General features: G+C 39.8%; 5 protein-coding genes across 11 annotated transcripts; 1 reads left to right on the top strand and 4 right to left on the bottom strand.

Annotated features, from left to right (window-relative positions):
* Window positions 1–7568: 7568 nt before the first annotated feature.
* Window positions 7569–9016, bottom strand: LOC109419949 (mannose-P-dolichol utilization defect 1 protein homolog). Its single transcript, XM_019694235.3, has 3 exons — window positions 8857–9016; window positions 8681–8792; window positions 7569–8594 (listed from the first exon to the last, which is right to left on the bottom strand). Exons 2-3 carry the CDS (start codon window positions 8766–8768, stop codon window positions 7909–7911), a joined length of 774 nt encoding a protein of 257 aa, XP_019549780.3. The 5' UTR covers window positions 8769–8792; window positions 8857–9016; the 3' UTR covers window positions 7569–7908.
* A 4219-nt stretch (window positions 9017–13235) lies between these two features.
* Window positions 13236–14015, bottom strand: LOC109417504 (inosine triphosphate pyrophosphatase). The gene is made up of 2 exons (XM_029853069.2): window positions 13682–14015; window positions 13236–13623 (listed from the first exon to the last, which is right to left on the bottom strand). The coding sequence occupies exons 1-2, from the start codon at window positions 13917–13919 to the stop codon at window positions 13295–13297; spliced, it is 567 nt and encodes a 188-aa protein (XP_029708929.2). The 5' UTR covers window positions 13920–14015; the 3' UTR covers window positions 13236–13294.
* A 101-nt stretch (window positions 14016–14116) lies between these two features.
* On the top strand, window positions 14117–15454 carry LOC109419950 (large ribosomal subunit protein bL28m). The gene is made up of 3 exons (XM_029853070.2): window positions 14117–14276; window positions 14432–14573; window positions 14637–15454. Exons 1-3 carry the CDS (start codon window positions 14256–14258, stop codon window positions 15323–15325), a joined length of 852 nt encoding a protein of 283 aa, XP_029708930.1. The 5' UTR covers window positions 14117–14255; the 3' UTR covers window positions 15326–15454.
* A 3952-nt stretch (window positions 15455–19406) lies between these two features.
* On the bottom strand, window positions 19407–25139 carry LOC115255169 (TBC1 domain family member 19). 6 transcript variants are annotated; one of them, XM_062850294.1, is made up of 8 exons: window positions 24914–25121; window positions 24660–24829; window positions 24343–24597; window positions 22536–22957; window positions 22208–22463; window positions 21972–22109; window positions 21556–21890; window positions 19408–21376 (listed from the first exon to the last, which is right to left on the bottom strand). In XM_062850294.1, exons 2-8 carry the CDS (start codon window positions 24693–24695, stop codon window positions 21121–21123), a joined length of 1698 nt encoding a protein of 565 aa, XP_062706278.1. In that variant the 5' UTR covers window positions 24696–24829; window positions 24914–25121; the 3' UTR covers window positions 19408–21120. The 6 variants fall into 6 exon arrangements, with proteins under 6 accessions (XP_062706274.1, XP_062706277.1, XP_062706273.1 ...); XM_062850290.1 differs by having other exon boundaries at window positions 19407–21376; window positions 22208–22957; window positions 25011–25139; XM_062850293.1 differs by having other exon boundaries at window positions 19407–21376; window positions 22208–22957; window positions 24660–24783; window positions 25011–25137.
* A 12405-nt stretch (window positions 25140–37544) lies between these two features.
* On the bottom strand, window positions 37545–55943 carry LOC115255463 (bridge-like lipid transfer protein family member 3B). 2 transcript variants are annotated; one of them, XM_029853587.2, is made up of 15 exons: window positions 55524–55943; window positions 48572–49443; window positions 48389–48508; window positions 48044–48318; window positions 47882–47902; window positions 47188–47280; window positions 45945–47128; window positions 45723–45882; window positions 45484–45613; window positions 44794–45330; window positions 44443–44557; window positions 43069–43089; window positions 41178–41320; window positions 40680–41123; window positions 37545–40082 (listed from the first exon to the last, which is right to left on the bottom strand). In XM_029853587.2, exons 1-15 carry the CDS (start codon window positions 55926–55928, stop codon window positions 39908–39910), a joined length of 4695 nt encoding a protein of 1564 aa, XP_029709447.2. In that variant the 5' UTR covers window positions 55929–55943; the 3' UTR covers window positions 37545–39907. The 2 variants fall into 2 exon arrangements, with proteins under 2 accessions (XP_029709447.2, XP_062706272.1); XM_062850288.1 differs by having other exon boundaries at window positions 45744–45882.
* Window positions 55944–67285: the final 11342 nt, after the last annotated feature.

Raw genomic sequence — 67285 nt, 5'->3', positions numbered from 1 at the left:
GGCCAGGGGGGCCTGGCCCCCTCCAGAATAATCCATTTCGGAAAAAAAATCACGCAATTCAGGCGAAAAGTATCTTTTCAGTATAAAAAATCTATATCGACATGGCCTTGGCCCCCCCTAGAGCTATGACGTAGTTACGCCAATGGCAGCCGATCAACGCAAGGATGTGCATGTTGAGAGTTAAGGGCCGCTTCTTAAACTACAGCATCATCAACGCCCACTGCCCACACGAAGGAAGACCTGATGACGAGAAAGAAGCGTTCTCGCGCAGTTAGAGCAAACATACGATGGTTGCTCGCCGCGTGACGTGAAAATCGAAGTCGGCGACATGAACGCGTAGGTAGGAAGGGAGGAAATGTACAGGTAATCGGGCGAAACAGCCTGCACGCCGTATCGAATGATAACGGCCAGCAATGCGTGAACTTTGCAGCCTCCCGTGGTATGGTAGTCCGAAGCACCTTCTTCCCCCGCAAAGATATCCACAAAGCCACCTGGAGATCACCAGACCATCAAACAAAAAACCAAATCGACCACGTTCTAATCGACGGTAAATTCTTCTCGGATAAAACCAACGTCCGCACATACCGCAGTGCGAATATAGATTCGGATCACTACTTAGTCGCTGTATGCATGCGCTCAAAACTTTCGACAGTTATCACCATGCGTCGAAGTCGAACACCGCGGCTCAACATCAAGTAACTTCGTAATGTAGAAGTGGCTCAAGACTACGCGCAGCAGTTAGCTGTGGCCCTACCAACGGAAGAGCAGCTTGGCGCAGCAACACTTGAAGATGACTGGAGGGACATCCGATCCGCCATAGGTAGTACCTCGGTACAGCACTTGGCTTCGCGACTCCGAATCACAGAAACGACTGGTACGACGGCGAATGTGAACAGTTGAAAAACGAGAAGAATGCAGCATGGGCGAGAATGCTCCAACACCGTACGAGACCGAATGAGGCACGTTACAAACAGGCGCGGAACAGGCAGAACTCAGTCTTCCGGATGAAGAAGCGCCAGCAGGAAGAACGAGATCGCGAAGCGATGGAAGAGCTGTACCGCGCTAAGGACACACGAAAGCTCTACGAGAAGCTGAACCGCTCGCGCAGAGGCTTCGTGCCACAAGCCGACATGTGCCGAGATAATCACGGGAATATTCTCACGAGCGAGCGTGAGGTGGTCGAGAGGTGGCGGCAGCATTACGATGAGCACCTCAATGGCGACGTTGCAAGTACCGAAGGTGGCGTGGTAACAGATCTAGGAGTATGTGCACAGGACGAAAGACTTCCGGCCCCTGACCTCCAAGAGATTGAGGAGGAGGTTGGCCGGTTGAAAAACAACAAAGCCGCTGGGGCAGATCAACTACCAAGCGAGCTTCTAAAATACGGTGGAGAAGCACTGGTGAGAGCACTACACTGGGTCATACCAAGATTTGGGGGGAGGAAGTGTGTCCCATCTACAAAAAGGGCGACAAGTTGGATTGCGGGAACTATCGCGCGATCACACTACTGAGCGCTGCCTACAAGGTACTCTCCCAAATTTTATGCCGCCGTCTATCACCGATTGCAAGAGAGTTCGTGGGGCAATACAACGGATCAGATGTTCGCCATCCGCCAGGTGTTGCAGAAATGCCGCGAATACAACGTGCCCACACATCACTTGTTCATCGATTTCAAATCGACGTATGATACAATCGATCGAGAACAGCTATGGCAGATTATGCACGAATACGGATTCCCGGATAAACTGATACGATTGATCAAGGCGACGATGGATCGAGTGATGTGCGTAGTTCGAGTATCAGGGACACTCTCGAGTCCCTTCGAATCTCGCAGAGGGTTACGGCAAGGTGATGGTCTTTCGTGCTTGCTGTTCATCATTGCGTTAGAGGGTGTAATAAGGAGAGCGGGGATTAACACGAGTGGTACGATTTTTACGAAGTCCGTTCAGCTGCTTGGTTTCGCTGATGATATTGATATTATAGCTCGTGAATTTGAGACGATGGCGGAAACGTACATCCGACTAAAAAGTGAAGCCAGGCGAATCGGATTAGTCATTAATGTGTCGAAGACAAAATACATTATGCCAAAGGGCTCCAGGGAGGAATCACCGCGCCCGCCACCCCGAATTTATATCGACGGTGATGAAATCGAGGAGGTTGAAGAATTCGTGTACTTGGGCTCACTGGTGACCGCCGACAACGACACCAGCAGAGAAATTCAGAGGCGCATTGTGGCAGGAAATCGTGCTTACTTTGGACTCCGCAGAACTCTACGATCGGATAAAGTTCGCCGTAACACGAAGTTAATAATCTACAAAACGTTGATTAGACCGGTCGTCCTCTATGGGCATGAAACATGGACCCTACGTGCAGAGGACCAACGCGCCCTTGGAGTTTTCGAACGGAAGGTGTACCATCTACGGCGGAGTGCAGATGGAAGACGGAACTTGGAGAAGGCGAATGAACCACGAGCTGCATCAGCTGCTGAGAGAACCAACCATCGTCCATACCGCGAAAATCTGGAGGCTATGGTGGGCGGGTCACGTCATCAGGATGTCGGATAGTAACCCGACTAAAATGGTTCTCGAGAGTCATCCAACCGGTACAAGAAGACGTGGAGCGCAGCGAGCTAGGTGGGTCGACCAAGTGGAGGACGATCTGCGGAGTGCGGACCCTACGCAGAGTGCGGAACTAGAGACCATGGACCGAGTAGAGTGGAGACGGCTACTATGTACAGCAGAGGCCACCCCGGCCTTAACCTGATTGGCAATTTTTGCGTGACGTAATTTATGGACGCTCCCATACTTTACAGGAAAAATATAGAAACGGAGCCAAAGCTACTTTTAGTATTGAATACAGCGTGTGCCAATGATAGGAACCCTGTACCAGTTATGGTTATATTTTTAAACTTCGGTTCCTTTTCGAACTATTTGCATGCATTCCTTATGGGGTTAGCCATAACTGGTACACTATAGCGATAAAGGGGGCAAGGAAGCCGTAATTTTAAGGAAAATTATTTATTTCTACCATGATTTGAGAAAAATGTGGAGTTTAAATGAGTGCGACTTTCTTTTGTGAACGTGATCTGTTGTTCACAAAATTTTTCTTGTTGATTTACATCGTTAAAGGGTGAAAATTAACTATGGCGAATAATTGGTACTATAGCCATAATTGGTACATTTACCCTACAGTGGTTTTTCGGTTTTATCACGGTCAAAAAAAATTTTACCGTGATATAAACGAAACCGTGAATTTAGCGAAACGAGAAATAAACGTAAATTTTTTATCCAAAATCGTTCAGCTGCAAAATATATAAGTCGTAGCTTATATATTTAAACTGTTTTGGTGGACTGGACAATGCTGTATTGATTTTATATTGATTTCGGAATGTTTTAAAACAAGTGTGATAAAAACGAAATGAAAATGGTGATATAATCGAACAGAAAACCGTGAATTTGGGCGAGTAGTGATTAAAACGACTAGTGATAAAACCGAAACGCCACTGTACTACGATTAATACTACAACATAAGCTAAGTAAAGTTCTGGTCATGTTACGGTCGCCATGTGGTGTTTTCACCAATGATAACCACTTTCTATCGAAGTAGATACCATAGAATGATTATTATCATTTCGTTGAAAACTTGACCTGAGGGTCATTCATTAAGTACGTCACGGTCCTAGGGACAGGGAGGGTTTGTGGAAGTGTGACAATCAATGTATTAGGTATGGGAAAAACCCGTACGAAGGGGGGAGGGGGGTCGAAATTTCCCAATTTTAGTGTGACGTATTTAATAGATGTTCCCCTCCCCAATGCTCTCAAAGTATTTGCCTACGACGCGCATACAGGAAAAAAGTCAGCCATAAAGATGCACCCATTCATCAGTTAATACATAAACTTGATCATCCTAAACAACTGTGCAGAATTTGGAGTCGAATGACTGCGTCTTCGCATTCCGCATTGCGATTAAAGCCTGGAACACATAGCGTCCGTTCCGTCGAGGTTTGCGTTTTTTTGACAGTTTTCTCATGGGAAATGTGTCAAACTACTGTCACGCACACGCAAACGTATGCATTGTGTGGGGCACTTAAGGCTTTTCACGGCATCATCAGCATCGGCAGCCATTTTGGATATGTGGCTCGAAATTGCAAAGTGATAATTCTCTGCCACCAAAGCAAATATTCGTATGAAAAAGTATTAACCTATTTGCTCACTCGCAGTGATTACGATGATACTTTTTCTGCTGGATTGCTGCAGAATTGACAGTTTTTTATCACTTCAAAAACGCGAGGCAAAAAATCAAAAGCAAAAAGTCAATGATTCGTTTGAAAGCTTAGTGATGCATCATGACAATGTGTATGTTAGTATGGAAAAACTTACTGAGTTCCCTCGCAAGCGGCATTCAGGATGGTGATGCTACAAAGAAGTAGCCACCAGCGAAAACTGATAGCTCGAGCTCGTCCGTCGCACGAATTTCGCGTGCCGTCGTATGTGTGGTCTTTTATACTGCCCATGATCGCATATCAGTCCCATCTTTGCTGGGTTTCCTATTCATATGGGACGATTATGCGATCATAGGCAGTATAGTTCGCGCGTAAATGGTATTCTGGAAGATGGTGCTAGACGAAGAAGCCACTAGTGAAAAACGGATATTTGGATATCGCTGAGAGAATGCAAAGTCAAAGCGTCGCACTGGCAAAAGCTGTGGGGAACCACCACTGGAAAGATAGATGCAAGTAAATTGGTGAGCTCGTTTTATGCTATTGATCTATTTTGAAAATGTATGAAGTGTTATTTAAGTTAATACAATGAAGTACTTTAATATTCTTATTATATCAAATGATAGAATCATCTTATACTGCGAAAAGTGTTTGGTTTTTTTTTTTCTAAACAAATTTTCAATCCGTTACTTCAAGTAACAGCATTAACTTATGATGTCGAGTTCCTATGTAAAGTTGGTTTCATTTTTCATTGGTTCACAAAGGCGTTATTTTCGTAATTATTAGAATGATTCGCCATCTTCTGCGTCGGCATTTGTTATATATTACACGCAAAAACGGCAACGCTCAAAAATGTGTTCGGCCTGCACATTTTTAGTAAACATCCATGCCGCACATGACTGTGTTGGAAACACACATTTTTTTAACATTGCTCGTACGCTCACATGAGCATGTATTTTGCAATAATTTCGACATGGCAACCTCACTGAGTTTATAAACCACCTTCAAATACCGAAAAATATTGATATTTTGCAAAAATGTGAGCGTACGAGCAATTTAAAAAAAATGTGTGTTTCCAACACAGTCCCTGTGCGGCATGGGCGCTACTCAAAAATGAGAGCTTTTATTTTAGAGAGTAGTCGAAATTAAGATTAGTGTTCTTCGAATAGAGGTTGCATGCATCGCATCACAAGTCATTTCCCCCTCCCCACTAATAAAAACTCCTTCCCGTGACAGTCGTGGAGAATATGAGGTGATCTCGACCTTAGTAGCAACGAACATCATGCTAATATCACAAACGAATTCGTCTGTGCTAATATTCCTTCCCTTTCTAGATGACCGTAAGGACTTGGCCTACGCCGTTATTGGCTCAATAAAGTTTGGAATTCTCGAAGGTGCACATTGCGTACGGTAAGCCCCTCCCACGCTCCGTTTGTTGGTTCCCTGTGCAGTTTCGGTTGTTCTGATCAAACAGGGAGTAGCAACTACGAATTGTACGGTCGGTCATCTATGCTCATGCTCAATTAAGTATGAAAAAACTTACTTTTTCGTAATTTTCTCATAAAGGTCTTAATTTTTTCTTAATGTCGGCTAAACAGCTTTTAGTTTTTACCCAGCACTGGGTTGTTTTCTCTCTGCTTTTAATAGCAGAAAGATAAGCACCGCCACATCAGATGCGGCTCCATGGAAGAAGCCAAGTTTGAGTTAACTGGACTTGTCGCGATCAACATCAACAAGAGAGGGATTGCGACGAAAGAACTTAAGCTTCGGTTGATTTGTAGTTCCGTGTGGAAGTCAGATCCTTAATCACGGAGAACAGAAATTCATGTTTAGTTTCAAAACTGTGTTGTGTAAGACATTAAACGGCGTAAGCAACATAAGAGTACCTAATTCTCGCTGAGACCGGTCCACTATTTACACCTTGTCTTCAAAAATATTTTGGTTGGTGATTTACAGAAAGTCCTCGCCAAAAAAGGCTCATAAAAAAAATTAAGGATTTTTTATACAAAATAGCGTTACGGATAATAAATGGACGCTGCCTTAAATGAAAATCCAAATTACCAGTGGTGACGATTGGATGACGTACAACAGGGGATAGACAAAATGATCGGAACAGGCAAAATTTTCACCTCTCCAAAATTTTCAAAGAAGCTGTAACTTTTCGAAAAATGCATCAAATACATATTCTCAAATTTTTACTGTAAGTTGATCATTTAGTTGTGTATTGGTGGTCCAATTTTGGAAAAGATCGGGCTATTCTGCACGAAGTTATAAAGATTCTAAGAAAAAGGTATATTTATCCGATAGCGGACTTTGAGCTGTTATATCTCCGGATTCAATGAACCGAATGAAATGAAATTTTGACCAATTAGGACTTACATAATGAGCTATGAAAAACTTTTGACCTAACTTAAAATTTTTAACACGAAAGAAAATTATAACGTTAGATTATTTTTCTAATAAAACACCAAATTATCCAAAACTTCAACATCGTTTCAAAATTCAAGATGCAAATTATAGTTCATTTAAATTCCCTCTTAATGAGTTATATATTAATGTGTTTTGAAGGAAAGTAACAACATAGCCGACAATAAATGGAGAAAGTAATGGAATGCATATTAAAAATAGATCAATTTACTTAGCCAGATCTTTTCCAAATTTGGACCACTGATACACAACTAGTTGATGAACTTACAGTAAAAATTTGAGAATATTCGATGCACTTTTCGAAAAGTTACAGCTAGTTGAACATTTTTTGAAAAGAGAAAATGTTGCCTGTCCCGATCATTTTGTCTATCCCCTGTATGTTCGCTGTGCTCAAAATATACGTTTTGGTAAAATCTCCGTGATCTCGAGTTGTTGTTGTTTGTTTATTAACCTTCCAGGACGCGCGCCATCAAGCAACCGAAACTGCACCGCGCTCGCGCTGTATATGAAAAGCGAGGTTTTTTGGTAGTGTTGTACTTTTTACAACAGCGCGCGCGCTGAAGGGTTAACAGAGATTTTAACCTTTTATGGGTCATTCATCCCGTGTGATCTCGAGTGTTTGTATGTATTTCCAGACGCATATTCCAAGGTGGTGTCTTAATTCGATATTTTTCTGTTGGGAAGATTTGCGAATAGCGATTTGCTAGGGGATCTTATAAGACATCGCAATAGCCCTAGGATTACCGTCAAAATATCAGAATGACTGAAGAAGCTTTTGATTTTTTAACAAGGAAAAAACTAAACCTAGGCTTTATAGAGAAACATTTCTTTCAAGAGACGAACCAGCCAAGGGCTGAAAGTCTCTCTAATAAAGACAAATCAATCAATCAACATTTCTTTCTAGATATCAAACTTTCAAAACTCACTGTTTTCATTTAATGAACTACGATTTAATTAACTAAGCATAAAACATACGCTCTAGTCTTAGTTTAGTCACGCTTACTGCCTAAATCCTACAACATCACTTATGAAGTAGTAAAATTCACTGTGGCCTGACTAAAAGCAAATGCAGTTACCAACACCTAAATGTGGAACCAAAAAGAAGAAACAATCGAGTCATCTCACAACAGTTAATTGAACTCCCAGGACCCTCAAATACCTACATAGTTGGAGCATTTACGATTTTGTACTTCTACTAAAACGGAATTTTTGCTGTCTTTTGAGTGTGATGTCTGCGCGTTGTCCGCATCTGAGAATGTTATTTAGTCGCTTTTCTTCGCCTTGGCCTTGGCCTTGGAGGCCTTCTTCGGCGACGACTTTCCGGATGACGATTTCTTGCCTGCGTTCCAGTAGTACAGCAGCTGCAACACAATAACGGCATTGGCAAACGACGAACAACCATAGGTGATGATCATCATCTGGTCGCCGGTTTCCTGAATCGACGTGAAGATTCGTGCCAATGATCCAGCCAGCAGCATAAAGCACGTCACAGCGGACAACTGACCGGTGCTTCCGTTCTTGTAATTGGTGTATGCCTGCGACAGTTTTCCCAGCAGTAGAATTGGCACGTTAAATCCTTGGGCAATCAACAGATAGTTCAGCGGCGTGAGGCCTCCCATCAGCACATATGTAACCGCGGAATAGACAGCGCCGAATGCAACTGCCTTGACAGGTGCTCCTCCAAAGTGTAGAACCAAATAAGCAATCATCGCCGTTTGCAGGGCCAGGAACGACGTATCTCCCCAGGCACTGAACGGGAATCCACTGACGAAGCTGTACGCCATGTGGATCGTGATCGCAAACAGATCCAGACAGACGCTGAACAGGTTGATGCCCTTAGCCGACTTGTTTCTTAGGATTTTGGCGATCTGAGGGACTTTCACCAACACCGATCCGGCAATGATGCCCATTCCCAGGCCTTTGCTGAGGAGCGCTTTGAAGCAATCCACTGATAACGAACGGAGAAACCTGATTAGATATTTATCGAAATCGCCTACGCTTCTTCAATCATTCTAAAAATAGGATGCCACTTACCATCGAGGAAATCCAAATCTACGAAGTAATTGTCGTAACATTTTTCGCTCATCAGCAGCAGCATAAATTGCTTGGCGTAATCGTTCATGGCTGTATGTTTCTTGTTGACGGACTGAAACGTAAGTTTATTAAATTAGTTTATTGAGAGCGAATTATTTGGAACTTCATTAGCTTACCACTGAAGGATAACACAAATCCGGGGAGGTCAATAAGAAGTTATTTTTCCGTAATTATCCTGCTGCCCTGCTGCTGTCGACGGAACCGGCAAGAGCAGAAAAGATGTTGATGAGCTGAGCGACGGACGACAGAAGACGTGTCAGGCAGACCAGACGTGTCAGAGAAGCGTTGACAGCTTGAACGGGTTTAGAGTATAGATAGTAGAGTAAACATAGATCCGCGGACACCGCTGACTAAAATGTTTCAAGCGTGTAAGTAGTAGAGACTGTATATATAGAGACATGCAAAGACGGCTTCTTTTGATTGTTGTTCTTCTTTTTCGCCAGACTTTGTTTTCATAATTTTGCTGGCGTGCTCGATAGGTAGCCGATTTGACAGTTCGATAGGTAGATTTGGTTTCACTCTTTGCGGGACTGTGTTATAAACAGACTGTAGTAAGTAGTAATTTTCAAAAGTGCGACGATTGAATATGACGTCATGCGTTCCATTGATGTTGTCCAAATCGTGACGTCATGCTCGTTTGGATACAGATTTTGACAGTTCGTTTGGATACAATGGATTCATCTTAGCGGATCTATGTTTACTATACTATCTATAGTTTAGAGATGCCATAAAAAATCGTTAATTGTGCAGTCGATTAGAAAGCAATGAGCCTCTGCACGAATTTGCCCTGTCCTGCTCACTCCTACAGAAAATTTGAAAACAGCGCGCACAGTAAAAGTCATATTTGACTTTTACTGTGCGAACTGTTTTCAAGTTTTCTGTGAGAGTGAGCAGTACGCCAGATTCGTGCAGAGGCTCATAAAAGAACCAAGTAAAACATAACTAGATTGAGTTTAAATAAGGGCGAAAGTAACATGAGCGAGTTCTCTTCATCGATTCTCTCTTCTTCAAATTAAAGTGACAAGATGCAAGTATGGTTGCACTTGTTGGTCATAAATCGCTAGGTTGCGATGCAATCTAGCGTCTAAGTGTAAAAAAGTTTGATTGAATTTGCATCTTGTCACTTTAATTTGCAGAAGAGAGAATCGATGAAGAGAACTCTCTCATGTTACTTTCGCCCTTATTTAAACTCAATCTAGATAAGATTCTTTACATGCGTCAACATTTTGAATATGAACCAAGGATATGAACATTACTGAATTTCACGTGAAATTGAAAATTCTAATTAAATCGCGACTTGCACGGTGTGTGGTAAAACTTAAATGTCGACTATAATAGTAATTAATAAAATATAAAATAAATAATAAATTTATTATTATTATTATTATTTTTCTTTATTATCGAGATTTTCAGCCCTCGGCTGGTTCATCTCGTAAATAATAAATTCTAGATTGAGTTTAAATAAGGGCGAAAGTAACATGAGAGAGTTCTCTTCATCGACTCTCTCTTCTTCAAATTAAAGTGACAAGATGCAAGTATGGTTGAACTTTTTGTTCATAAATCGCTAGGTTGCGATGCAATCTAGCGACTAAGTGTAAAAAAGTTCGATTTAATTTGCATCTTGTCACTTTAATTTGCAGAAGAGAGAGTCGACGAAGAGAACTCTCTCATGTTACTTTCGCCCTTATTTAAACTCAATCTAGAATTAATAAAATAATTCTAGATTGAGTTTAAATAAGGGCGAAAGTAACATGAGAGAGTTCTCTTCATCGACTCTCTCTTCTTCAAATTAAAGTGACAAGATGCAAGTATGGTTGAACTTTTTGTTCATAAATCGCTAGGTTGCGATGCAATCTAGCGACTAAGTGTAAAAAAGTTCGATTTAATTTGCATCTTGTCACTTTAATTTGCAGAAGAGAGAGTCGACGAAGAGAACTCTCTCATGTTACTTTCGCCCTTATTTAAACTCAATCTAGAATTAATAAAATTTTTTTTAGAATCATAGAATTGATATCATAATCGAGAGTCATGAAAATTGCGACACCCCTATGAGAAGGTGGTAAACAAACCGAGAGCCGCTTGCGTCACTGTTACTCTCAGCGGGACACGTTCAGATGTGTGAGATACATAAAGATGATGTTGCGTACCGCTAGGGTGTCTCTATTCGCCTGAAAAACAATACGGTCATGCGAAGCATACGAATGGCTGTCCAGTTCCAGTGCCAATAACTAACTCCAACTCCGCAACTGAAATGAGTTGCATAATGAAAAATAGTTGTATAATGTCAAATGAGTTGCATTATGAAAAAATCATTGCATAAAATTTGGTACAGAACTCGTTGCAAAAATCGATTTTTTCAGCACTCTTCGTATTTAACCACGCTCGTGCTGAAAAAATCAAATTTTTCCAACTCGTTACATAAATAACTATTATGCAATTCAGTATCATAATTTCATTTTTTACAACTCATTTCGGTATCATGGCCAACTTTTCCACACTGGTTTATTATGCAACCCAAATGGGTTGTACAGTAATTAATTCGGCACACTTTCTCGAATATACTACAAAATCACGGACGCTAGTTCAATATTAGCTCCAAATATATTTTTTGAATATTGTTTCAATAGTAATGAAAAAGTTTGTGAAGAAAAATTTCTCAAATCAACGACCATGATTTTGTAAAAAAATAAAATGATGTTGCAAGTACTGAAAATTGCCTGAAATCTGTGTCCGTTAGCTGCTGAAAAGTTGCCTCATGAGCTGAAGCATTTTGCGACATAAATAATAAAGAGAATGTCTGCTTCTCCATGCGCATCCTGCACTGCTGTCTTCGAGGAATCAGAATCGGCAAAAAACAATTGAGTTTTCTTCTTCTTTTCTTAATCTTCTTGTTCTTCTTAGGTGCGCAGAATTAGGAACCGGTATTAAATAGTGGTCCTAATTCTGCGTTTCAACACTAAAGTTTGAATATATAATTTATAAACAAACATCATATAAATGCCACCATAGTTATAACTAGGATATTCTATGTTTCTAGCAATTCGGTGAATGTAATTACGTCTCAACAAGTTAGTTTATAAACTTCGAAGGCTAATTTACGATTCCTACATTTTTGATCTGATAGTTCGACCGGACTAATCACTTGTTTTAAACATTTGCTATCAACCTCGGGGGAAATTTTATGTATTCATGCAAGCATTCGTCAAATGCAATATATGATGTGAGTTTACATGATTTTTTTTAAACAGTGGAAACCCTGGAGTTAGACAAGAAAAAAGTCTCAGTTTGCAAACAAAGATTGTGCCACCTTGTAATGGCGAAAAAGTTTATATTGCCTTTAGAAATGAAAGTAGAATTTACTAATATGTGCATATGCGGATAACTAAAAAGCTTTACGTAGTAGTATTCGATAATGCTAATGTTACAAAACCCTTTTGTGTATTATGATTGAAATTCTCTTTGCTTAGTAATCAAAGTAGGTAGTATCAATGTTGGGGACATGCAAAGTTCCAATATGGTCGTAATGTACGAATTGATTCGTTTATTTTGCGCTTTAAGTGCAGGTTTATCTTTTCAGCATGATGATAAAAAATACGATATAAATTACCATACTCAAACTCTGAACCTTTGGTTTGCCAGTCCATAGCCTTACCACAGATAACAGACGTTTATGCTTATATTGGCAATGTGTGTAAAAATGCTCAACTGCCATTTTGTATGTAACGAGCAGCTGAGACTCATGTGGCAATCATTTAGAGATGGCGCAGTGATCGATAGTCAGTGATCGCTTTCAAGATTGCATGCACTACGCAATTTTACACTCAAGATTGTATTCGATCTTGAATGCAACTGGAACTTTGAACTATTCTTGCATTCAAGTTCGATGTAATGTATTTAACCACGCTCGTGCTGAAAAAATCAACTTTTTCCAACTCGTTACATAAATAACTATTATGCAATTCAGTATCATAATTTCATTTTTTACAACTCATTTCGGTATCATGGCCAACTTTTCCACACTGGTTTATTATGCAACCCAAATGGGTTGTACAGTGACGATTCGTTCATAATGCAACTCAAATGAGTTGCATTGCATTATGAACATTATACAACTATTTTTCATTATGCAACTCATTTCAATTGCATAATGAGCCAGTTCGGAAAAAATGGCCATTATGATAGCAAAATTAGCTATATAAAATGTAAATTATGATACTGAATTGCATAAAAACTATCACATGACTTTTGAATGGAAACACACATTTTTAGGGGTTTCATAGCAGAACAGCATTTTTATGGGTTTCATAGCAGACAGGAATGTTCACTCGCCATTTACATAGAAGTTGAACAATTCCGTAATAATTCCTCTTTCTGGCAGCAAAATGGCAAGACAGTTCTGTCTAGAACCGAGGGGTTTGGGGGCGCGTGGTAACCCGATCTGCCGATTGTCTATCGAAAACAATCATTAAAGAAATTATATCAAAAATAACACGGCTTTTTTTTGTAAATTCTAACAAATTGTTTATTGTTCCAACTGTGAAACTTTCAATTTCGTTACTGGTTGCCTGCCACGAAGTAATCCCTCAGCTTATCCAATGCGCGAAACCTGTGTGAGATTTCATTTTTCTTCTCCTTGGGCAGTTCGGCGTATGTCTTATCGTACCCCTTGGGCTGGAAGATGGGATCCCATCCGAAATCTCGGCAGCCTCGCGGATAAACTATATCACCTAGAGTGCGTCCTTGAAACAAAATCACTTCCGCGTTTTCATCCGGCGCGTAAGCAAAAGTACACACAGCCTCTGCCGATTTATCTTCCCAACCGTCCAGCAGTTTGTGCAATCCTTCCGGTTCCAGCTTCTCAAGAAACCATTTGATGTAGGGCCCTGCCGAAAAAAAAAACAAGCCTAATTAGGGCACTAGACGGTTAATTCTAAACGTTACCTGGTAATCCTTTCAACGAGTTGAAACACAAGCACGTGTCTTCTACCAGTACCGGTCCCTTTACACGTCGAGCCGCTTCCAAACACTTCTTCCTGCAGATGTCATCCATCTCTCCTTGCAGTTCTGGCAAGTCAAGTTTCACGGGAAGCAACTCACGTGGAAACTTCGGTCCCAGAATGGCTCGGACCTCTTCCAGTTTTTTCGCGTTTCCGGTAACGAACGATATCGGGCGAGCCATTCTGCCACAAAAAGGTGAATTTGAAACCACGGTCTGGCTGGAACTCCTTTGATGGAAAAGCCGAAGCGCGGATAAAAGCTGTGTTATGAAACACAAAATGTATCATTGGCATTGTCACGTCGCTTACCAGCAAACGTGCGTGAACGTGGTCCACGTTCGCTTGCTTTCTGGCAGGCCATCTCCTCATATCATGCACAAACGTCAAAGCCGTCAAAGTTCAGCAGCAACATTTTCAGCATTTTTAACACGAGTGATTGTTTTTCTTCAATTTTTCGAGAAAAACCTGCTAAATATATTGAACTTACAGAAACTGACGAACTTTAAAAACTACTATCAATGGCATCCGCCACTCCACAGGTGAGTTAAGCGAAAATTTCGCTCCTAATTCATGCATTTCAATCATTGAATCTATGTCCTAAAAGTCAAGGTTGTTCGGTAATCACTTGCTTTATGTTTCGTCATCCTTTTTTTTTTTGCAAATTTAACTACGCATCAACAAAACGATATTTAAGGGGGCAAATCTGCTCTACGGACTCCGCAAGTCGAAAAAGTTCGCTAAAGGCTGGGGAGCTCAACTGCCAGCAGCCTACAAGAAGTTCTGGGACGAATGGAAGCACCAGCAACCAGCAGCTGTTCACTACGTCCCGAAAGATGGTATGCTAACCTTTGTTTACCTGTTTTGTTGTATTGTGTAATCGTTCTGGTGTTCTCCCACAGGAATGTTCCAACGGGAAGATGTGACTGGCTTGATAACGCCAATCCAAAATGTACCACTGCCACTGATCGACCCTCCAGAGGCACACCAAGGCATCTGGGGAGGAGAAGCCATTATAAAAGGTTTCCAGAAGCGAAACCCCAACAAACGTCGAGTTCCTCACTTCTGGGTTCCCGTGCTGAGACGTTCTGTTGTACATAGTCAAGTTTTGAATGAGTACATGGCGGTAACGGTTACCGATCGTACGTTGGACCAGATCCACGACAATCATGGGTTCGATCATTACCTACTGAAAACGCCAGCTTGCGATCTGCGCTCGATGCTAGCCATCAAATTGAAGAAGAAGGTTCTTGTGGATTTGCTGGCAGGATGCCCTAAGTTAGCTTCCGAACCGGAAAAACAACAAGCCGTCCTAAAGGAATATGCTTGCTATCTGTCGCAGTACACCCCAGAGGAAATCGATTGGTACGGACTGACCTACGTGGAAGCCGTCCTGAAGATCAAGAACGAAGTTGAATCCAAGGAGGACAAACGACCCCATAAGTTGATTTTTCGTCAAAAGCTAATTGAGCAGCTCAGGGAGGCCGGCATCAGCGAAGCACAGGGTACACCCGAAGACTTGAAAGCGATGGAAGACTCCAGCTCGTCTTCCTGGCTATCGAAGCTAAGCTTCAAACCTAAGAACTGGTAGGAAGTCAGTAAGTAGCCGAAACAAATTCTGTTCTAAATTCTATTGTTTGATAGTCAAAAACTACTCTCCGAATCATGGAGAGAAGGCATATAGAGACTTGCTCGTTGAAACCTAAAATGAGAGTACAAACCCCGTTTGGCGAAAAGCGATTATTTCGGTAGAAGTGAAAGAAAGCGGACGATATTATTGGAAGTTCAATATATTTATAGCGTAGGATTATTTATTTGATATTTTCTACAAGCATTATAAATTTAAACCCTGTTGCGTCCGTTGAGCTGGTGATAGACATTTAAATTTATCCTCATGTTTTTCGCCATGTATGTACTACACTGTACATTGTACAGCCAGGGCAGTGCAGTTTCTTAACGAGTAGCTAATGTGCCTTCGGAAAATATTCATACACTTTATTTCAATTTGACGAACATGTACCAAGACTCAATTATGTTTTGCGTATGCGGCTTTTACTCTATTCGGTAAAGTTTCAGGCATGAACAAAAAGGTAAAAGTCCTCTAACCACTTTTTTTTATTTGATAGCATGTTTCTGAACTGAGATAGTACCACATGAATGTAGGTACATAACTTTTTGCAGGTGAGTGTTTCCTTACTTACCTTACCGGTCAGACTAAGGCCTGAGTGTCCTCTGCTGTACGTAGGAGTCGCCTCCAGTTCCGCACTCTGCGTAGGGTCCGCAGATCGTCCTCCACTTGGTCGACCCACATAGCTCGCTGCGCACCACGTCTTCTTGTACCGGTCGGATGACTCTCGAGAACCATTTTAGTCGGATTGCTATCCGACATCCTGATGACGTGACCTGTCCACCGTAGCCTCCCGATTTTCGCGGTGTGGACGATGGTTGGTTCTCTCAGCAGCTGATACAGCTCGTGGTTCCTTCGCTTCCTCCAAGTCCCGTCTTCCATCTGCACTCCGCCGTAGATGGTACGCAACACCTTCTGTTCGAAAACTCCAAGGGCGCCGTTGGTCCTCTTCACGTAGGGTCCATGCTTCGTGCCTATAGAGGACTACCGGTCTAATCAGCGTTTTGTAGATAGTTAACTTCGTGTGACGGCGAACTTTGTTCGATCGTAGAGTTCTGCGTAGTCCAAAGTAAGCTCGATTTCCTGCCACAATGCGTCTCTGAATTACTCTGCTGGTGTCGTTGTCAGGGGTCACTAGTAAGCCCAAGTAGACGTATTCTTAAATCACTTCGTTATCATCAAATTAACGGGGCGGGCGCGGTGATTCCTCCCTGGAGCCTTTTGCCATCATGTAATTTGTCTTCGACACATTAATGACTAATCCGATTCGCCTGGCTTCACTCTTTAGTCGGATTTACGTTTCCGCCATCGTCTCAAATTTACGAGCTATAATATCAATATCATCAGCAAAACCAAGTAGCTGAACGAACTTCGTGAACATCATTGCACTCGTGTTGATCCCCGCTCTCGTGGCGATTGAAAGTAGAGGTTATGTCGTGAAAATTAAGAAGTTTGAAAGGGAAATACCAGTTCCCCATCAGTTTAATCATCATTTTTTTGGTAAATTTATCGATAAAATTAATTTTTCTACCCCGACCCCACATTAAATTTTATCTGGAGCGACTCAATCACTAAAATACGAAATGGGATTTCACAAAACTTAACCTCACTTTAGAAGGCCAATTATACCTTCTAAGGCGATGTTAAACAGCAAGCCTGGGCTTTGCGGACTATATTGAACTCATCGTAAGTGGAGTGCTCCTCTGAAGAAAAAGGTAGTGATGGTTGACGTGACGATTAACTCAACCAAGACAAAGTACATGATTGCAAGCAGAAACAGAGGCAAGCCTAGTGATGTTATAGTGCTAAAGAAGTGAATGTAGGAGATGCGATGGAAGTTCAGAAGATTTCGTTTATCTTGGAAGACATGTGACAATGACGTTTCCCGTGAAGTGAAAAGGTGTATTGCAGTAGCGAATATGGCTTTTTTACGGATTGCGTAACCAGCTTAGGTCCTGGTACTTACAAAGGCAAACAGAATTCGCTCTGTATAAGACGCAGATTTTTTCGGCAGCCCTCTACGGTCACGAGCCATAGCCGTTAAAGGAAATAGACCCAAAAGCTTCCGGAGTTTCTGAGCGCAAAGTGCTGCGGCAATTGTCGGTGGGAAGCAAGAAAATGCAGTGTGGCGCCAAAACTATGAATCACGAGTTGTATCAAGTGCGTAAAAGGAAACGAATAAAATACGACAGACTTCAGTGGGCTGAACACGTAGTGCGAATATTGGAAGAAATAATAGCGAAACAATATTCAGCAGGAAACGAGGTAGAGCACGGCGACTCTGTTTCTGCGCGCTGGCTCCGCGCGATTGGAGAAAACCTGGAACCTTACACGTTCTGCGAAACTGGAGGAATTTTGCCCAAGACTGACGTTGATGATGTATAAGCTCGGCGCTGAAGCAAAGTTACTTTGTAGCCAACAAGATGAGAAGGTAGGTACTTTCAAAAACTCCTACTGATGAATAGTACCGTGACCAGCCCTAATTCTGCGCAGTCCCTAATTCGGCACACTTTCTCGAATATACTACAAAATCACGGACGCTAGTTCAATATTAGCTCCAAATATATTTTTTGAATATTGTTTCAATAGTAATGAAAAAGTTTGTGAAGAAAAATTTCTCAAATCAACGACCATGATTTTGTAAAAAAATAAAATGATGTTGCAAGTACTGAAAATTGCCTGAAATCTGTGTCCGTTAGCTGCTGAAAAGTTGCCTCATGAGCTGAAGCATTTTGCGACATAAATAATAAAGAGAATGTCTGCTTCTCCATGCGCATCCTGCACTGCTGTCTTCGAGGAATCAGAATCGGCAAAAAACAATTGAGTTTTCTTCTTCTTTTCTTAATCTTCTTGTTCTTCTTAGGTGCGCAGAATTAGGAACCGGTATTAAATAGTGGTCCTAATTCTGCGTTTCAACACTAAAGTTTGAATATATAATTTATAAACAAACATCATATAAATGCCACCATAGTTATAACTAGGATATTCTATGTTTCTAGCAATTCGGTGAATGTAATTACGTCTCAACAAGTTAGTTTATAAACTTCGAAGGCTAATTTACGATTCCTACATTTTTGATCTGATAGTTCGACCGGACTAATCACTTGTTTTAAACATTTGCTATCAACCTCGGGGGAAATTTTATGTATTCATGCAAGCATTCGTCAAATGCAATATATGATGTGAGTTTACATGATTTTTTTTAAACAGTGGAAACCCTGGAGTTAGACAAGAAAAAAGTCTCAGTTTGCAAACAAAGATTGTGCCACCTTGTAATGGCGAAAAAGTTTATATTGCCTTTAGAAATGAAAGTAGAATTTACTAATATGTGCATATGCGGATAACTAAAAAGCTTTACGTAGTAGTATTCGATAATGCTAATGTTACAAAACCCTTTTGTGTATTATGATTGAAATTCTCTTTGCTTAGTAATCAAAGTAGGTAGTATCAATGTTGGGGACATGCAAAGTTCCAATATGGTCGTAATGTACGAATTGATTCGTTTATTTTGCGCTTTAAGTGCAGGTTTATCTTTTCAGCATGATGATAAAAAATACGATATAAATTACCATACTCAAACTCTGAACCTTTGGTTTGCCAGTCCATAGCCTTACCACAGATAACAGACGTTTATGCTTATATTGGCAATGTGTGTAAAAATGCTCAACTGCCATTTTGTATGTAACGAGCAGCTGAGACTCATGTGGCAATCATTTAGAGATGGCGCAGTGATCGATAGTCAGTGATCGCTTTCAAGATTGCATGCACTACGCAATTTTACACTCAAGATTGTATTCGATCTTGAATGCAACTGGAACTTTGAACTATTCTTGCATTCAAGTTCGATGTAATGTCGCAATAAGTTGAGTAGATGGCGGTAGTGAGCCAACGTATATCGTTTTGAACATTTACACAAGACTCTGCGAAAAATTTGTACTAGCATAAACATCTGTTATCTGTGGCCTTACCATCTGAGCCAACCCTCACATTCTACTGTGACACGTTATACGTCACTTTTGTTAAAGCAATATTTGCTTGTGCCACTTGAATCAATGATCAATCATCGCAATCATCAAGAAAAAGCAAAGCTACTATGTTTGATTATTCTGTCTGCCAACAGTTGCGTCAACCCCAAATATCAAAAAACTCAGGAAAGCTTCTACTTTTCGATTTTTGTGATTTTTTTCGTAGATCGGATAAGAAAATGATGTATGGCAATATTGTTCAGAAAAATGTGGGTAATTATTTAATGATTTGGTACTTTTAATAAAAATTGTGCGTTTGAATTTCGTAGAACAAAAACTGTTGAAAAATGTTACTTTTTAGGGTACTTGCATGACTATAAATCGAATAAATATGATCAAAACATTCTCCGATCAGCACATAATGTTCACAAAAGTTGTAAGGAATAGAAAAATCTTTCATTTACTGGCAGCCGCGATAATTTATATGGCTTCTAGCCTTCATGGGAATTTTTTAAAGGTTAAAGGTTTTAGACTTGAGGCACCTCGAAAACTTCACCAATTTAGCTGAAAATTTGACCAGAAGTTTGTTTTAGCATTAGAATTCAGATGTGGGGGTTTTTATATCCTTCAAAAGAAGAATAGGTATTAAAGATATTGACAGTCCAAGGCTTGTGCAGTCTCTGCTATGTGGTCCAATGACCACCCGTATTTATACTACCTTAGGTAGACATAATGAATCATACCTAGACATTTAGGTACTGTAATGAATAGTATTTCATGTAGGTAGACATCCTATGCACACAACCATTAGGTAGACACTACAGGGGTGACTGGTTGAATTCCAGGAATTTTGTTTTTTATGAAGAGGTCTATTGTGTATAGATACATATCGTCTCATTCATGGTTTTTCTATGACCATTCTATAAAATTTTCATGATTCTCTTTCTAAATGCCTAAAAATATAAAAGATTCCTGTGCATAGGAAGGTGCAAAAGAGGTTCTGGCATAACTCCTTTCATTTTTTTTGTTTCAATTGTTATGTAAATTACTGATGATTTGCTGGAAAAATATCGTTTTTCCTGAAGAAATTCTACCAAAAATTTTACTTTATTGTATTATTTAAAGTTTCTAAAACAAAAGCAAAACTATTTCTAGGAATTCCGATACAAACATTTTACAGGCATATTTTTTGGTAATCCATCAGAAGCAAAATGAGTTTCGGTAAAAATCTTTTCCAATTTCCGGTGGAATTGTTAAAGTAGTGCTCCCCTATTAATTTCTGGAGACATTCCTCTAGAAATCCCTGGACTATTTCCGAATTGCTCGCTAGGTCTTCCAGGCATAACTCGAAAACTTATCGAAATAAAATTCTTCTACAGTTCTTCATTTCTATAACGCTTAGTCGAAAAGCTTATTATTTAAATAGGGATTACATAATTGTTTTGAAATCTACTTAACCCTTTGGAGACATTAGCCCAACCGAGAAAACTGACCTTTATAAACGTGTTCGAGACCAACGAGGTTGCATAAATCGCGAGTTAAATCAAAAGGCGAAAACTCCGTCTCCAAAAGGTTATTGAGATATTCAATCAGTCGAAGAGAAAGTATATTATAAATATAAATAGTTCGCTTTTGCTAGTATACTACGTTGCTAACAGCAAAATTTAGAAAAGTAGTCAATTCTAAAAAAGTTATTAAACTAATCTATTACGCAATCGATTTTCCTACTTTCCGTCAAGAAGGTGCCACTTTCGACCGTTAATCATTTTCCAACATAAAAAAGTTCCGTAGCACTCAGTCTCGCGACAACGTGAGTTGTATCAGCGGCAGCACCTTGACCGAGGACAAATCCGACAAAATGGCCTCAATGTTCTCCAGAGTTACCACCTGCATCAGGCTTTCTCGACGGAAGCTCAATATAATCAGCGCCAGCAGAGATAGAATTTCCAGACTATCGTAGCCCAGAATCAGATCCCACAGAATCAGCAGTTGCTCCGGGGGTAGGTGACCGCTAAAAGCACGCATCAACCACTTGAACACTACACGGATGCTGCAATGAAATCAATCATATTTCAGACAATTGGATAACTACTTTGAGAGGAAAATTAATTGTATGTCATTTCCTGTTTTCAAATTGATCGCAGACTTTTCTACTTCTGTGATTTTAACAATATCTTTGCGAGTTATGCAAAAGCAGGAAATGATGTACCATTTGTTTCGAAAACGTACGGTTGTATCTGTAATTCACGAAAGTGCGACCAAAGTTGGGGTTCGTGTGTTTGCAAAAGCTTCTCGAACAGCAAACACAAACTGACGATTCCCTGCGGATGGGTGTTGATCGTTGTCAGGCGATGGCAATAACGAACGTAAAACGCGCGGAACGTAAAGTACAGCGCAACGGGATTATCGTACAGATAGCAGAACGGAGCCGCCAACATGCAAATGCCATGGAACGGTACAAAGCCGCAAGCCGGACCCTCGTATTGTTTCACTTTGGCCGAATTGGTGAACTCCGTTTGAATCATCTGGCTGATTTCGGAATCACGACTGAAGCATAACATAATCTGATAAAAAAATATCTGAGCGTTTAGTGATTGACCAATAGATATGATTTCATGATGATTAAAATTAGAATGATTCATTACCTGGTACAAGACATCTTCGAATACAAAATACCGGTCATCGTTGGTCGCAGTCAATTGGACATCCTTGAAAACGAGCTTATCTACAATGGACTCTGTCGTCAGTACCGATTGCTTCAAATTGTCCCAATGCTCGGTGTGCTACAATGAAACATCACCCATGTTAGTAGCAATGAAAACCCCACCAACCTACCTCAACGACGATCCTAAGGATCAATCAACCGTATAATGACGCTTACATGCGCTTCCACCTGACTGCCTAGCACGTAGGCCCACAGATGTCCCCGTAGCGGAGGTGGCGTGATGCCCTTCTTCAGTGCCTGCTGACATAAAGGGGCGTGGCGCGTCTTCAAGATCTTCTGACACGTGACAGCCCAATCAGTCGCACCTCCTCCGTTATTATCGTTGCGCAGCAGTTCGGAAAAATGCACTCGCAACTCGAAGAGATTCTTCACCGGTAGCGAAATGTGTGAAAATTCCCATTTCGGGAGAAAACTGAAAAACGATTTGATAAGTTTAAGTTTGCTGGCAATCTGTTGTTGCGAGAAGCGGAAATATTTTCTGTACTCTGTTTCGTCCTGTTTGACGGGGCCTTTCAGGGAAAGAAGCACATCAAGCAAATCTTTCGGAGCGTACACCGGTCGATAGTTGGTCAGATCAATCTGGTAGTTGCTTAGTTCGTCCCACTTGGTGAGTATTTCTTCTCGATCCGTTGCGGAACGCATCTGTCCTTGCAGTTGTGCTTTCGATTCCGAGCACATGGAGTTGAGTGATTTCCGTACCCGTCGTTCCCATTGAATGCCCGCCCGGCGTAGGTAGTACAACGGGTCACTGGACGGAACCGTGGGTTTGGGTTCTACTTTGAGCGAATTTCTGATCAAATGATAGATAACATTGCGAATTTCGGTTTCCAGACCGTTCGCTTTGATGGCCGCCTCGAGGGTGTGCTTCATATCGTCCTTGTCTACTTCAGGTGAGCACGCGAGCTTCTGAAAGGTCATATTGAATGGGTTTGGCTCACTTCAAATGGTCGTGTTTTTTTTGGGCGGTGCAAACAAGAGGAAAAGCTACATACTACCTACTTTAGTCGATTACCTACGCTGGTTCCTACTGCAAATAACTTCAATGGATTATTTGGAGGTTATAGAATATGGAAATTAACAAAACTTTGAAAGAATCGATCTAAGTACGATATGTGCAGTAAATTTTCCATTCCAGACTATTTAAATCTCTGCTTCATTAGGTTATTAGGTTTTAAAATGCCTAATAATAATTGATGTCGTATAAACCTTCTTCTACTCTGTTAAATTCTTGTCAATTTGCCTTGGCCTACGAAGCTTATCATACTACATATCATAAGCAAACAAGCGCAATCATATTTTTTTTCATAAATTAACAATATGTTCATTTTTTCTTTACTGGCACATACCAGATTTGCTTACGTAAACGTACTTGGAAAATTGGCAAATTTGGAAAATAATTTGTGAAAAAACGCGTTATGGTGGGATTTGGACCCATAACTCAGTACTTGAAATTTACATTCTAGCGTACTTGTGCTAGGAAGGAGCTACAATTTTTCTTCACCCACTACTATTAGTAGTAGCTACAACCACAAAGGTTAATATGAAAATCACAAATCCTGACTACAGTAGTGAGGAGAATTGAGAGAGCTGACTGAAAATTGTATCAACTACATTAACCTTTCCCTACACTGCTGATTTAGTTATAAAGCTAGATGCCTCGGTATATTGTAACTACCAATGAATACAAGAAGAACTTTGCAAAAACAGAATGCATTTAATGCTTTTCTACTCAACAATAAATCGTCATCATGAAATATATTATCGACGATGCGATTGTTATTGCTGCCAATGGCTTAAATAACTGTTGTTTCTAAATTCCCTGGTAACACCGAACCGCTTCAACAAGTTAATATCGATTTACTTATTACAGGTAGATATTGCCGTCTCGGGTATTGCCTATGCACATCTGTATGACAAAAGCAACAGTGCAATGGGGTGACCTGCAAAATCATCGTTCGTATCTAACTCTAATAGTAATAACATAACGAAAAGGTTGTTTTATCATTAGAAGGTGTGTTCCAATATGCGGAATCATTCTACAAACTACTTAGGTACCTAGTAAGAATTAGTCATCGTGCACAAATGAAATGTTTTACAAAGTCAATTCTAACTTATTTTCGGTTAAACTTTCTTATAAGGATGGCCACGTTCTCTCTCCCTTCCCACCTAAAAGCGTGAAATGGATATTCCCTAAGGATAACTAAAACTACTGCTAACCTATTCTACCGGTGTTGGAAACAATAAGTTCAACAACGCAAAATTATTACACAATCTGCAAATTTGAGCCTCACCTGCACCATCTTATATAAACTGCCATAGATTTTCATAGCTTTGATGTCCTCAGACAGCTTCAAGGCCGTGTGATGAATGCTGGCATCCTTTAGTTCCTCCATATGCAGCTGCAGGTTTCCGTTGGTCTGACCACCGGGTTGGTTCTTGGATGGTGACGAAGATTCGCTGGTTGATGCTGAACTGCCTGGCTCGGTGTCCTGTTCGGCTTCTAGTGCCACCTCCAGTGCTGCTACTGTGGCTGGTTCGATCGCGAGCTACGAAATCACTGATATTATTTAAACGTGAATCAACTCATAACGACCATCAATCAATTCACCCTGCTTTCCCTCTTGGCTTCCGCCCACTCCGGCATCGTCCTGATCGTGGTCTTCAGGTTGCTCGGTTGCACGACGTGTTTTTCCTCTACCCTTTGTATTGCAAAACGGGCAGGATACTCTTATCTGGGAATCGGACGAACCACGCAATAAATAGGTACCTGCCTATCAACTATTTTTGGTAATATATATTGGGGACACAAATTTTATTGGCTTGAATAAGGGGAATTTTATTTAGAACAAAGGAGATAGTTACAGTCCAATAATTAGAAGGGGAAGCTCAAGCTAGTGCTGCGTCGGACTTCACCTCCAATCAGAGCACTGCACGAATTTGAATAATAAAAAAATATAACCCTTAATGAATGGGACAAGACTGCTGCCACAAAAGTACAGTTCCTTCGTTTCGTGGTTTTTTGCACTATTTTATTTTAATGAGCCTCGAGGAAAGCCAACAAAAGTAAACTGGCCAAACTGAAATAAATCATTATTGGTAGGGCATAAATAAAAAGCCGTTGGTTACCGAGGAAACGGTCGCATAGAAAAAATATAAAAAAGGTGCAGGCGTGGTGTGGGTTACGCGCCGTCCACAAATAACGAAACGCCCTTGTTGGAAGAGGGAGAAGTACAACCGAGTGCTACGGCCCATACAAAAATTTCGTAATTTTCATACAAAAAATCGTTACAAAAAAAAATCGATGTTTGTGATACGTAATAAAAGGATGTCGCCTTATAGACAGGGCCAAATTGTTGTGGAATAAATTCGAAATGGTTTGGTTTGCATAAAAGTTGTGAAGGTCGACTTCTAAATTAATTCGAATGATCGGTGTCAATGTTATGTTGAAGCTAAAACGACAAACCTTTGAATATTAGGTTATTATCAGTTTTGGTGGTACTGTTTGTATTTATGTGCCTACGTATTTGATTGTATATAATATTCACAGAGTAACTGACAACTAGTGTTGCATCTGAAAGGAGAAGAAAAAATATATGATAAGCAAAATGAATACATAGTTCGAAAAATTCTTCCTTCTTCTATTTCTTTTTGACGTAACTTCCTCACTAGATCAAACCCGGCTTTTCAGCTCAGTGTTCTATAAGCAATTTCACGGTGTTTAACTAACAACTTGCATGTGTATATCGTGTGGCAGGCACAAAGATACCCTATACCTAAGGAAGTCAAGCAATTTCCTTTACAAAATGTTCCTGGACCGCCCGGGAATACAACTATGGCTAAACTCGGACTGGATCTGGCTTATCTGTGCTTACTTTCGTTGTCATGTTTATTACCATTTTCATAGCCATTAAACTTAAATGGCACTATTCGCGGCAGTCATCACAAACAATTTATTTATTTGGAAGTTAATTCATCTGACAATAAATATTAGTCTTAATGAATCTTAAATACTATTTCTATAACTATTCACATTCATTCCGAAGTCCAAATTAGGATATGCGTCATTAAAAACATTTATCATTGAGCGAATGGACTCTTTCACATCATACACTGAAAGGCGGCTTGCAGTAATGACAAGCATGAAAATGTTTTTAAATTTAACCATGGCAAAACATGATCATCGACCCACCAACGCTTCTAGTGTGCGTTTTGTTTTTTCACACATCAACCGGTTCGATAGCCGAGTGGTAGCGTGCGAGCCTGGTGATGTCAAGGTTCTTGGTTCGAATCCGGTTGCCAACAGAGGCTTTTTTTAATTGAAAATCGAGTCCATGGTAACATTGAAAACATAATTCTGTTGAATTGAAACGAAACTCAGTCTGCACAAATTTAGTGGCGTTGTGTATTTAAATTGACCCTCAGAATAGTAATTTTCACCGCAAGCCGCCGTTCAGTGTAGTTATAAAAACGACGAGGCAGACGAAAGAAGTCGTTAGAACGAAGCGTATATAGACCGGCACATTTATATCAAACGACGCTAGAAGGTAGGGAGCATCCATTTTACCGGCCAGGATTTTGAATACAAATACTGCCCTAGCAGTTTTTCTTCGATGCTCTTATGTGTCGATAAATATCAGCCGACATCTTGCTTCATATGGTGGCAGATTTAAGGGATCATTCCAAAGAAGATTGCGAACTTTCGTTGAACATCTTCCGTACGGCCAATCATTGAGGCATGACACAAATCCTAGCTGGCGGCAAGCTTTCTGAAGAATTTCCTTATAGTGCATTTTGTACGTAATTTCGCTGTCTAGTATAACTCCGAGGTCACGTACAGAATCAACACGCAGGAGTGGTTCGTCATTCACGGCATATTCGTACACCCCAATTGGCTTCTTTAGCGGTGTTAGGATAATTTTATATTCTGAATCTGCATGCCAAACTGAGCCGAAATCCAAATTTTCATCAATTTTGGTGCCCGGGAACCTATTTAAATATCAATTTGAAGTTTGTATGGGAGCGGTTTGTCGAATTACCCCTCGTTGCAATTTGTACTGGGCGTAGCTGTCAAACAGTTGCCTAGCTGTCAAAAGGTGATTTCGAAAAATCTCTTTGAAATTGATTTTAGGTATCAAAATAAAGTTCTAAAAATCTAAAAAAAAACATAGTGGCTCAGAAAAAGGTGCTCTTTCGTATAAAATCAAAAAAAGGATACTTTTTTCAAAATTTAAAAACCCAATTATTGGGGACTTTTTGGGTTGGAAACAACAATACGCTTATCCAAACCGCAAATATAGGGAGAGACTATTTAACACAGACAAAGCTTAACTCATAACGACCAGCCTAGCCATTGCGTAGAGCAGCAACGTTGCAATGATGGGTGATTCGTTGATTAGCAATACCGGGGCCACAGGGTAGAAGCATCAGTTTTGGTTAGTCCAGGTGTGTTGGCTTTAGTGCGTTATTTAGCCTGTTGCGATCCAAATCGAAATAAATGTTTTTTTACGAGTAGATCCTAAATATACTATGAGGATTACAGTTGTGAAAACCATAAATTTTGATTAAAAAAAAATAATGAAAAACATATTTTTCCTTGAAAATCAGCTCTCATATATCTATTTTGCCCAGGTCGCTTCTATTTTGGCCACTCCCATAAGAAATACACGTGATTGGCCAAAATAGAAATAACTATGAGAATATGGCCAAAACTGATGCAGTGCTTCTGTTTTGGCCAGTGCCACTTTTAATGCAAAAATCATATATTAGCTTGATTTCTGCATTTTTCTTTCAAAATATAGATTGATACCTTCCATTTGACACATTGGTAGTTCTCAAAGGACTATTGATTATTTTTATAAAAAGGATTTCCATTAGACTGGCCAAAACCGGTGCGTCTTTCTGGAGCAGTTCATAGGGTGTTCTTCTTCTTCTTCTGTATGGCTTTACGTTCCCACTGGAACTTGGCCTGCCTCTCTCCAACTTAGTGTTCTTTGAGCACTTCCACAGTTATTAATTGGAGGGCTTTCTTTGCCTGCCATTGCATGAATTAGTATATTGTGAGGTAAATACAATGATTCACTATGCCCAGGGAGTCGAGAAAATTTTCCCGACCGGAACGGGAATCGAACCCGCCGTCTCCGGATTGGCGATCCATAGTAGGCTGCGGCTTATTCTTCAAAAGTTGTTGAAACCTGGAATTCGTAAGCTCTTTTGGATTCAAATGACACAAAAAGAGAAACCTCTGAGTTTAAGTCAAAAATATTGAGATTTAGAGGTCGCGCAATCGCTTCAAAGTTGAATTTTCGAGTAATAAAAAGGTGTTTTCACTTCAAGTGCCATGACTTTCTCAATTTTCAACCGATTTTCAATATTTTTTATGAATTTCTCACAAATTAAATTTCGAATAAACTCGTAGAGCATCATTTTTTTTTCCAAAGTCACGCAAAATATGAGTTTTTGAAGATTTAATTATTTTTTTTCTTCTTTTTACAAAAATTTTCAACTTCAGAGTCCTATAACTTTTTAACCGTTTGACCAATTTTAAATTTTTAGCTTATTTTAGTAGATATTTTTGTTGCGTAAGAATGCTGTGAATAAACTATACCTTTAAAAAATCGTTTCAAAATAGACAAATACCAAAAACCGTCCGAAAACACGTATTTTATTGGAAAAATCAGATTTTTGGCAAAATTTTAATTGTTTTCATGCTTAATTTCGGGCTGAAAGTGAAAAATTTATTCTCAATAATCATATGGAAGCCTTAAACTTCAGTTTTTGTAGTGTTCTGAATCAAACAATATTTTCATGTTCGAAATGCGAGGAAAAAAAATTTGAAAAAAAAATATCCTCCAATGTGTTCCATATCCCTAATATGATGCTAAGTATTTGGTTGGGTGTAAAAAATTGCAAATAATCGTTAAAAACTTCAATTTTGCATGAAAAAATCAAGTTTTAAGGTATGTTTTGGCAGTTTTTGGTAAAAAGTATTATAAAAATGACTACTTTGATAAAAAATTTGTTTGGGACAAAGATAGGCAACAAAAATATCTACAAAAGCAAGCTAAAAAAATTTGAAATTGGTCAAACGGTTAAGAAGTTATAGGACTCTGAAGTTGAACTTTTTTGTAAAAAGAAGAAAAAAATTAATTAAATCTTCAAAAACTTATATTTTGCGTGACTCTGGAAAAAAAAATATGTTCTACGGGTTTATTCGAAATTTAATTTGTGAGAAATTCATAAAAAAAAGATTGACAATCGGTTGAAAATTGAGAAAGTTATGGCACTTGAAGTGAAAACACCTTTTTATTACTCAAAAATTCAAATTTGAAGCGATTGCGCGACCTCTAAATCTCAATATTTTTGACTTAAACTCAGAGGTTTCTCTTTTTGTGTCATTTGAATCCAAAAGAGCTTACGAATTCCAGGTTTCAACAACTTTTGAAAAATAAGCCGCAGCCTAATCCATAGCCTTAACCACTAGGCTAACTGGAGGGTGTCTACTACCTGGAAACCCCTGGAAAATCTGGAATTACCAGGGCATTTTATTTTACCTGTAAAATTGATATTGAAGATAGTTTCGAATTTCGGCTAACATAAATTATTATTCAATGATATTCTTCAGAATGAGTCTCCAGTTAGCCTAGTGGTTAAGGCTATGGATCACCAATTCGGAGACGGCGGGTTAGATTCCCGTTCCGGTCGGGAAAATTTTCTCGACTCCCTGGGAATAGCGTATAATTGTACTTGCCTCACAATATACAAATTCATGCAATGGCAGGCAAAGAAAGCCCTTCAATTTATAACTGTGGAATTGCTCAAAGAACACTAAGTTGAAGCGAGGCAGGTCAAGTCCCAGTGGGGACGTCGAGACATAAAGAAGAAAGAAGAAGAATATTCTTGAGAAATGTATAGAGACATTGCTTGCTATACCTGAGAATTACAAAATTCCTGGTGCCGTTTTTAGTAGATACTTGAGAGGCAATTGAGAGTTTTTTTTACTTTTGGCGGATTCATAAAGTAATCTCAAGCGAAGCTCAAGACATTTTTGAAGGAATCTCCTGAAAGCCCAAAAGTTATGTCCTGAAATCGAAAAGTGATACATACAAAATCAAAAATATACTACTGAAATATTTTTTTTTTTTTATCTGTTTTAACGAGATTTTTAGCCCTAGGCTAGTTCATCTCGGGACCCACGCTTTACTTCCCTTCCGAAGGAAGAACTCACATTTTGCGAATTTGTCGGGAGTTGGGATTCGATCTCGGCGATCTCGATCCTCGGCGTGATAGTCAAATGTTCTAACCATCACACCAGGTCCGCTCCACTCCTGAAATATTATCATCATATCATATTTAGCTCTTGCAAGATCTAACTTGTAGCAGTGAGCTATAAGCGCGATCTTGGAATATCAAATTTTGCTGTTGCTCATCTGCTCGCAGAACAATTTCTAGATATTGTTTTCAAATTTGTGTCCCTTTAGGGGAAAATTTGTTAGAGCGCACAAAACTCTTCGTAAACAAATAACCAGCAGCGCACCTGATCTTCTTATTTCAAGCTTATTACAAGTAAGCTAGAACAAAATAATAGAATTCATAGTTGTTTGAAGCTTTTCTTGAGATTTGTGCGTCTGAAGTTCTGCTGCACTGTTGAAGCGGGATTTCATGACGTTTGTCCTTAAACCAGTATCACGTTTTATTAGTATTATTATTAGCTTTAGTAAGGAGATTTTCAGCTCATGGCTATTTCAGCTTTAAATAAGAAAGGAATAGATCTGAAATGAAGTTTAGATTGTTATTACCTCTGCTCAGGAAGCTTTCGTTGAACCGGCAGACGATATTATTTGTGAATAAGAAGAGATTTTTCACGATACCTGAAGGAATTCATAATTGCAATCTGAATTCAATGATTCCAAAAAACTTATAGAGATCAGAGGAACCTGGCGGCATTCCTAGCAGATTCCTTTGACGCCCAGGCTTGGAATCTAGTGGAATTTATAGTGCAGTTACTACTTAGTATGCAGCATTTCTTTAAACAAACCAAGAAACAAACGTCATAAATTTTTATGTGTTCTGCTTGAATTGGTTTGTTCTCGGTTTGTTTAAAGAAATGCTGACCGATTCAATGAGATTCCATTTCTGAAGATGTTCTTTAATTTATAAATGCAAATTTAAAAAAAAAAATGATGCCAGTGAATCTTCTGGTCGATTTTTTGAATTTAGACATTTTGTAAGCAGAGAGAAAAAAAATCGAAGATACAAAATGAAAACTGACATTCTCATTTTTTTTCATTCGTGCATCGCCACATTCATAGTCAGCTGAATGCCTCTCATTTTTTCATTCAATTTCCTGTCATGAGTATTTTCTTGTACGTCGTTTTGTAAGAAGCCTCCAGTGTTGGTAAAATCACACTCAAAGCACACTCATGAACCGCTCCTGCGTGAGCAAACTCGCGCGTGATTCTGAATCATTTACTCGCGCGCGAGATTTTCACGCAAAATTTCGCTCTCACGAGTCAGGCGCCGAAATCTCGTTCGCTTGTAAAACAAATCCAAATCAATTTGAACGACAACCAATGTTGTTGTACGATAGGTTTGCTTTTGCTCTATCATATAATCCTAAAAACTTCGATGTAAATAAGAAGGACACCAAGAAATAACGCAATGAGTGAAATCGCGAGTCAACTCATGCATGATTTTTTCGGCGGTGAGTTTGGCGAGTCAAAAATCGCGCGTGAAACAACTCAAGCATGAGATTTGAGATTTTGAGTTTTTACCAACACTGGGCAAAAGTACACAACACGCAACCGAGTCGCACTTCTACCAACAACGGGGGCAAAACCTGTTTTTCATGATTTTTGTATGGGAAAATGAAACAATATGAAATGGGGAGGGAAGCTGGGGAGATATCAAACAACTTTTCACAGCCATCGTAGCATTTTCGGCTTTCTCATCTCCGTCGGCTAAAGATTCCCATGCTATTTGTTTCGTCTAACTACATGAGCGTTTCACTTCCTAGCGTAACGGGTTTGGCTCCTCGCGTTTTCACACGCGCAATCGCGGTATTGGCATTTTTTGCGCCTCTATTATTCCGTACCACTTGAATTACTCATTGTTTAGCTTCTTACCGACAGGGTGTCTACTCAATTATGAAAATGAAATTCCCTGATATTTCCAGGATTTTTCCAGGTATTTGAAATTAATTCCAGGTTCAATAAACTTTAACAAATCGACTAAACTAAACATGATTTCAGAATTCTAAAAATTCGTAGAAGCGCAACTTTTTTTGGAAATTTCTAGTTCCAACTATAATGACATTTAAGGACAACATTGCACCAGCATTTATGACGGAAGCACGATATGATTTTCTGATCCTGGTGATACTTTTGAAGAATTTTCTGCATAATTTGATGTAAATTTTGATTATGAGTTGCTGAAGGAATTTAGCAAGAAAAACAACAAGAATTACACTATATTTTTATAAAAGTTAAGCATGGCCGTTCCAGCAGATAATCTTCCGAGTAGTTCCTGAGCAATATTTCTTAAATATTGTCAGAAACTTAAAAAAAATTGCAGCTAACGATTTTGAGCAAATCCTCCATGAAACCCTTCACGCTTCAGTTATTGCGCACGAAAACCTTCGTCTGTATTTTTCAGGAATTTCGCTAGATTCTTCTCTCCAGCAATTTCTCCTTTCATAGAAATTGCTAGCAAAAATGTTAGATATGTTTATAGGATTTCAGTCAGAAACTTTTTCAGAGTTTCAAAAGAATTGACTTCAAATAATACTGCCAGTTACACTTGAAAATTTAAAAAATGCCCACATAAATTTAATTTTAATTCCTTCAGAATATTTTGATTCTTTTCTCCACAACAAATTTGAACGATTATTCTAGGTCAAAACGGCGTTTTTACCACAGTCTTCTTTTGGCTTTATGGCTCTACGTCCCCAGTGGGACTTGGCCTGCCTCGCTTCAACTTAATGTTCTTTGAGCACTTCCACAGTTATTAATTGATGGGCTTTCTTTGCCTGCCATTGCATGAATTTGTATATTTTGAGGCAAGTACAATGATACACTATGCCTAGGGAGTCGAGACAATTTTCCCTACCGGAACGGGAAGCGAACCGCCTTAACCACTAGGCTAACTGGAGACCCCAAAAGTATATGAACAAATATTGTTACAGATGGACTATTTTCAAAATTATTATAAAAAATGTTGTAAATCAATAGTTTTGGTTGTCAATAGTGTCACTCTTGAAACGAGTAATTGACAATCAGAATATATTAATAAGTTGGCAATCGTGTTCTAAAACTATTGCATTATGCCCATCAAAAATAGTTTCCTTGGAGTTCGTCAAAATTTGTGGAGATCAGAAGCAACTATAGCAAAAAGAGAGAGTTGAAAATTCTTTCAAACATTGTTTAGAATCATTTATGAGTTGTTCTAAAAACGTTTCAGAGATAGTCAGAAAAATATTTTAAAATTCTTCCAGAAGTCATCTAGTTAATCCACCAGGAGTTCCAATTGATCAATCATACTTTGTGGGAGTTTTAGGAACTACGATTAAAATATATCTTCAAGCTCCTTCAGATATTTTCCAATATCTACAGGCAGTTGCGAATTTGTTACGCAAACCTCAATAAATTAAGCTTTATACAATTTAAGTTGGGCTGCAAAACGGTGAGTCGATAAGGAGAGCATCCAATATAGCTCTGGTCCTCACAAGTTCCTACCTCATGCTTCCACGGGTCAAGCGATGACAAAGACCGCCAGCTAAGAGTTGTGTGCTTAGCTGGTAGTGCAGCCTGGGCACTGTTGTCCTTCTGACTTCAGCTAGATTGAGGAGGTACGATTCGAGCGTCTGTTCACCAAGGAGGTGCGGCTCAAACAGCGTCTGTTCTGGCATCCAGCGGCTGAGTAAGAAACGCTGCACCACGCCCAGCTAGATCCAAGGTGGTAGCCCCATCAGCGTGGTCGTCCAAGTGTTGGTTGGGACGTTAAACAGAACTGGCACGATGGCCCTCCGGCGATACAGGAGTGTTGGCGTAGGCCCAATAAGCCACCCGTAAAAATCCCCATTGCGAATAACATAGGAGAAAATACGACTCGATACAATCGGCAAAGACCCACGCGACGAAATAAGGACTACGATTGGAAACTTGGAACATGGAATTGCAAGTCACTAGGTTTCGCAGGATGTGACAGGATAATCTACGACGAACTACATCCCCGCAACTTCAACATCGTGGCGTTGCAGGAACTTTGTTGGACTGGACAGAAAGTGTGGAAAAGCGGGCATCGAGCGGCTACCTTCTACCAAAGCTGTGGCACCACCAATGAACTGGGAACAGGATTTATAGTGTTGGGCAAGATGCGACAACGTGTGATCGGGTGGCAGCCGATCAACGCAAGGATGTGCATGTTGAGAGTTAAGGGCCGTTTCTTCAACTACAGCATCATCAACGTCCACTGCCCACACGAAGGGAGACCCGATGACGAGAAAGAAGCGTTCTACGCGCAGTTAGAGCAAACATACGATGATTGCTCGCCGCGTGACGTGAAAATCGTTGTCGGCGACATGAACGCGCAGGTAGGAAGGGAGGAAATGTACAGACCGGTAATCGGGCGAAACAGCCTGCACGCCGTATCGAATGATAACGGCCAGCGATGCGTAAACTTTGCAGCCTCCCGTGGTATGGTAGTCCGAAGCACCTTCTTCCCCCGCAAAGATATCCACAAAGCCACCTGGAGATCACCCGACCATCAAACAGAAAACCAAATCGACCACGTTCTAATCGACGGTAAATTCTTCTCGGATATAACCAATGTCCGCACATACCGCAGTGCGAATATAGATTCGGATCACTACTTAGTCGCTGTATGCATGCGCTCAAAACTTTCGACAGTTATCACCACGCGTCGAAGTCGAACGCCGCGACTCAACATCGAGCAGCTGCGTAACGTAGAAGTGGCTCAAGACTAGGCGCAGCAGTTAGCAGTGGCCCTACCAACGGAAGAGCAGCTTGGCGCAGCTACACTTGAAGATGGCTGGAGGGACATCCGATCCGCCATAGGTAGTACCTCGGCTACAGCACTAGGCTTCGCGACTCCGAATCACAGAAACGACTGGTACGACGGCGAATGTGAACAGTTGAAAAACGAGAAGAATGCAGCATGGGCGAGAATGCTGCAACACCGTACGAGAGCGAATGAGGCACGTTACAAACAGGCGCGGAACAGGCAGAACTCAGTCTTCCGGATGAAGAAGCGCCAGCAGGAAGAACGAGATCGCGAAGCGATGGAAGAGCTGTACCGCGCTAAGGACACACGAAAGTTCTACGAGAAGCTGAACCGGTCGCGCAGAGGCTTTGTGCCACAAGCCGACATGTGCCGAGATAATCACGGGAATATTCTCACGAGCGAGCGTGAGGTGGTCGAGAGGTGGCGGCAGCATTACGATGAGCACCTCAATGGCGACATTGCAAGTACCGGAGGTGGCGTGGTAACAGATCTAGGAGTATGTGCACAGGACGAAAGACTTCCGGCCCCTGATCTTCAAGAGATTGAGGAGGAGGTTGGCCGGTTGAAAAACAACAAAGCCGCTGGAGCAGATCAACTACCAAGCGAGCTTCTAAAATACGGTGGAGAAGCACTGGTGAGAGCACTGCACTGGGTCATTACCAAGATTTGGGAGGAGGAAGTATTACCGGAGGAATGGATGGAAGGGAGCGTGTGTCCCATCTACAAAAAGGGCGACAAGTTGGATTGCGGGAACTACCGCGCGATCACACTACTGAGCGCTGCCTACAAGATACTCTCTCAAATTTTATGCCGCCGTCTATCACCGATTGCAAGAGAGTTCGTGGGGCAATATCAGGCTGGATTTATGGGTGAACGCGCTACAACGGACCAGATGTTCGCCATCCGCCAGGTGTTGCAGAAGTGCCGCGAATACAACGTGCCCACACATCACTTGTTCATCGATTTCAAAGCGGCGTATGATACAATCGATCGAGAACAGCTATGGCAGATTATGCACGAATACGGATTCCCGGATAAACTGATACGATTGATCAAGGCGACGATGGATCGAGTGATGTGCGTAGTTCGAGTATCAGGGACACTCTCGAGTCCCTTCGAATCTCGCAGAGGGTTACGGCAAGGTGATGGTCTTTCGTGCTTGCTGTTCAACATTGCGTTAGAGGGTGTAATAAGGAGAGCGGGGATTAACACGAGTGGTACGATTTTTACGAAGTCCGTTCAGCTGCTTGGTTTCGCTGATGATATTGATATTATAGCTCGTAAATTTGAGACGATGGCGGAAACGTACATCCGACTAAAGAGTGAAGCCAGGCGAATCGGATTAGTCATTAATGTGTCGAAGACAAAGTACATGATGGCAAAGGGCTCCAGGGAGGAATCACCGCGCCCGCCACCCCGAATTCATATCGACGGTGATGAAATCGAGGCGGTTGAAGAATTCGTGTACTTGGGCTCACTGGTGACCGACGACAACGACACCAGCAGAGAAATTCAGAGGCGCATTGTGGCAGGAAATCGTGCCTACTTTGGACTCCGCAGAACTCTACGATCGAATAAAGTTCGCCGTAACACGAAGTTAACCATCTACAAAACGTTGATTAGACCGGTCGTCCTCTATGGGCACGAAACATGGACCCTACGTGCAGAGGACCAACGCGCCCTTGGAGTTTTCGAACGGAAGGTGTTGCGTACCATCTACGGCGGAGTGCAGATGGAAGACGGGACTTGGAGAAGGCGAATGAACCACGAGCTGCATCAGCTGCTGAGAGAACCAACCATCGTCCATACCGCGAAAATCGGGAGGCTACGGTGGGCGGGTCACGTCATCAGGATGTCGGATAGCAACCCGACTAAAATGGTTCTCGAGAGTCATCCGACCGGTACAAGAAGACGTGGAGCGCAGCGAGCTAGGTGGGTCGACCAAGTGGAGGACGATCTGCGGACCCTACGCAGAGTGCGGAACTGGAGGCAAACAGCCATGGACCGAGTGGAATGGAGGCGGCTACTATGTACAGCAGAGGCCACCCCGGCCTTAGCCTGACCGGTAAGGTAAGTATCAATTTAAGTCACTAAGCCAATATGTACGGCTGAAATAGATTGAAAGTTTTGAAAATTCCAAATCCTAACAATAAAAGCATGTCGACTCAGTTTTCCGAAATAGACAAAACATTAAATAGGAGATTGCTATGGAAAAATACAAGTTAGTTTCAACGTCAAGGGTAACGAATATCTCCGAAATTTTTATTCATTTTGAAGCATTTCTAACTGAAAATTTGTATTGAAATGATAAACACAGAAATTCCCTGACTGTCACCAGAATTCCCTGAGAATTCCAGGATTTTTCCAGGTCTAGTAAAATTCCCTGATAATTCCAGGTTTTCCAGGTTTTTCCAGGTAGTAGACACCCTGCGATTATAAATAGGAAGTGATATTTCTACGAATGAGTAAACGTTCATTTGTATGTTTCTCATTTTCATTGATTTTGGTGACTGTCTCAATAATTGCAATAATGGTAAATATATTAATCTGGTAAATCTTAGTATTTTAACATCCGTTGAACGTTGCATTCACGCAAACAATGTACTCTATGCTTTGCTTCATTTTATGTGTACCCTGAATCTAAAACTAACCCATTTAATGTTGGAACCTAACATCAATAAATCTGACCACTCTCTATGCCAACCTAATTTACAACTAGTACATCCCAAGAAGGAGACCACATTCTATGATATAAAATGTTTTCATTTGCAGAAGCTATTCTAAAAACATTTTTTTTTCAAAAAGTAGACCGTAAAAGTAATAGAGTCACAACAAACTATTTACAAAAAATATACAAATGACTTTGCTTCTGTTATGTATACGCTTAAATAAAAGTCTTTCGTTCATAACGCAGACGTTTTTGTTTGATCCTAGCTTTTGTTTCGCTGACTGCGATGAAGAGTTCGAATGTCTGGTTTTCGTTCAGTTGTACGGATATACTTATAAGATACATTTGCTGATCGTTACTACAGGCTTACGTACATACTCTGTGTGTACTTTTAGCTTTACTTTTGATAGCTGGCCTATAGAACTAAAATTAATATCACATGAAATGACTATTTGCTAACATTGGGAGAAATGTATAATCGAAGTATCACTGGTTAACATAGAAATTTCATACTATTGCTTTGGAAAGATTTGTAATTGTAATATTTTCAGAATGCAAGTTCTGGAATAATTGATAGAAAAAAAAGGGTAACAGGCAAAATATGTGAAAATCGGGATTTCGATTTCACTCGAATGTGCAGGGTGTCAAAAGGTCGGTTCAGTTTCTAATAATGTTATGGTAAAATAATCTCATTTGAGAATGAAAGAGAAAAGCCTTGCGGTAGATCAAGTTGTAGTTCTATAAATTCGTGAATTTAATACTAAGGAAAAGAAGGTGTGCTAGCCAGTCAAACGAAAAAAAAAAAATCAAACAATTATTGCCGACCTTCATGAAAATATGGAAAAGTTTAGTTGATATCTTGATAATATTTGTAGAAAATAAGATGTATTAAGGGCATTAGAATATTCAGTATTTAAAAAAAACTCAATAAGATGGAAATAGTTGATGGTAAATGGTAATCCTCTTTCATAGGTTTTTTTTCCGTTGCAAACTATCCAAACATCAATATGCAATAAAGAAGGTAAATGTCTGTTCTATGTACAGTATGAAGTACCTAATTTGGCATGTCGTTTGGCAAAATCTCAGTTTTGTCCCTTTTTCTCTAATGAATTGTTCTGTACGTTATGCCAAACGGTGTTTTGCCGAATGACATTATGTCAAATGGGGTACTCCCGTACAGTGAAATAACACTGATACCGGATGAGATAGCGAGCTAAATCATGTGCAGTTGATTAAAGGAAGCATTATATGGTTAACCTGATAGTAATCAATAAAATAAATCCAAACTATGAAATAATTCAATGAAAATACAAAAAAAAAAACATGAACAGGTAAAAGAAAAATTGATCAAGTGTGTAAGTGGAAGCTATACAGACATAAAATAGAGAGTGGAATTGGTGACGTTACTAATCGTTTCACCACTTTGGCTACCTTTCGTCGCCTCCCAATTTCTGATTATTTCATTGAATTATTTCAGGTTAAGTTGTCTCCCCTTTAAGTGCATGTGTGTATTTTCCGTTGGAAAACTTGGTCTGAATATGGGTCTGTTTCATTGCAAGACGGTAGGTTCAATGACTGATCTATTGTTCTCATGAATTGGTTGTTTTCTGTATTAATTTTTGAATAGATAGTCATATAATGGAGAGAACGAAACAAATCATGTTCATATTTGTAGCACATCAATTCAATATTTGTTTTAAACATTTTGTCACTCGTTACGGTTTTCGTTTACCGACTGCTTACTCATACAGGCTTGACGGTGGGTAATTAGTTCGTTTTAATATGTTTGACGATGCTTTTGTTTAACTTTACTTCCTAACTAATGCATTTTTTTAATTCTGAATTTGGTTATGTTTTGTAACAGACTTTAGCAAGGCAGTGTCTTATGCTTTGCTTATACTAAAATTATGTGTTTCGTCAAGCTTTCATAACTTCAGTGTGAGCAAAGCATAATCTTTTTTTTTTTGAAACATTTAGAATCAATAGTTAATGTTGAGCCAATCAAACCGAATAATCAACATTGATAGGAATAAAAGTTTCAGACTTGGCGTGTAGCAAACAATCGAACCGCGGAATGCGATATAAACCAAAGCCACGAACAAGTCCTTCCGGTTTGATACCCTTTAAAATGGATTCTCGCCACAGCACTGTATGCAGTCCATGCAATTGTGCTATCTCTTACCATCCGTTGCATTCATGTGCACGTCGCTCAGAGTCGTCAGTTGGTTCTGCAGCGACCGGATGGTATCCATCAGAGTGCGTTTCTCCTCCAACAGGGTGCTCACGTCATCCTGGGCCGCTTTCAGGTACGTACGGAGCACTTCATTTTCCTGGCGGGCTTTTACCCTGAAATGGTATGGATTTGAATGAATTTACTTTCGTTGAGCTTTTTGTATGAAAGTGGTTAAGACTTAAAATAATGAAAATCTGATAAAGCTATCAATAATCAACCTCCAGTAGAGGAAAAGAGCTTGTAATAATGATAAATAATATTCGTTATTGTTGCAGCAGACCTGGTAGGATGGTTAGACCACACGACTATCACGCAAACACACACAATTTTGACTCTTCCTTCGGAAGGGAAGTAAAGACGTTGGACTCTAGATACTCTAGCCTAACATTAAAAATTTCGTAATAAAATAAATTGTTTTAAGACAATTATAAGAGAGCTTTAGAGAGTGTTATACCTAGTTGGGGAAGCTTGCTAATTGCCACATATCGTGTGTATCGAAGTATGTATTCTATATGGTTTAAAATATTGGTAATCTTATTAGTAGCTCAAATAGTCAGCTTCGGCATGTGTAATTCATGAAGCATGTATTCTATATGGTTTAAAATATTGGTAATCTTATTAGTAGCTCAAATAGTCAGCTTCGGCATGTGTAATTCATGAAGCACTAAACAAAACATGAAAGCAATAGTACGTTCAAAATGATATCTTACTTATTCGTTTCCGATGTCTTCTCGTTACTGATCAACTGTTTCCGCAAGTTTTCGTTATCCAGCTTTAGCTGTTGCATTACCAGCTGCAATGAGAGCACCTCTCGATCACGCTCCTTCCTTGAATCCTGTTCTGTTCGCCGCGCCAAAGTCGGATGGGCACCGTCTCCTTTGTCCATAGGTTGCAGATAAAATACCCCAGCGTCATCACGAGTAATAAACATACGACCAATCGCCAGGTTGATAGGAAGCGTTCCGGGCGATGTTATGTTCACCGGTGGGCGATCCTCAATAAGATTGATTTTCACATTCTCCAGCATAACCTCCATGGGAATAGGAGTTGGGATTACCTCATCTTCGGCTAGGTCCCCCAAACCCACGACCGTGCTCATCGATAGCTGGAGGTTGATGTTCTTCACTTCCACGTTCAGCTTTCGTTTGAACCAACTACAAAAGGTAATGTTATCAAATTAAATTCATCATAGGAGTTAACCAAGTTACCTCAGGATGGACTTCTTATCGGTGATGTTCAACGAATCAGCCGGTAGCGTAAGAATTTCTTCTAACCTGATCGCGACGCAGGGTGGAGCTTCCGCATTGTGTGGTGCAACGTTCCATGCTCTACATCTTGCTCCAAATTTGGTCTGGGATACGTTGGCAGCAGTCAGGTTGATTTGATTCGATTGGATTTTAGGTTAAAGGTTTGATTTTTTAAAAGTGTTATTTTGAATTTTAAGTTTTTAAGAGCAGACATAAGTTCCCAAACATCCGGAGTTGCGCGATACGATGAGAATTTTGTGAAATCATGTTCCGAAAAGAATTCAGAGTAAAACCAAAATTAGTTCAGAATGGAAATGGCTAAAAATGTCATTGTCGCGCTTAACCCTAAATTTGCTAATATAAGAGAGAAACAGATTGGCATAGTTCACCGGAAAGGAACGTACCGAAATTAAGAATAAAAGTTACAAAACTGAAACGATCATCATAGAGAGACAGGCGAAGTTTTTATTTTTATCACGATCATATGCGAGAGCAAAAGTTATAAATCTATTCTAGGTGAGGTGTTCTACTTAAATCGTCAGCACAACATTAAAACAGGGGTAGATACTGCTGCTGGTTTTGCAATAAAGATGTGATTCTTAAACGTAATGCTCATGCAAATAATGTGCCTATATCGGTTGTTTCAGTTTCACCAGAGATATATAATCTTCCTTTCAAAAGTTTTCAAATGTTATAGATTGAACTACACTAAATTGGCGTGATATAAGCTCACATTTTACAAAAATCTTTCAAGATGGAGAATGTGTTTTTTTGTCATGAATAAACAACTGAAAGTATAATATATAAGTATAATATTTATAATATTTAAATTGAAATAAGTTATGTCTCATTTGGTGTATGCGTAAGTGTCCTTCAAACAGATAAGCTTTTCAAATAAAATTTGTTCCACTTGAATGGAAAAGCGTTACAATTGATTTGAAAATTGTGCTATAGTTGTAGTGTGCAATAGTACAAAACAAACTACAAGCAAAACCTATAGAGAAATGTGTTATAGGGTATTGGTTCCCTTATTAAGCATGTGGCTCCCATTTTCATCCTACGAAAAACAAAGGATTGAGGCACTGTTTGTTTTGTTTCTTATTTTTGTATTTTTTGTTAGAAGTGAGCACCCATGAAAACAAAAATAACGGAATCAATCGGTGCCGTAATCGCTTGTTTTCGAATAAGATGAATATGGGAGCGTGAGATTACTGATGGAACACATACCCTATTGTGTTATGCTGTAAATTCGTTCACATTTTTGCAGTTCCCAACACTGTTATTAACATGTTATTTGAGCAAAATTATGAATCGCCACTAAGTAAACGAGTTTGAAGCACCTCACATAGTTTCTGTTTCTATTTACTATGGGTGAACAATTATTATGGTGCAAAATTTAGTTCAAAGTGTAAGTGATTGTGAGCATAATGCGAAGAAATAATTGTGCGAAATTCGAATGGTGTAACTATATTCACATTACTGTCACCTGGTTTTCGTTGAATTTTTGGACAATTGATCAATACAAAACAAACACGAGCACGTGGAAAATATGTTAACATCATGTAACAAATCAAATATAATTTCAACGTTGCCGTTGAACAATCCAGAATTCCTAACAATCAACATTCATGGAGAATTTATTTACAGTCAAGAAACGCAAGAAAAAAAAAACAATTCATACTTCGAATAACATTCAAAACATATTCATATATACAAAACAAATGAACATTTTCAGGGGGTAACTGATGTCTTTTTTCTCTCTGTTTTTTTTCTGTATGTCTCGCCTTATAATCTCTCGGACAACTTATAAACTAAAGTAATACTAATAGTAGGGAACAAAACCAATAAATACCTTTGACTTATGCTGCCCACTCTGTGAATGTGTGAGTTCGGGTGTCGTCGGTGTAATAGTCGCGTCGTACATAATGCCATCAGCGTTGTCGCCAGGCAAATTCAGAAAACGACAGTGTGTCGTAGGCGTACACAGACACGCAATCACAATCGCCAGGCGGTACCGTGTAAATCACATCCGTTCCGTTTAACACAGTTAATAGCACAATGCGATTGATTTGTAATGTGTGCCCACATCAAAAGTCCAACACGAACGGCACCGGTTGTTGTTGTTGTTTGTGTTCGAATAATACGCACCAATCAGACGACATTCATTGGTTATATAGACACGGGATTAGACACACACAGATTACAAAAACGTTCAGTTCATTTTGAGTTTATCGGGTGTTGCCATTTGTGGGTTGTTGATCGTTGATGATGTTGTTGAGGCAGCATTTGCAATTGTTTTCCAGCAATAAAAGCATATTTTGCGAAAGGTTGTCATACAAGTGTATTGAAATTGGTTGCACGTGACCGAAGACGGTTGATATTGTTTATGTTTTAGTAGTTGATTATTAGGTATTGATTTTAAGTAGAAGATAGAGAAAGCATGCAAAAAAAGAATAAATATGATTGCAACACATTAACACTTTGATATAATAGAAGATTTTATGTATTTATAATTGAATCGGATGTTCATGTTTCAGTTGTGGCATAAAATGGATATAAATATTGTATATAAAAGAGATTGCCAGTATTAAACGCTATCGACAAACAACAAAGATTTCATATGTTTAAGAGTCATGCCTGATTGGAATATACTGCTCGTAGAAATGTGCATAATTATTTAAATTTTGCCTACATACGAAATCTTTTCATTGATGCTACTTGGATTATCTTAATTGTGAATGTTGGATAATAATAGACGAATAGAGATCAAAAAAGAATACGTGGGAATATTTACAAGGTCTAAAACTGAATTAAACTTGGGAAAAGTATGAATAACCCAACTAACAAAAGTAGCTGCATAAGAGCTTATGGAACAAACGCTTATGTAAAAGTGGTTGGTTAAGCTCTTATGCAGCAAAAATGTTAGATGGGAATATCAGTTGTCATTATTTCAGAAACAGCAATTATTTCTCAAACGTGTTTCTTCAAAACCAATTGCGATTCTCAATATCATTTAAGCTGTTAAGCTAATCACATTGAGATTACTTTGAAAACATTAGAGCGCTAACTCAGAAATTTGAATCACAACAAAAAAAACGTAAATTATTGATAAACAGTTGGAAGAAATCAAAGGCAAAACTAGAAAATTAACAAACTAATAAGAGGTGATGATCTTCTAATGCATATTGCGTTGCATTTTATGTGTTAATTTTACTATATAACATACCTGGAATTCATCCCATGGAATAGATCCGCACTCATCACAACTAACCGCGGACACCTGCAGTCTGATAGACGAGGAATTGCCCACATTCTGACGAATAACTTCTACAGTTGTTAACCTGATGGATGATTAAAAACATATGTAATTGCAAATGGTTCAAATCAGAACTTTATTGAATGGCCCCTATCGAAACTTTAACTAAAACCAATCACGTTTTTGCGAATCATAATCCAGCTAATACCGTTCAAATAAAATTGTATTTCATTTGGTATTGGAAACCGCAAACCAGTGATTGAATTTGAGAATAAAACTTGTTCTAAATAGGGAAATTGGATATCCAAGAAAATATCTCACCTAAACGTAACCATCGAAACTAGATCCCTCCGACGCAGACTACTAGCTTCGGATGGTTCGGACGGCGACGACATATTCGTCAGATACGGATCCTCACAAACCTCGCTGGCCACCTCGATCGGTGCCACCTTCATATTGCTATCGTTGTTGAATGGGTTGAGCTTGAACATCACATCCATACAGTCGGCTGTCTTTTCCGAATCACCTAGCAAAATGACGTAATTCTCCGAATCGGAACTGAGATCCGACTGAACCGACAACGTGTCGCTTATATCATCGGACATGTTGGTTTTCAGTGCCGAATCAATCGATGTCATGAAGTTCGAAAAGCCCTTCTTCATCGAACTAAGCCCGGAGTTGATCTCTTTGGAAAAGGAGGCGGAATCAGTTCCTGAGCTGCGGCTTTTAGATTGGGCAGGCTGCTGCTGTGGTTGCTGAGGTTTTATAACTGCAACCGAGGATGATGATGGTGTTTCGGCAGAGGCTACCCCAGATGTCGATGAAGTCGTCGGAACGCTCTGTATTTGAACATTATGGCTGAGAATAAGACATGTTGGGTATTAAAACACTTTTTTCTATGGATATTTTCTATCACGAATATATCTGGATATATCTATCACGAAATTTAGATCACCGTAACTGTGATAAAACTCAATATGTTACTACCTATCTACAAAAAACTAATCATACCCGTGAGTGTTTGGGATAGGATGAAGTTGAACTTCCACCGGTGCTTCAGTGGCTATGGGCGAAGGACAATCAGTGCTGCTAAAGATGTTAGAATTTCTGGTTTGATCCATCGAGTTTGGCCAACCGGAACCTACGGTCGCGAACAGCGCGTATACAATTAGATGAAAACAAAATATGAAATTATTAGTCGACCCGCGTCTACTGCCGGAGGAATGCTACCACGCATGACACTACTCTACCATTAGTAAGAAGATCATCACCTAAACTAGCGGAATCGGGTAGAACGCTTTCCCCGTCTCCACCACTCGACTCTTTGCCTGGGGTTTGCGAAGGCATCACAAGCGAAACTTCCACTTGCGGTATAACACAGCCAACAATGATCGAGTTCTCTACGTTTGCCTGAAATACATAAGCATTACGTTACCATGTATATGTTTCGTTAACTTATTCATGTGTATTACCGCTTGGAGGATTCGTTTCGAATCTAACGACAGGAATGTAGCTAGTTCAGTCAGTTCCTCGGCCAAGCGTAGAAGGAACAAAAATTGGTAATGATCAATTTGAACACTAACTAAATTTGAAACATGCGCTATCACGTGCAGATCAGCCATAGTTGTTGCATCTGCAGCACTATCTACAGGGACGTTGGGAGTAGTTGGCGGGAATTGGTTAACATTTTCATTCGCTAAACCGGAAACTTTCTTTTTCACATTATCACCGATCAACGGTGGATGATATATGGAGCTACGATTAGATGAACTAGTATCGGTGCTCTCCTGGCGATATTGTTGCTGGTGATTGCCATTCGAATTGTTTAAGTCTAGTAATGATTGTTTGAGTCCAACAACTGATAAAATTAGGCTTTCGTGGGATGCTGTCGAATCGGGACGATTGGTAGACTCCGGTGGATCCGTTCGCTGTTGAGTCGTTACCAGATCGTTAGGTAACATGTCAATATCTGATCGTCCATGCAGCCAAATTGTAACAGGGACCGCATCAACAAACGGTATTGCTCGATTTGGCCCAACTGATCGTGCCCCATAGAAATCCACCCATACTGGATCCAATTTCATGCACCAAACATCTCGTGGTTCACTCCACATGGCATACCTGGTAAGATTGCTAAAAGCTGACTGCATTTGCGGTGACAGAGGTTGCCCAGAAGCAGTGACATCAGTAGCCGCAATGTGCGACAGAATCCTATCCGTTACGATGCACAAATCTCCAGGTTTCGATGGGAATCCCGATCCAAACACCAAACTGCCTTCTTGTAGTGAAGAAATGGCTTGCGCTAAATCAGCGCGCGAAGCGCCCATCTCCCGGATGTTTGTCAAAGCACATCGTGCCACTTGCACGTGCATTTCCTTGGGACGATCTCTTTGCTGGGGAGCACCTGGTGATGCTTCAAATATAACCCTAGGCATGATGACTTCAACTTTGACGTCCATGTACATCAGGTTTGGCTGGGGTTCGGAATGAGCTCCCGAGGACGGAGTGGAAGGAGAACTCAAACTACTCGTAACATTATTTGTCCGAAGGAGACTTTCATGAAGATTAAGCACGAAGGAACTAAACCACAGGCAGCTGTCCAAATCGAAATTAATTTGCACTGGGTTAATGTGGACGAATGCTTTCGACGGAGGCACTGCAGAAAATTGGTATTACTATAATTATAATTTTCAAAAAGGCTGACGCAAAACTTACATGGGAACACAAAATCACCCGGATAGTAAAAATAAGTAAATTCCGCGTGGAGAGTGGGCATTTCCGGCGGTAACGAATAACGGTCTCTGTCACCTAAAACAATAATTGAAATATGTCAACATCTCTTAACAACGCGTTTCACACCAAGTTAGTGTTTAATTTTACTAGGACTCCAAACAAGAAACATTCTGTTGATGCATGCTGCTTCTGCTTAAGCTTCTTCATCCTTTTACGCTATACTAAAGCGTAGGTGATATACCGAGAGAACTTGATTGTTAGCTCTTCATGCATGGGGAAACGAGCGGTAATATGAAAACGTTGAATTTTTAATGTGCTTCCCACTCTTTAGAACTATGGTACGTAATTACTTGCTTTTCCTAATTCACTACTGCAAAAACCCAAATGGATATATGACTTGCTTAATTTTGTGCAATGTGATGAAACCTAGATTGAAACGAAAAATAAACCAGATTTGTTCAACAACGTAGTAAAATTTTAATGTGCCAAAAATGTAATATGGGAAGTTGAATATTATTTATAACATTGTGTACAAATCTCGTTTGAATCCGATGCTTACAAAATGTATCTTTTAAGTGGGAAACCACGCGTGAAATACATGAGAATTGAATCCCATATGAAAACATTCTAAATAATTCAACATTAAAGTTGCCTACAGTAAGATAAATAGGAATACCTTTTTTCCTTTTGCTCAGTGCTATTTGCATGTAAATAATTGTAAATCACGGCGTGCAAATAAGAAAAATAGAAAGCAGTCATACAATCAATTCATTTTGAGGGAACAAACATCTTACGCGATACTTTGTAGCGTAATATCCTCCAACCGAACTCAACTCACCAGTAATGAATTCCTTTGGCATTTGTTTGTTTCCAGAGGTGGTCACACGGTAAATGGAGAACTCCTCCACCTTCATTATCACACATACGCACATCAGCTTGGCCAGGTTGTCCAGGACATGCTTCTTCATCGGCGAGGCGGACGCCGACTGGGACCCAGGCGTATTGGGAGTGTTTATTCCGGTATTCGTTCCGGTTTGTGTACCTCCTGCGGACGGTGGATTTCGTTGTGTTTGCTGACTAGAGCCCTGTGCTTGCTGCCCGAGATTTGTTGTTCTAAGATATGGAAGTTAAGAGCAACGGTGAAACGATGTTTGTCAGTTTTAAAATCTAAAGCAATAGTTACCTCTCCAAACTGGGATGTGAAGGTATCCTATTAGGTTGACACATATTAAGTATCGATTCACGGAAAGTGTTCAAAGATTGTTCAAGCCACAAAGCAGGTGGAACAGTTGCTTCCTTGTATCTGCATATTGAAAAGCAAAATCATTATTTTTATTTTTCTCTTAACCCACCGCACCATCCTTACTTTGGCCAATGAGAACGGTCCGCTTTCGCCAGATGATATGGGTAGTAATCTATCTGGAAACCTTGCACAGAAATCTGCAGAGCTCCTCCGTTTTTCAAATTGGGGTGACTAGATCGACCGGTACCAGCATCATCGCAAAGATGCAAGTCTATTCGTTGACTGAAGAAATGGTACGAAGTTTCGCGAACATCGTAGATATTGAAATGCCTTTGAGCTGCCGTCAGTTGTTGCACGTCCTGTATTCGCGAAGACTGTGCCAGCTGCGCTTGATATTCTGGAAGAGTTTCCAGTTTTCTTTGGGCCTTAGCCCTTTGAACCACGTTGGTGGATGCTTTGATCAATCCCGTTAACGAATCTACAAAGTGGAGAGCTGCCTTCAGCTGCGAGTCCGTCAGTACCCACAACAAGTCGTCCAGAATTAGAACCAATCTACTAGCTACTATACTACAATCGGACAGTTTCTTCTTAATAGTTATTCTACAGCGCGCTTGATTAGTGAGCAACCGCAACGGTGTCAGACTTTGATCTTGCGTAGAGCTGGCTTCGATACGAACCGTTTGCCACGATAGTTCCTTAAATATCAGTATGAGACCCCGATTGGGGTCTTTGAGCCTAGTGACCCGAAGGTCACCAAGCAGCCACTTGGGTGTGCGTGATTCTACTCGTATTCGCGACATCTGCACCGACGCCGTGAAGGCGGGACTCTTCAGGTTCACATTTACCGTGTTTACAACTATCGTTATGCCGTCGATGACTTTGTGGATGAAACTGTACTTTCCTTGGGGTACCGACAAGCTGGAGAATCCCGCGGTCGGGGTTCCACTACGTGCTATTTCACATGTTTCTATTGTTATGTTGACTTCGTCTAGCGTCTGGAAGAAATGCGATAAATGTGGACCGGGTATATCAGCATATTGTTAGTATATGAACTATTGGACTTATTAACTAAAGAATACATAAGAATGTGCATTTGACTAGGACCCAGAGGCGTCGCGTCCGCATGTGCAACATGTGCATTACACGTGTAGCTAAAATTGAAATTTCGTGAAAAAATATGTTCGACACCCATATGAATTTAACGGAAAAGTGTGTAACGATTTATTTCAGCTTCCCCCTATCTTTACTATCCCCAACATCGCGCGCAAACCACATAGTGGTTTCGCAGCGCGGTGTCACGAACACTAATGCAAATCAGCTGGTTGAAAATATGCCCATTTGATTTTGCTGGGAACAGCTGATCTTTGTTTACTATTTTCAACCAGTAACTCAGGTGGTGTTCGTGTAATGCAGCGTGTACGTACACGCAACACCACTAAAGGCAGAAACCACTATGACGAGCGAGAAGCAACTTGCATAAAAGTAACGCGGGAATCGCACACTCTGAAAGAGGAAACATCTTATTGGAAAGCGGCCCTAGTGCGATAGTTCCCGAGCAACGGCTGTGTGTATAGGTAGGCAAAGCGGCACCCATCTGCTACGCACCGCATGCTTTCGCTTGGCTTCCAAACAGCAACACGGAAACCTCGGTTGGAAACGCTCTGGCGCATATCGTATTCGCGTAGTGGTTTAACAGTATTGGTTGCTGGCTGAGGAAAATTTCAAACACATAGGCACCCAACGTGTGTCATCGCTTTGGTGCGCTTGATGCTTCTTCGCATGGCTTTGCAAACGGGGGTGCGGCGCTCACTGTTTCGTACCTACTGATCTCTTGCGCTAAAACGTTTCGCTCTCCCAGTAGGGTGGTCGAAAGCTACAAATTCAAATAGCGCTACACGTTATTTTGTCAATGAAGATTCGAGAATAACTTCTGATTCTAAACTCTAATGCTTGAAATACGTATTTGTCAAAATGTACCGTTCTTAGATCGATCGCATATTGCCTAAACAGAAATCTTAAAATCTTTAAAAATGAGTTTGAATTCGCTTTAAGGTATTATAATTCACGAAACGATAAACCGTTCAGCATGATTTTTGCTCGGCTCGATCCGCTATAAATCAACTACAAATCAACCCAAATTTAAGTTCTTTTGACGCAATCCCGCACCTCCGTGGAATTACTCAAATTTGCGTCAAATAGCGATAGTGGTCACTAGGTAAATCTCATTTGATCGCTGCAAAAATTTTCACCCAGTGGTAAGTTATTTTCACCCAGCGGAGGCCTTATTTGACGCAAATTTGGGTTTAGTCAAGATAACCCAAACTTGGCTTCTTCCACGGAGCCGCACGGATATGTCGGTGCTTCTCTCTTCGTTTTTGACAACATTCGTGTGGGGTGAGAGAGAAAACAACCCAATGCTGAGTAAAAACTATAAGCTGTTTAGCCAAATTTGAGTTTTTAGAACTTATTCTTTGGGTTTAAATATTTTTCAGTGTATAAGTAGAAAAAGTTACGAGAATCAACTAAAATGTAGCACAATTGTAAAATTACTGAAATTATTATGAGTGGGAAACAAATTCAACAGTTTTCAAACAATCACAACCAAATTGGCAGTACGTCTCCCGGGAAAACTAGTACATTTTAAATATCGTCACAATGTCAGATACTAACTGTACTTAGATTGTATGAAGTTTCAAACTAGACAAAGTTATTTTCCCAAAGGAAAATAGACAGTTTCTGTGATCGATTAAGATCGACGGTTTTGGATGTGATAAACATTGAATTGTCGACTAACAACTATTTTTCTTTAAAAAAGGTAGATTTCCATAGAGTAAACCGTATTAAATTTTGAACGGTTAGCGGTAAAATTATAGTACCCTCATACGAGCAGTTTAACCATTAAAAAAAGATCCCATAAAGTGAACTGGAGTGAAAATCAATTTATGGCCGTATAGCCTGTCCCAGATCAATGACAAGTCCAAGCTCACAAATAAACTAGTACTTGTGTATGTCCAAAAAGGGGAAACTTTATTAGAAGATGTGCCCGGAGGTAAATAATTAGGTTAGGCACAGATAACAGACGTTTATGCTTATATTGGCAATGTGTGTAAAAATGCTCAACAGCCATTTTGTATGTAACGAGCAGCTGAGACTCATGTGGCAATCATTTAGAGATGGCGCAGTGATCGATAGTCAGTGATCGCTTTCAAGATTGCATGCACTACGTGATTTTACACTCAAGATTGTATTCGGTCTTGAATGAAACTGGAACTTTGAACTATTCTTGCATTCAAGCTCGATGTAATGTCGCAATAAGTTGTGTAGATGGCGATAGTGAGCCAACGTATATCGTTTTGAACATTTACACAGGATTCTGCGAAAAATTTGTACTAGCATAAACATCTGTTATCTGTGGGTTAGGGAATCAAATTTTAATAGTACCGAAGTAGTAATGTATCGTTTCGATTAAAATTATAATGATCAATCAGGCAAAATTTAATATGTTTTTTTTAACATAAAAAATACTTATGAATGGTAAGGAAATGGGATGGAGGGTGGTTTGAGATGTCCAATAACTGGTCTACATAATTTATGAAAAATCTGCAAGTGCACATGTGGCTAAACGAGGCACGCGACGCCTCTGCTAGGACCCATAACAAAATACATCTAAAAGTATGGCAAGGGTTACTAAATAAGTTGTCTTAACACATGATAAATTGGGTCGAGTTACTAAGCAATGTAACTCGATTCATTCAGAGAAATTGTTAGCTTCGGTAGTTTCTCAAGTAATAATTGATGGTGGGAGAGGGGTGGTTGTGAAATGGCATTGAGGTCTACTGTTTGCCATGAAGTTAAATAACATACCAATGCATCGTAATTTGATCACATCGACTTCTTTTATCCAACTGCAGGGTTGTGACGAAAAGCGTGGAAAAAATCCGCGCCAAATCCGCGCGAGCAAAATATGAATCCGCGCCAAATCCGCGAGATTGAGAAATTAAATTCGCGCCAAATCCGTGAGAATGTGGAAGTAAAGTTTCATTTTACTACATTACGTATATATATTAAACATAAAATTTGAACAATCTACAATCTATATATATAAAAATGCAGTGGCATACGTGGGACCGCGCATAACTTGCGAACGGATGGTCCGATTTGGGTCGTCTAAGTTTTGTTCTGTTAGTTTTTACCCAAGGAAGGTTTATGAGGCCTAAAACATGGGAAAATTGAGAGTTTTTGAAAATCGGGTTTTCATACATTTTGAAAAAAAAACGCAGTAGGCAAGACAAAGTTTGCCGGGTACAGCTAGTCTATCTATATATATAAAAATGCAGTGGCATACGTGGGACCGCGCATAACTTGCGAACGGAAGGTCCGATTTTGGTCGTCTTAGTTTTGTTCTGTTAGTTTTCACCCAAGGAAGGTTTATGAAGCCTAAAACATGGACAAATTGAGAGTTTTCGAAAATCGATTTTCTATACCTCTTCCACCGGGGACTTGGGCTTGGCAGGGCTTGGCTAGAAACTTGAAACGTCAAAAAACGCAGTAGGCAAGACAAAGTTTGCCGGGTACAGCTAGTAGTGTATAGGGCACTGCATTGTTTTGATTATGTATGGGATTTTGACGTTTCTTGGCCTTGTTGTTTACAAAATTTCTGTAAGAGTGAAAGAGAAGGAGAGAATTTCATGCAGTGCCCTATAAAGAAAAGGCACTTTCAAGTGGAATGGAAAAATTGAGTGATGGCTGGGAGCTGAACTGTTGATTCGTTAATTAACGCAGTTCATCTGTTCATGTTCTAAGCTTTCTGCCATTTGAAGACGTTTTGTTACAACACTATTTCGTGTTTTATTATCAGCAATATTCCTTCAAGAATGTTTAGTTAAATCGCTGCAGCAATCTACAGAGCGTTCTTGGAGATATCTACAGAGCGTTCTTGGAGATATCTGCCAGAGCCCGTCATTCAGGAGAATATACCAAAAAATTTGTGAAGAAATTTCTGGCAAAGAAAATGTTGGATTTTTTAAAGGAATAATCATGGAGTTATCCCTTTAAAATATTTGAAAAAACGTGAATGAAACGGAAATAATTTTTCAAGTTTTTATAAACAGTACCTGATACAAACTTTTTCGAGGAATTTTTAAAATAATGAGCATGAATTCGAGTAGGAAATTGTGAAGGTAATTCTTAGAAATTAAAAAAAAATATCTTGAGAATCCCTGTGAGACATTATAGAAAGAAACTTAATGTTTAGATAAGTATTATCTAGAGAGAATACTTAGGGCTCGTCTACGAATTATATAGACTGTTAGGGGGCGTGGGTGGCCTGGTCAAGCTTCATACTAATTTCGAAAATTTTGTATGGACAGTCTATGAGGATGGTTCTGAAATGGTCAAAAATGAGTCTACGTAGTTTATCCCAAGTAACAAAATTAATTTTATAATGCTTTTGAAGTATTCTTCAACACCTGTGCTTTAAAACCATGAATCAGAAGCGGTAGTCACTAGACAACCAAGTTCATCTTCGACTTTGATCACAACCTGGTGATGGTCAAACCATAGATAAAACTGCGCCCAAATTATTTTTGTTCCGCATTCAGTTGCAAATAGCTAATATGTACCCATTTATATGATTTGCTGAATGTAAATAAATTCCTAGATTTTGAAAAATTTCAAAACTCGAATCCCACAGTCAACAAATTCAGAAATGTATTTTTTTTCTTCGGAAGGCAAAGCAGTGAGGTCCGAGTAGAATTAGCCTATGGGGTTAAAAATCTCGTTAATACAGATAAAACAATATTTGGGGGCATCCATTAAGTACGTCACGCTAAAATTGGGAATTTTCGATCCCCCCTCCCCCCTTCGTACGGGTTTTTCCTATGCCTAATACATTGCACAATGGGAAAAACTAGGTATAAAACGCGAATAAATTCAATATCTCTGTTCGGAGTGGATGGATTCGAATGAAATTTTGTCACAATCAGAGTATTGGGCCCGTTTTACCCCACTCTCTCTTTTCACCTTTTTGGAAAAATCCTGGAGTACAAAATAAACGATTTATTCAATTCGTGTTTGTGTAAAAGCTTCCGTAGTATCGAATGGAGCTTGTTTGGCACACCGCTCAGCCTTAAAAATTGAAATAACTTCAAGTAACCCGGATATCCCCTATTTCTTTGAAATTTCACATGCATCTTTGACCGGAGTGGAACGCAATCGATAAGAGCAGGACCAACCCTATGTCAAATTACCGATAATATGGAAGTTTTTACATAAATACGAGTTAAATAGTTCATTATTTTGCACGCCAGTCGGAAATAAATGATGATTTTCTCACAAAAAGTATGTAAGGGAGAGAGTGGGGTAAAACGGGCTCAAAACACTGATTTCCAGCATCGTGCGGCGATTGACACCCTCCTTATCAGAAACTATAGAGATTTTTGCAGTTTGTGTCAAAAATTCATTAAAATCCATCCACTCCGAGCGAAGATATTGAATTTATTCGCGTTTTATACCTATTTTTTTCCCACTGTGCATTGCTTGTCCCACTTTCGCAAACCTCCCCCTCCCCCCTAGGACCGTGACGTACTTAATGGATGCCCCCTTTAGGATTTATAAGCTGCCATTTCAGTGGCATCTTTCTGGATCAGCACTATAAAGTTCAAAAAAATTGTCCGGTTAAGTCAAAACAATGTGTCATCACTTATGTGATCACAAAAGAAAACTAATTAACGTGGAACGAAACTGATAACACCCTTGTGATGGTAAATCACATTCTTACAGCCTATATCTGATGTTTCAAGATTCCTACTGTAGATGAAAAATGCGAAAAATTGAATAAATCAAACTCGATTATTAAACGCACGCAACTCATCTCTTCTTAGTATGCCGGGCAAGAATGAAATTAACTTGTTGCTTAATGTATGCATTACATGAAATGCGAATAACTGTTACATCTTGAGTATTCGCCAATACTCACGCGACGCTTGCATTTCATAGCCCCTAATAAAATCACGCCCTTTACTTCCATCCAACGGAGATGCTCGCTCTATCCTAGCAGTTCATAGTGTCTACTCACCAGTGTTATGGGCGTGCTTTTGAGCTTGGTCCAGGATATTCGAAACGACACGTGGTTGCACCAGGCGGACGTGAGACGCAGCCAAGCCGGCAACTCCAGCAGATCGGTGAGTACATTCTCGTCCAGTTGCAGGTTTGAGAGCTCTCCTTCGCCTCGGAATGCACTCAGGTTCACCTTATCGGCTGATAAATTTTTGGTATAACTGCGGAGCAAACACGGGAAAGACAAACAGAAATATGAGTGTCGTAAAGTTGATGTTCCATCGGAAGACAAAGGTGAACAAGGTATATGGAAGATAGCGTGAATAGTAAATAGAAACCATGTCCGTTGTGTCCGTTCACCGTCCTGAAGTGTTAGAGCCGTAAACGCTTGTAGAAGTATAACTGTCTTATGATGCGAAACCATGATATTTTTTATGTGTGAATACACGTCACACTATACTTAATATTGTTTTAATGTGCTTTATTCAATAAACCACAGTGACTTCAAAATCTTAAATTTAGAAAGAAACCACGTTGGACAATTAAGCTTCCACCGATGACATAGCGATATGAATAAGTATGAATATTCGCTTTGGGAATGAAACGTGACAACCTGACGAAAGCATAGGACGTAGTTGCATGAGATATTATCGTTGTGCATAGTATTATTACGCGCTATGCTTACGGATGCATAATACAAAAGACGTTGCAAAGTTTTCAATGAAAACTGAAATGTGAAAATCTATTAAATATTAGACAGAATTCATGCTTAATTTGGTCGTAAAACATAACAGTACAGCAATATCAAACTGAATCCAATTGATGTCTTATAACCTACATATATCTGCCCTAAATCAACCGTCCTAAAAGCGTGAATCATTTTTTGCTTGTCTAGTGATAAATCCTAAAACTTGAACGTTGCGTCGTTAAATACAAGCCAACTGAACCTTCTCATCAATGTCAAGTATTGTTATAGCTAACGTGTATCTCATTACTAATTCACAAGCGAAGAGATCCCTGAGAAAATGGGCATGGATATATCTTACATGCTCAACCAAAGCGTAACACGCTAGCAAGGACACATTCCACGCACTTCTGCACCGCAGTTTTTGAACTTCATTGAACGATATTTCCGGGCTCCTGCTGCCGATTTTGATTATTTTTGCCCCAAAATGAAGATAATTACTTATATTTTTCCGAATCTTTAAAAAATGTTTTTAAAAAGTAGCAAATTTCTTAGCGTTCGGTCAAAACTCGTCAGTTTTTGCGATGGTGTACCATTACGCTGCATTTCTTGATTTCTTTCGATGTGAAAAGGTCCAATTCCCAATTAGAAAGCATAATTTGAATCTTCTACACAGAGAAAAATTTCTACTCAGTGGCTGAGTTGGCCTTACTCAGAAATCGAAAAATCCTTTGTTTTCTTACTCAGTTTCCGTTAAAAGTGGGACAACCCATTGCCAATGGGTTGTCCCACTTTTAGCCGAAACTGAGTAAGAAAACAAAGGAATTTTCGATTTCTGAGTAAGACCAACTCAGCCACTGAGTAGAAATTTTTCTCGGTGTATGCAAATCTGATCGTTTGATATGCTGGTTAGCATGTATTCAACAACATAACAATTTTGATTCTCGCGCAAAACGTAACGCGTGAAATGTATCCAAGGTACATTTTTCATGGTTTTTCAGCGCATTCCACTCACACCTACACATAACACAATGCCAGGAGCTGACGATGCAAGTGTTCATGGCGTAGCGTACTTCTACTCTACAATAATTGCGGGAAACGTATCCCTCCCTGCGGAAAGGAAAACCGCACATATGAAACAATATTATACAGGTGTTTCAACAACGATTTCGCACGTCACGCTCTGGAGTAACAAAGGATAAGGTTCAGGTACTGCAAGAAATAGGGAAATCGAGAAATATGAAGTAAAGAAGTACATTTGTGAAAAGATAAATATTTTCAAGTCCTAGTATAACATTGAACACTAAATCATAAGCTTCACTGATAGTTCACGTTAGCTAACTGTAAGAATTTCAACGTACATCACCGCTACGGCAGCGAGACATGTGGTCAACTCTAGCTAGGATATGGAGGAAATTCGCTTTGCTCAAAACTCATTCTATTATTTGAACCTCGTATGCATATGCTGTCCTCTCCCATTTCATACCAGACGACAGCCGGTGGCATGGGGATAAAAGCTTTAGACACGAGATGAAAGATGAAACACGTGAACCGATTACATGGCAACAGCTACCAGAACCAGCTCCAACCTTCCACACATGGATGCATGTATTCCCATCAGGTTGGTAGCCGGCAGACAGGTAGGTAGACGTTCATTCGGATGACCAACCAATTTGGTGTCCATCCGTGGACAACGACGGGTTATGAGAGCAGGGCAAAAGGATAGCGGTATGGTGTAGGTATACCGGCTTAATATCCAACTCTACGAATGATGAACGATTTTGGGTCTTTGTGAACGCCTGTGTGTATGCAACAAGACGGGCACGCAGTGCAGTGCAGATTAATGTAGTTTAACTTTGAGTAGACGTAATAAATTGTTTTTGCCACCCAGTCAGGATAATTCGATTTGCCACCGAATATCATTAAATTATGATTAAGGCGTATATGAGAACTCGCTGACAGATTGATGGAAGGGCGGAATAATCGGAATAATCAGGTTTTATTTATACAGGATTGAACAGCATTTGGCGAAGACATTTCGAGGTCAAAGTTAGTGCGGGCTAATGACACAATGCAGCAACTAAGACGTCAGATTACTAGATTATCAGGAGACTGAACGATGCAAAATCTGGTGGGAGGTTTGAATCGGATGAAATGTATGAATAATTACTTAGCAATTAACTTCATAATGAACCTCGGGTTGAGACTTAATGCTAATTGTTCCAAATGATTCGTCTTATAAACTACAGCTTTGAATTACATTCCATTGGAATTTCCAGCCGTATCAAGACAACTGCGTATCTGCACGTTGTTCTTGAACTAATTTAAAAATCAGTTTTAAATTGGTGTAGGAGCGATTAGAATCACCTAATGCCGGATTTTGAACTGATTTTGAAGCACCCAATTTCTATAGAAGACTTCATCTGCTCATAACCACATAATCAATAACATGTGAAAGATTATGGACATGGAGCTCAGTTTAAAACTTTTGCTAGAGTGAAAATGGATCGCTATTTTATGAATTATTCCATAAATACAACATACACTGAAATAAATTTTGTTGTCGAAACTACCGATTCCATAGTAAAATTACTAACCGTACCTATGATTCTCAACCGACAACAAAATATGTTAAGGTAACTGAAATATGCTTAAAATTACAATGCATTGTAGTAAATTCAACTAAAAGCATAGTCGTCTCAACAACAAAACATTGTTAATTTTTCCAGGACACGCATTTTACAACACAGTATGGTTAAAAATACAATGCTCATTTGTTAAATTAAGACTATTTTTGGTAATGTTAACTGCACTGCTAGTTAAGTTGACAGTATTTTAGTGGAATTAACTGGAAATTGTTGTCGGTTGAGAATCATAGGTACGATTAGTAATTTTACTATGGAATCGGTAGTTTCCACAACAAAATTTATTCCAGTGTATGTAAATTAGACATACGTTAAGCCTGAATTTCTTAGCAACAACACAGTTCGGAAAAAACCTGTAAAATTATGACGGATCGAATGTAACAAAAGGACCCCGTCATATATGATGGAAATTTTTGTGCGGTCTTAAATTTACAGGGCAGATACACAGATATCTGTTAGAAAAAATAAAGAAAAATTGAGGTCCGAGCGAGAATAGAACTCAGATCCTTGGGGTGTGAGTAGCACGCCCGAGCTCTCTCGGCTATCTCAGATTGTTGAATGGTAGACAGTCAAAGTGAAACTGCTTCTACCATAATGCACACATTCCCGACATGCTCCGGCTGCTGCAGAGAGTACTGAGAGAGACAACGGGGAAACTGCCACAGCTGCGAGCAGCCGTTCGTTTAGTTGATGACGGAGAGTGGCTGGCATGATTTATAGCAGATGCATGTAAATTTAAAGCGAATATGCTTTAAAATCTGTAAACAAACCGTCTGACCAGCAGCGGGCTGCTCGGCTGACGTTAGATGTTGGTGATTTACATTTTTCTGCCGCAAATTTCAGTTGATCTTCAATTTACGTGCTGTTTAAATTTCATATTTTTTTGCTGTGAAGCATAGTAAAACCGCTCAGCACTAAAATGTGTTAGCCCTACTCATAAGTGCATAATTTCCAGACCACACAAAAATGTGTTACAGTTACACATTCTCAAAAACAGCTCGTACACTCGTCTAGATGCGAAATGTCGATATTTTTTTGTTTTCCAAGGTCACTAGTAAACCTAGCTAGATTGCTGTACAATTTTTTTGCGAATTTAACGATTTTGCGGACACAGGAGCTGATTTTGTGAATGTACAAGGGTTACACATTTTTGGTGTAGTCTGGAAATTATGCACTTTGGAGCTTAGCGGCGTTAGCGTGAATGTGTTGAAAAATAGACAGAATTATACGGAAAAATCACGAAAATAAAATCGCGTAGTTCTGTGGGATTTGAACCTACGACTTCCCAATTCGCTAGACACGGTGCGTTGACCAACTGGACCATAGAACAGGAAACGGTTTTGCGGAGTAGAAAGCCAACCTGACTTTAATGTTCACCTCACAATAAGCTCTTCTTTACATTTTTTCAGCCCCGGCCGACTGGATGCAAGACGTCTAAGGGCCGATTTCTTCACCTCGGCTTAACCGGTAAGCCGGGCTTGCCCATACAGTTAAACCTGGCTTAACGCTTAAGCCAGGGTGAAGAAATCGCCCCTAAGGGCCGATTTCTTCACCCTGGCTTAGGCGTTAAGCCAGGTTTAACTATATGGGTAAGCCTGGCTTACGAGTTAAGCCGAGGTGAAGAAATCGGCCCTAAGTAAAGGTCCCCAAATAGGGTGACTTGACTGTATGCGTTAATTAGCGGGACATCATGTTACTGTGTACCGTTCTCAAAGTCCTCTGCAAAGGATACAGGAGAAGATTGACGCAACTCTCCGACGGTAGCAAGCAGGATCCCGTGCCGGACGACCCTGTATGGACCATATTATCACGCTCCGTATCATCCTGGAGCCAATCAAGGAATTCCAAAAATCTCTCTATCTGGTGTTCGTTGAATACAAAAAAGCTTTCGACCCTCTCGATTACAAAAACATGTGGGTGCCCTTTGGCGCAAGGGTGCCTCTGAGAAAATCATCGGCCTCATTGACAGTACAGGGCATTTCGTGTAGAGTACTGCACAACGGTGTCATTTCCGATCACATTCAGGTCGTTGCTGGAGTGAGGCAAGGATGTATACTATCACCACTACTGTTCCTCATCGTAATCGATGAGATCCTGGTAGGTGTGATTGATCGTGAATGAAATCATGGGTTACTGTTGCAGCCCATTACCATGGAGCACCAAAATGACTTTGAATTGGCTGATGACGTTGCTCTCCTAGCTCAACGGTGCTCTGATATGCATTAGGCCTGTCCAGCTTTTCAAAAATGTCCTCTGATTCTCAAGTCCACCCCCATATTTTTATTGGCATCCTAAAAGAAGTAACTGGTAAAAATTTCAGCCAAATCCATTGAAATTAAGAGGTGCATCAAATCAATTTTGTGTTTTTCGACTATTTTTGAACTTCAAAAAATCATAACTACACTAAAACATGTCAAAACTTAATTCTTTCGGCAGAAATTGAAAGCTATACTTGTTTGCTACAACTTCTCCGAACAACGTGTGCCAATAAAATTTAAGGAAACATGTGTAATTATCACATTTCTGATCAGAAAAACCTTAAAAAGTTAAATAAAAAGAAAATCGGGCTAAGTACGGTTCCTTTGAATTCCACTAAGAATTTGCATCCTTTGACAGATACGTATTTCGACCTCAACTGTAAGGTCGTCTTCAGTGTCTTGTACTTGACTCGACTCGACAAGACACTGAAGACGACCTTACAGTTGAGGTCGAAATACGTATCTGTCAAAGGATGCAAATTCTTAGTGGAATTCAAAGGAACCGTACTTAACCCGATTTTCTTTTTATTTACAGATATTCCCCTAACAAGCCCAGGTTAATCATCATCTTAAAAAGTTGATTTTTTGATATATTTCGTTCTGGAACACCCTAATATACGTAATAAGTTTGATACTTTAAAACGGCATCATATTCTCTCATGTTTTTTGGTTATTTGCTTCTTTGACACCAATGCTGTAGGAGTTGAGCAAAAAATATTAAAATTCGGGAAAGCCAAATGTGGCCTAAAAACTAGCTTTTTGGGGGCAATCACGCTGTGGCGCGAAATTGAAGTGAACGTAGTAGCTTTGCTTCCTTGTAGTTTGCCTTGGCTACCCCCTACCGCGGGTGATAACAAACAAGCGTGATGACAGGTGTTGGCTATCATATCAGTGCTGACGCGATGCCACTTTTTGCGCGCCAAAGCGTGATTGCACCCGAAAAGCTAGTTTGCACCTCTTAATTTCAATGGATTTGGCTGAAATTTTGACCAGTTACTTCTTTTAGGATGCCAATCAAAATATGGGGGTGGACTTGAGAATCAGAGAACATTTTTGAAAAGCTGGACAGGCCTAATATGCATAGCAAGATCGATGATCTTGCCAATCGCTCCTCAGCGGCAGGTCTTACCATCAACGTCAACAAGACCAAATTGTTGGATGTAAACACAGTCAACCCTTCCAGCTTTACGGCAATCAGTGGAGAATATTAAAAGCTTCCAATATCTTGGTAGCCAAATAGTAGCCGATGGATTAGTCGACACACCAAAATCCGAATTTTAAAATTGTACGTGAAATCTGTGCTGCTTGCTATGCGCCAGTGACTTCATCAATAGATGCTGCAGGACTTCATCAATAGATGCCTGCGGTATATAATTCATGCATGGTGGCCTCACAATTGGATCTCCAACGTGGAGCTTTATCGTCGATGTCATCAAAAGCCGATAGCGACAGAAATTCGAGAGCGAAAGTGGAGATGGGTCGGCCACACTCTACGCAGCGCGGAAACGAAATCTGCAAGAAAGCGTTAGATTGGAACTCAGCAAATTATTGCAGCAGAGGCAGACTCGGAGGCTTATGGCGGCGTAGCCTCAACGAAAAAAACATTCGATAGAAATAATTTGATCTGGCCACAGTTCAAGGCGATGGCTGGCAATCGCCCAGGGTGGAGATCTTTCAACTCGGCCCTCTGCACCATCGTGGGTGCTAAGGACTGAAAGTAAGTAAGTATTACTAGATGTTTTCTTCTTGAGATCTATGCGTTTGAAGTTCTGATGCAATGTTGAACTGGGACCTGGGGCTGGGACTCGAAGACGTTTGTCCTTAATATTGAGGACCGAATTCATGCGGGCCCGAACAGCCGTTACATATCGCAAATATTTGCACCAACAAGACAAAACATTTGGTCATCACAGGGCCAAATAATGGCAACCTTGAATTGATGTTAATGTCAGATATTTGTTCATAACGCAACTTTAGGAAGAAACATCAGAAAAGCCAAAATATGGTCGACATATACTCCCACTTTAATAAGCACTAATATAAAAAAAATCGATAGATTTGAGCCTAAAAAGTTAAAATTGAAATTTAAATAATAAGTTCATGATGTTTTACTTTAAAGCGCTTTGTAAGAACTATAACAAATGGGTTGGTAACTAATAGGTAAAAAACATCTTATGAAAGCTCTTGATTACTCTGTTCGTGGTAACTATAAAACTCTTGACTTTTTCGAGAGCACCTGCTGCATTCACGATGTGTCGAAGTTCCTTTTTGTAGTGTACTCACATTCCGACAACATTTGACTAAAGGCCGTTCACACCGAAATCCGAAAGTATTTATCCTGTTTCTTAGTCAAATTACCGCGGATTGGGATGAAACTTTTTATGCTCAAGACCGATGCATAGGCAAACGAAAATAAAATAGGGTACTGGTTCCCTTATTAAGCATGTGGCTCCCATTTTCATCCTACGAAAAACAAAGGATTGAAGCGTTGTTTGTTTTGTTTCGTATTTTTGTATTTTTGTTAGAAGTGAGCACCCATGAAAACAAAAAGAACGGAATTAATCGGTCTCGTAATCGCTTGTTTTCGAATAGGATGAATATGGGATCATGAGATTACTGATGGCACACCTACCCTACATTGTTCTCCAAATCACCTTTAACCATTATGTGTTCGACAAACTTTTTGTTTTTTTTTTTACACCGTGCTTTTTAAATGGGCGCTTGGTACCCGGGTACCCTGTCGGCCACATAAGGGTTAATATTCAGGATGGCACCATCTGAGTAAGCACGCAGAAAATCTATTTTGCAGAAATGCTTTGAAAATTCGTATTCTTTATTAACAAGTTCTCCCAAAATTCCGTTGAGTTGTGATGAACGATGAAACATACTGCCACAGACAAACAGACGTAGCACTTTTCAAAACGGCATAGCACATGCATTTAACGATCAATTCAAATTTCATTTCATTTGCGCGATCCTTCCACCAGATGCGCTAGTGTTCGATCGCTTTGACGTTTGTCAGTGTACACGTTGCTGAATGATACAAATGAAAATGACAGGCGATTTGTGTAGTGGTGTGCGTGTTAGACACACGACAAATCGAAATCCATCATGGCCGACATATCTAGCGCGGTTCTACCAACAGGTGGCAGTATGCTCATAAAAAAGATACAGGGCAAAAACTTTTGATGATTTTTTTTTTCTAAGAGTTACGTCTGTTTGTCTGTGATACTGCCTCAGAAAGTTCAAATATCTCACAGGACATGATTTTAACACAACAAACTGAGCATAAAGAAGATTCTGAACATCTGAAACGAAAATTTAAAATCAAATTCCCTGAAAGATATTAAGTATGGCAAGCAATATGTTCGTGAGAGCTAAAATTTCAGATTTTTGTAACAACATATACGTTGAGATTTTTTCGGAAGAATGACTTTTAAAGCGTCTCTTACGTTTTCTGAACAATAAAAAACATGTGACCTTGTTCTGGCCAGATTTGGCCAGTTTCCATTACGTTAAAGATATAATCACTTGGTTCGATCAAAACAACGTTGCTTAGTAACCAAGGATTGTTATCCACCAAACCGTCCACAGCTACGACCAATTGAATCATACTGGTCTATTACTGGTATATGGAAGACCTCAAAAAGCAGTGTAGAGGTGTCAACGATCCAATAACTTCGTTCTCAGTGACATTTGCTTAGAAGTAAATCGACAAGTTCACCGTGCAAAGTTGTAAACAAGAAAGGTGTAAACAAGAAAGTGCGCGCAGCAGCTAATGGAATTGAGTGTAGAATTAGCAACTAGTTAAAATACACAAAAATAAAAACAAAAAAAAAAGCTAATGGAATCAAACCCATATAAATCTGTATGCTGTGGTGTTGAGTCTCACATTTGTCTTTGATATGAATTAAAAAATATGGATCAAAAACATGCTTTTCTAGAATTTTTTTCTGTGTCCGGATTTAGGTGTGAACGGCCTTTAGTAATTATGATGATAATGATTACACTGCTCGACAAATTTTTACAAAATTTGGTATCATCGGATAAGAAAAAAAAACAGGGGTTTGGGACCCTAGAAGTGTTATAGTGAAAGAATTTTTGAAAAATATTGGGCCGGGCCTTCACAGTTCAAAACCGAAGTTTATATGGAGAACTTGGGGTGTTCAATTGATATGCGCATTGGAACGTGTCGTGCATATTTTTAGGCGTTTTCGGTATTTGGGTTAGGTTCGTTATTGTCTAACGTCTATATGCACAGTGCGTTCTAATGCACATATCAATTGAACACCTCAAGTTCTCCATACAAACTTTGGTTTTGAACTGTGAAGGCCCGGCCCAATATTTTTCAAAAATTCTTTCACTATAACACTTCTAGGGTCCCAAACCCCCGTTCTTTTTTTTTCTCATCTCATAACCGAATTTAGTGTTGAACGGTGTTATGTACCCACCTACCTAGTATCAAAGATACATACTGTAGGTATATTTGTCCACATTGCCTTCAAAAGCTTTGGAAACGCCCGGTTGTGTATGCATCGAGATACCCTTTTCGTTCCGGATGGAATCAAAATTCATTACCGAATAAAGTATTAATAATAAATATTTATCTAGGAATCTCGATTAACATATGTACGGACCAGCTCGTTTTATAAAATATATAAAACGCACCGCGCTAAACCAAAACAAGAAAAGTCTATTTTACGAAACGACAACAGTGTTGATATTGATATTAACACTCACGGGCTTGGGTGCAACCCCCTGTCAAATTTTCATTCATGAAATGAGCGATCAGCTGATCCGAAACGTCTCGTAAAATGGCTCATTGGATTGTCACTTTGACATTAACTTCTGTCAAACTAAGGGGTCGGACATAAATGAGGCTAACAAACGAAAAGCCCCATATGCCGGTCACAGATGATGCCGTGGTCACCGAAACAAATGCTAGTTGTACATCGTTATCGTTGCTAGTATAGGGCACTTGCTGGCTTTGTTTAGTGTGCCCAACAGATCCATTTGATTTTGCTGTGAAACGTTTCGTAACGCGATTCTCATTACAAAGCGTTACCAGCAAAATCAAAGGGTCTGTTGGGCACACTAAACAAAGCCAGCAAGTGCCCTATTACCTCTGGCTGCAGAGTTACACCAGAAGAGGATGATTTGCCTGTTGGTTTATTGTGTACAGGGTAAACTAAATTCACTAAAGATACATGATGGTTGTTATCCGACAACAATTTTTTAGTGAGCCTACAAACTAGCAAAGATTGATCCAAAATTGAAAGATATAGTATTGTTTACCACATCAAACCAACGAGAACTCTTAAAGCACCGAGTGGGTCAATAACGGCGCCGGCTACGTCAAGTTTATCTTGAAATGAAAGGAATGTTAGTTCGATAAACGATTTTATAAAAACCGACAATCCCTGCATCTCCACGGTTGTCTCCGTAAAGAGTTTTTAGTAGGGCTAGGAGCTGAATCTAGGAGTCATCTGTGATTGATGATACGATCCATAAAATATACGATAAACATAGTTTTTTTCGTAGCCTTTCAATAACAGCGCAAGTTTGCTTTTTGTAAGAAATTGTTTCTAATAAATCCTAACTTTTCGGCTCTGGTGAAGGAACTAAGTGTAATTATGAGCAGATTTAAAACCACTGCATTGAAACAGATTTGTCATAGATATTATTCACCCCTAATTAACTCATAAAAGACTTTCAGACAGCTCTTACCAATATGCTGGCTAATTGTGTGTTATTCGGAACCGTCTCAAGATACAAGCAAGCAAGTTGCATTGCATGAGTGCAACCCATAAGAGATATGTGTCTTGACCTTTGCTAGCATGTTCTTGTTGCCATTGACTGACTGTCCCACTGATTGCCGTACCACAGTAAATTAGGTTACAATCAAGTTCATTTCAGTGCGTCGTCGTCGAGAGTGCGCTTTCCCTGATCTTCGTCGCGGGGTCGAAGCATATATTTTATAAATGTAGGCAAGCCCGCAACAATGAGTCATTCGTATAGTGAAATTGTAAATTTCGTATTTAGAAGCAGCAAATTGTTGGGAGATGGTAGAACTTATCGCTTGTACACAGTGTCGTGTGTGTTCTATTCCATTTGAATATGCAATCAATAGTGAGACAAATATTCCAAGTCACTACATAAATTATACAGATGCCTATTGATTGTTTCTAGAAGT

The sequence above is a fragment of the Aedes albopictus genome, chromosome 2 (genome assembly GCF_035046485.1).
Source record: "Aedes albopictus strain Foshan chromosome 2, AalbF5, whole genome shotgun sequence".
NCBI classification, from domain to species: domain Eukaryota; kingdom Metazoa; phylum Arthropoda; class Insecta; order Diptera; family Culicidae; genus Aedes; species Aedes albopictus.
The sequence above is the reverse complement of the archived record's forward strand: the minus strand, read 5'-3'. Positions and strand labels throughout refer to the sequence as shown.

Excerpts from the sequence above, each read along its gene's own strand:
- LOC109419950 (XM_029853070.2), top strand. The coding sequence starts at position 14,256 with ATGGCATCCGCCACTCCACAG. Across the intron at positions 14,277-14,431 it reads TGGCATCCGCCACTCCACAG|GGGGCAAATCTGCTCTACGG; the intron begins GTGAGTTAAGCG and ends ACGATATTTAAG. Across the intron at positions 14,574-14,636 it reads TCACTACGTCCCGAAAGATG|GAATGTTCCAACGGGAAGAT; the intron begins GTATGCTAACCT and ends GTTCTCCCACAG.
- LOC109417504 (XM_029853069.2), bottom strand. The coding sequence starts at position 13,919 with ATGGCTCGCCCGATATCGTTCGTTACCGGAAACGCGAAAAAACTGGAA. Across the intron at positions 13,624-13,681 it reads CTCGTTGAAAGGATTACCAG|GGCCCTACATCAAATGGTTT; the intron begins GTAACGTTTAGA and ends TTTTTTCGGCAG.
- LOC109419949 (XM_019694235.3), bottom strand. The coding sequence starts at position 8,768 with ATGAACGATTACGCCAAGCAATTTATGCTGCTGCTGATGAGCGAAAAA. Across the intron at positions 8,595-8,680 it reads AGATTTGGATTTCCTCGATG|TGGATTGCTTCAAAGCGCTC; the intron begins GTAAGTGGCATC and ends GTTCGTTATCAG.
- LOC115255463 (XM_029853587.2), bottom strand. The coding sequence starts at position 55,928 with ATGGTTTCGCATCATAAGACAGTTATACTTCTACAAGCGTTTACGGCT. Across the intron at positions 48,509-48,571 it reads GACCGTTCTCATTGGCCAAA|ATACAAGGAAGCAACTGTTC; the intron begins GTAAGGATGGTG and ends TTCAATATGCAG. Across the intron at positions 45,614-45,722 it reads TGATGATCTTCTTACTAATG|GTTCCGGTTGGCCAAACTCG; the intron begins GTAGAGTAGTGT and ends TCGCGACCGTAG.
- LOC115255169 (XM_062850290.1), bottom strand. The coding sequence starts at position 24,695 with ATGCCGGAGTGGGCGGAAGCCAAGAGGGAAAGCAGG. Across the intron at positions 21,891-21,971 it reads TCGAAGATGTCTTGTACCAG|ATTATGTTATGCTTCAGTCG; the intron begins GTAATGAATCAT and ends TTTTTTTATCAG. Across the intron at positions 21,377-21,555 it reads CGTGAATTACAGATACAACC|CATCCGTGTAGTGTTCAAGT; the intron begins GTACGTTTTCGA and ends ATTTCATTGCAG.